This window comes from Pecten maximus, chromosome 7, assembly GCF_902652985.1.
Source record: "Pecten maximus chromosome 7, xPecMax1.1, whole genome shotgun sequence".
Classification (NCBI taxonomy): Eukaryota; Metazoa; Mollusca; class Bivalvia; order Pectinida; family Pectinidae; genus Pecten; species Pecten maximus.
This window is the reverse complement of record NC_047021.1, coordinates 27,077,403-27,149,491: the sequence shown is the minus strand read 5'-3', so window position 1 is coordinate 27,149,491 and position 72,089 is coordinate 27,077,403.

The following is a 72,089-nucleotide window of genomic DNA, read 5'->3' as shown; positions in this document are numbered from 1 at the left end:
TATTTTCTTAAATTGTAATATACATTTGTATGGATGTGTTCCTATTTAATGCTGTTTCTACATTATTTTTTTTTTTTTTTTTTTTTGTGAAAACTTGTATTGATGTTCTTTTGATGTTACAAATTTTCTCAACATTTCTGCCAGTACCACAAGGAATACTTTAGTTACATGTATGCATATATGCACTTCATATATAAATGTTTAGATAACGAATCCAACTCTCATTATTACAAAATATTGCACTAGGAATGACACATGTCTATACAATACCCATTTTGAAGATGGGTCTCTCACTTTGTAGATTGGCTGTAATTGACATTTTTGTAAGAGGAAATTTTAATCAATACCACGTAACCTTCAACAAAACCATAAAAGTCAGAGTTAAAAAGACCTTTTTTTCTGATTAGTCAGCGTCTGAAGGCCGGCTATTTTTTTTTTTTTTTAATTATTATTTTTTCATTTTTTTTTTCACTGTATAAGTGTTGGTTAGATCGCTAGGGACTCAATTATTATATTTATCTGACATCACGAGGGTGCTACTACAAGAGTTGAATATTTATTCTTCTTTACATTTTTACGAGCGCCAACATTTACAATATATATCATAATACCAAAAGAACGAACAACAATACTGTCATTTTATTTGTTACCAGATAGTAATCAAATGTAAATGTTCTAAAGCTATCAACCATCACTAAATCTAAGCAATTTTGTCCTGAAATGAAAACAAATTTCAGCAACTGAAATATACCAACAACAATGTCTGAACTTATATATCAAATGTGAGAGAAATATAACGAAATGCATATGTGCAGTGTAAGTCACTCATTTGAAATTACAAAGAGACAAACACAAATACACCGCATCCTCTAAAAACAAGCATGCATTCATCACACGCATGCATTCACCACACGCATGCACTCACCACACGCATGCACTCACCACACGCATGCACTCACCACACACATGCACTCACCACACGCATGCACTCACCACACGCATGCATTCACCACACGCATGCATTCACCACACGCATGCATCTCGCACACAGGGGAGACCGTCCTTAAATGACCATAGGTTTTGATACACAAGCAAAATGTCTTCGGGTAAATTTGACCTTAAAAATAATGACCCGAAATTGTCCTGAAAATTACCTGGGAATTCGGTCAAGTAAATTATCAGGTCAATTTCAGGTCAATTACAGGACAAATTGACCTGCAAAAATCTTCAAATGATTTTAGGTGAAATTTTCATATCAGGTTTCAGGTTAAATACAGGTCAATTTCTTGACATCCATTGACTTTTCTGCTCTTTTCAAAATATTGACCTGAAATTGACCTCAATTTTTCCTGAATCGGCATGAAGACATTTCATGTCTGTGTAGGACGTTAAACAATACAAAATCAAAGCAATCTTAGAATTATATGTGTTGGTGTGAATGTTATCAAACGTAAATAAAGTATAACATTAAGCAAAAAAAGGAAATGTTTTTTTTTCTGGTAAGATGATTTAGTGCACAAAAAGCGAGAGTAGTTGGCAAAATGGATCAATTGGAACCCCAATAATTCGCCATTACCAATGAAGCAGTTGATCGACAAAGAAACCATTTAAAGTGTAAGTATGTCATTGTTTCGTTTATTGAGGATGGGAAAATTCATCTGCTCCAAATGTTTCTACAGCACAAGTCAATATATCTTGACAATGTTTTGAGTCAGTTGTATCAGTAAAACGTGACATTTAAATCTACAGATACCTGATCCGTCGATTCTGACTGAACACATTTGTACTTTAGTTTATGACGTAGGGTTTGATTTGAAAACGTTAGATGCGTGGTATGTAAGGGAATGATCCTCTCGACACTATCTCGAGAATGTAATTTGTTTTCGTCGCGAGGCAATCAACTAGTTCTCTTTTTGCCACGATGTTTATCTACGGTTTGTTATACAATACAGTCAGAGTAGCTCTAGATTAAACTTTTAGGTAAAGGTAAAGGGTAACAGTCATCGCCGTATGGAATGACATTTACTAATCACCACTAACATGTACTTCACAAATAATGATTAATCAGCATATGTAGGTTAGTCAGGCACGACTTGGCGAAGAGAAAGGCAAGCAAAGGATTTCAAATCCATTGTGGCGTTATGGATGACCTCGACACATTACAATGATTTCAACAGAACGCATTGCTGTGCCATTTGTTGGTAAAACTATGTAAATTTTGTGGTAATGTGTTCTTAGCATTAGACATGTTTTCTAAGCGGCAGCAAACGGTTTTTGCTGTAATATCGGACATTTGCTTAACTTTAAAATGTTTCTCTGGCACGAAAGAAAGAAAATCTATTTACTTTTAATTCTCTTGTGACACCTTTTTAGAATAGTCACACTTATGATGGAGTTCTATTGATAATCCATTACTCCATTTGTCTTTTCTATTGATAGTTGTAAGATTTGTATTGTATGTTTTATTAGTTGCTGTTCTTTGTTCTGTCACCAAGATTTATCGCAAACTTGTATGCCACTTCTAATTGATTATCATTAATTTCAATCGGTTTAATGACTAACGGTCTTAATTCATTTGTTTTGTTATTAGCCAGTATCCCACATAAACATAGACCTCAATGTCTATACATGTATACCAACTTGTGTTTAATGGACATGGGTGATCTTGCCTTCAACAAAGAGTGTTCTTAACGTGGCGAAACCTAAAAGAATTTTGTTTTTGTTTTTTTTTCATTTGTTGAAGACTATATAGATTTCCATAAGTTTCCTTTAGGTTGACTATACTTCAGGTCTTATGCGTCACTGATGAGCCCTTATGTACCCTTTCATCAACCGACATATCTGTTTAATCTGTAATGTAATTGTACTATGATAAACAAGCGAATGGTTCACAAAATAAATGCATACGGTATAACAAATATTTGGTCTGTCACAAAATGGCGCTACACCTACTCATCACTTCATCTGATCAATGACATCAGGCACACTTCTATAAATCATTTCTTCCTTACGTAATCCAATTAGACATACATATACTATAGATATATTTCAATAATTGATCGTGATAAGGTAGTGGTAGACAGTCAAGAGTTAAGATACTACGTTAGTGCACCTGCTCACCGAAGAGAATGTACTTAAAAACATTTTCTACTCTAATAAGGTCCCATTCAAGATGTCTTTATATGTATACGATTATATTATATGAATATAATGATTTACTTACGGTTCGAGACAAGTAAAATCGCTTCGATGCACACGGGATGGATGATAACAAGAATGCTTCCAATCACTTATTGATTAAGTAAGATATTCCCAAGAACAATTCATTGCAATGCAAAGGTCTTCAGTCGTTCCATTCTTATACTATTTGTGGATAGTGTGCAGGTTTTCAAAATATTTCCCGAAAATACAAACTGTACATCCAAATGTATTATTGTCTTATAGTTGCTGGATTTTAAACATTTTTTCACATTTTTTCCCGGAATGACTTATGTTCAAATATCAGAATTCAGATCCACATCAATAATACAACACAGACAAAATAAATCGAATCCCAAGCCTAAACCCTACCGACAGTTCCAGTAATAACTTCTCTTTAATATATATCGTCACTGAACGGATCTTGTGAATGGACACAAGCCAACTGACTATGACTAGAATATATGAAGTGTGTCTCTACATTCATGATGTATGGTTACATTATAGATTAAGGCAGGTGCCACCAATGAAGTAGAAGAAGCCTATCCTTCCGGAACTCATGGTTTATTCTGCTTTCGTTTCATCATTTTTTCTTTTTTTTTTAAGAATTTCGCATTCCTGACGATATTCTTAATTATAACACTAAACACAGCCAAATAAGTTTAAACATATATATGCCAGACATTTGAACTACTCTTATAGAAACGTCTAGTCTGACATTTGCTATATTTCCTAATGAAGATTTATCTACAATCTCCAACTTACCCATGTGTTAAACAATAAAGATATATTCTTACTGTGTAATTTAAGAACATTATTTGCGCTACTCAGTTCTACCGTAAATATACAAGTATAATTTTTGCCGTGTGATTCTTCTGAATTTCCACGTTTTTAAGCCAGATATCACGGTTTAGTCCTAAAACAACGAAATAACTGATGATGCAGTTTGATGCTCATTATTTGACTACAGTAATTCAATTATAATGTGTCTTTTCTTTCAATATATATATATATATATTTTATGTTTTTGTTTTTTATTAACAAATATTACTTTGGATCTAGTGAAACCCTGCCTAATTTTACCGAAAACTTTTCTGTTTAGTTTTTGAAACGTATTTTCGTCTTTCATCGCAGAATGCTATAAAGTGATTTCATCATCACGCCACTTGACATTTGTACAAATGTTTACATCATATGCGATTTGAGAAAGTTTTTCTCAAAATAATTCAATAACACAAATTATGTACTACATTGTAGATGTATGATATCTCACTTATATTATAATTGGCGCATGGTTGGACCAGTTGTCTATGGCGGCAAGGTCATGACTCATAACATTTTCTCTTTTATAAAAAAAGGGAGAAAACAATGTATCAAGGATGTGCTATCGACAATGTAAACATTAAGCTATTTATCACATTTAGCATCAATTAAGATCACAAGGGGTCTTAGCCCTGATGTTTAGGGCACGTCTGCCACCAGGCCCTGACTATTTGAGTTGAGCACAGACATCTACATGTATGTAGTCTGGTATGAATCAATTATCTATTGCAAAAACATCCTTAATATCGTGTGATTTAAGATTTGCCATGTACCCTTTCCCTTTACAAAAAGACAATGATCCATTGTGTGTGTTCTCCTCCATTGAATCAGACAGTGTTGTATTTGTATATTAACTTATGAACTGAAGGCGGTTCGACATCAAATTTAATTGTCTAGAAACAAATAGAATGCTTCCTAAAGGATGATTATATACATGTTTTCAATTACGTGTTCAAAGACTCAAAATAACGAGAATACTATACTTTCAGAAATGTCGACACATGAAAATATTCTCAAAATATCATAAATCCATTACGCTCATCATTCTAAAATGGTTTGCAGTTGAAACAAATATACACAAAAGCAAAAACAAATCTTTTACTAATTTACTGCATTTACTATTGTTATATCATTTATTTTAAGTTATATATCATTTATTTATTTATTATTTCGTTTAATAGCCACCTAAATGATGCTGCAAGTATAAGATTGAAAAATATACTAAATAATGTCTTCGAAAAAAAAAGACTGTGGCAAAAATATGGTGGACCGATTATCTCAGTAGTTTCGTTCTTTGCTGTTTGATAAGCCTTTTGCTGTAACAACGCTAAAATATTTGTCCATTCCGTAGTTGATGCGAAATTCTTTCTTCGTTACTACGTGATAAATGTTGAATGCTGACGAGGGACATCAACAAGAGAAAGTTTCAAGCGATTCAATTTAGCCATTAACTTATTATTGTGTCCCATGCCATTGTGTGATAAATCTTATGTAGTTTTCTCCGCTTCCTACTATAAGTATGAAGACTTCGTTGTTATTTTTTTCCTATTGTAATAATGGACGGTTGGGTATAAATGTTGTTCACACTTTCTCGCGCTTCAGCATTGTTGGAGTCGACTTACGGTTTCTGTTCTTATTCCCTTGAGTTTTAACACGTTGGTGTACCCATCAGGTCCGAACAGTGTAACACAACCAGGAAGACTCCTATCAATACAGAATAGCCACGTGATAACGGCATATATTGTTTTATTTAAGGAATAAATACATATTATTAAATATTATACTAGTAAAGTTGACTAGCTTAAAAAGTCAAATTGACTGTCCATAGAACGACAATGCAAAAAGTCAAAATGACTATATCGAAAGCAAATTTGACAATGAAACTAGTCAATTTGACTAGTCCTCAAAGTACAACTTGGCTAGGGGATCTAGTAAATCGGAGGCATTACAATTTACAGATAAACTATGTTTAAAGGCAAAAGATAGAGGTTACACAACGAGTTCTTGATGGAAATAGAATTTATTTCACACGAGTAAGTTATTTTTTAAAAGTTACAAAAGACACGAGCTTTAGCGAGTGTCTTTTGTAACTTAAAAAAAAAACTTACGAGTTTGACATTAATTTCATATTCAATAACCACGAGTCGTGTGATCTGTTTCTACCTCATTAATATCGGCTTGAATCAAAGGAAAACGTGGCCAACTCTTATTTCGCGTGTGCAAATAAGGTGTACAAATGACGGCCGGGACCCGGTGATGTGACATCATTCGATTATTGATGACGTCAATAACAATTGCAGCTCAGGTCAATGTTCGAATTCTTGACCAATCAAAAGACTGGAAGGTCAAATACTACCATACCTGCCATGTTTCCCGCATTTGGCGGGAGACTCCCGAATATTCAATTAAAAAATCAAATTCTCCAGTTTGAAATTAATGACCCGCACGGGTCCCGAATTTTATCAAATTCTCCAGTTTTCTCCCGCTTGGCCCAAGTACCTCGCCCTCGGACATGAAGTGCGTCAATTTGACGCTAAAATTCTGACTAAAATTAGTGTGTATATAAGTCTTAAACCGTCGTCCAATATACAGAATCAACAAAGGGCATATTAGCTATGGTCAGTGACACTAATTGACCCCTAGGGGTTAATTAAAAGAGTCAGTCAACTGTGACAAATCCGGCCGACTCTCACCAAATTGGGTCTCAGGTGAAGTTTCCAATAATCAACATACCTGTAGTAAAATAAGCTATTAGCAACGTAGATTTTTCCAAAGAAGTTATACAAACCCTAAACTAGTCATAATTGCCAACAAATTAGTATATTTTTATTGATTGAAGAATGTTGGCAAAGAACTGCAGTCAGACTCTCAAAAAATCGGCACCATGCAGTTGACGGCGGCCATGTTTGTTGTGATGAATATCCTAAAAATGGACCTGGAATCCGGAAATGGATAATTTTTTTTCAGGATTTTTTTTTTCTCTCTCCTGATTTTAGACAATTATTTTTGTGGGAAATAATGTCATTAAAAAAGAAAGACACTTAATTTTCTTTTTTTTCCAAGGAAACTTATACATGGATTTGATTTAAAAAGAAGAGCCTGCAATTTCTATATTTAGATTATTAAAAAAATAAATGGAATTATTTGAAGGTAAATTCAACTGAACTAATGTTTTTGAATATGCTACATTTAATTTAATCCAAAATTGACCTACATCAATATCAGTATACATTTGAAAACAATTCATCTCAGGATTTTTATTTGACTCTAAGGATTTTACAACTGAGAGTCACTGACTCCTGAGATTTTGTTCCTACTTTTGTTTACTGTTCAGTAGTTTCATTCACTATTCAGGACAAGTTATAATAACTTTAATTTACTTGTTATCAAATTGAATACTATTATTCAATTAATTTGCCTTTTTTTTTTTTGTTGATGAATTAAATATGTTTAGTAAAAATGTCGCCGCGCGAAATCTCCAGTTTGAGGAAAGTCCTCAAACTGGAGATCTCCAGTTTGCCAACATTTGACCCTTGGCAGGTATGTACTACTAGTGGTATATAATACATATTTATCCAAAAGTCGGCACATGTATACATTGGCTTCAGAGCGGAATAACACAGCGTATTGTGGTAGACATAGAGGTTACACAACGAGTGGTTGTTGGATATGGACTTTATTTCACACGAGTAAGTTATTTTTTAAAAGTTACAAAAGACATGAGCTTTAGCGAGTGTTTTTTGCAACTTTTAAAAAATAACTTACGAGTGTGAAATAAATTCCATATCCAACAATTTCGAGTCGTGTGACCTGTTTCTACCACAATAATATCGGCTTGAATCAAAGGGAAACGTGGCCAAGTATACTTTCGCGTATGCAAATAAAGTGTACCGGTGACGTCCGGGACCCGGTGATGTGACGTCATTAGATTATTGATGACGTCAATAACAATTGCAGCTTGGGTCAAAGTTCACTGTGTTAGCCAATCGAAATGCGTACAGAGTTTATACCACGTGTGGTATAAACAGATTGTTAATCAACAGCTGTAATGATTAACTGATGGTCGGAGAGTCGAATAACACATGGTATTGTGGTAGAAATTCAACGTAACAATGGTGCAATGATGACAGGAGGACTTCGGACTTCTAATGACGATGCAGACGATATGTATACGGTGGATGGTATTTGAAAAGTACAAAGTACTAATGTAGCTTTTTCAGCAAGTTGATTATTTCTTGAACATTTTGTGACATCTTTGGATTTTGGATTTGGAGATTGTTTCCTCACCTGTTCTTTACCAATATATTGTCACTGATATAGGCATTAACATTGTAACCTAGTAAAGAGAGAAGATTGTATACCACATGGGAAAACACATGCCTAATGTCTCAATGGGTATCTGCCAAACACAACACGAATCGACATTTTACATAATCATTCATGAAATTAACCTTTTCTGTTCAACTTTGTCTGAATAAGAAAGACATTTTGCCGGGAATCAAATGAGGAAAACGTGTCTGTAAGAATATCAATTAACTACACACTCCAAAAACCAATTTCAAAACAAAAGGGGAAGAATATATTCAGCTGTATTCCTGTCCGCATTAACTGACACATTACTGTCTCTAGACGTTCTAATGAACTTAACAAGACAATTTGCGTTGTTAAAGTATTGTTCACCTGTGTATATCTATTGATTTCTATATTTTCCAAATACAAACAGCCGTTAGAAAATTTGAGAACAAAATATGAACAAAGCATACATATCGAGAGCAAGAAATTCAACCCTGTTGTTTAGTACCTGTTATGACTGTTATTACAATTTTTTAACTGAGGTTCATATACTCATGTGTTGATGTGTTGTGTGTGGCCAATATTTGCAATAGAAAAGACTCGCATGCTATGAGTTGATATGAGTACCATTTACCATATGTTGTGATGTTTAGGAATACTTGTCATCAACTGGAGCTAGTATGCAGTGTGCTGTGTAAAGTCATCATATACTGTTTAGTTATTTTTTGATTGAAATGATAAGTTGATGAAAGTATGTATAAATAAAGTGGACACGTGAACTCTGGTTCTCAAAGGAAATCAGTTTTCAATCTTCTATAGAGTGGTAACTTGACGCTTATATTGTTTAACAGCTCAGTATGATATTACCCGCCAGCAAGATCACTTGTATTTTCCCTTCTGGATTGTTTTGAGAAAATCAGCCGAAGAATGTAGGTATACTCGCGAATGTCTTCAGCCGCATTATAAGGGTTTAGCTGTAGATCGGACACTGGTTTATGCAGTACCATTTCCCGTTAAGCAAGGAACAAATTAATCTCGTCAAATCGCTATTGAATGAGGTTGCAACTAAACCATTGTTTTTTCTGGAAACAATGAATTTTGAAAAAAAAATCACAAAATAAAGGACAGCATTAGGTAAATAAAGGGTGATAGTTCTAAACTGAAAATCGACGATGGTGACAGCAATTGAAAACACACGATGCCTTGTGTTCAAGTCGATGGACTGTTAGTGAAATATAGCTAATGAGTCCAGGCCAAAGAACTTCTCCGACCAATTCACTTACTCTCTTCAAGGATGGTGTCTGCAGACAGTCAGGTCCAACGAGTCTACTCAGGTCAATGACATTGGTTCCGCCTTCAAACCACTTAGAAACACTTTGATGAGTCCCCGGCGGATTCTACTCTGCAATGTTTCGTTTAGGAAGAGGGGGGAAGAACTATTTATTTTGAGATCATTGATTTACAAGAAGTCTCTAACACCTCCAGTAGACATTCATCGTTGCCACTTACACTCCGACTGTGAAATCACCCTTTATCATGTCTACATCTACATCTCCCATGTCTGCCAAGCATTCTTCTGTGTCAACCATCGGCGATACTCACCGACACAAATGTGTGTACAACGATATTTTATCAGCATCGTTAGAGCCTGCTGGTTGTCAAAGCACCGTATGAAAACCACTTCAGGTTGTAAAATCCATTCTACGGATGTGGACGCCGACCAAGCGATCGCCTCTGATAGTCAACCTAGATAACGAGAAATCGCTCTCCTCTGCCGAGGCTCGTCAGTACCAATAATGCATGATTATGCAGTGATTGCGGTGTGCAATTTGTTTGAACTTGCGGCTTCTTGGAAAGAACAATGGCTTATTTCACTGTAAATGTGCTACAGAGGAACGTCATGGCTACGTATGTAAGTATTCTTAAAATCCAAGATTCTGATTCCGTTTCCGGTCGGGTGACGCATAATCTCTAATCGATGCTATGGTTTATGATATCGAAATGTCATATACTGCACCCGATTACTTAGACACCATATATCTCCAACAGCAACAATCTGCAGTTATATGAATCATCGGACATGGACAGTTATACAGATTTCTTATTGAAATGTTTGCAAGATGTCTGCTTAGTTTCTTACCTAAAGCAAAAGTTCAAGAAATTATGGAAACGTTACTGGCAGGAAGACTGGAAAGAAGACAGAAAATAGTTACACCATATCACGTGGCGGTCATTTAGGTTGACGAAGGTAGCACCAAGATCTTGATTCGAATAAACTCATGTTATGCAAATAACCAACATTTTCTCTCTTTTTTTTGTAGATACCGCTACCTAAGAAAAGACAGTATATGACCTTGATTGTTCCTCATGTATATGATCCGGGCGGTAGAATACTAACGGTATGATGTTCTGTCACAAGGAACGTCTGAGATAGCATTTACAGTTGAGGAACTGGAACTGTCAAGAGAAAGTCTTCATTTTTTGAGAGATATAGGCGTAGCAGCAACCCTGCTGTTGCATCATCGATATGCTGTCAATTTATTGCACGAGAGTATACGTAAAAATGTAATTCATTTTTTAATGGATATGATTCCAGGAAGTTATCACTGAAATTCTTCAGATATGACTTCAAATCTAGTCTCCAATAAGCTGGCTTGTTGTTATACCCAACACTACAGTTACATCTTTCCTGAGAAAACATTATTAGACAAAGGTTCAGACAGGATCAATACCTCTATTAAACCAATAAGAAGCAGCAATACCTACCTACATCTGTTATTTACGTATTGTGAACTGAATGTACGGTAATTGGTCAGGTGTTTTTTTTCCTCTGGAATACGAACACTCATTAACCAAACAGAATAATAAAAAAAGTTTAAAACGCCATTACAAACAGTGATTGTTATATGGTCCACTGTTAAACAATTGCCATTCGGTCGTAGTCGTAAGTAGCTTTTAATACACTATCATTCACAGCGAAAGAGATTTTGAAGATGGCTTTCCAAGCTTTTGAAAAAATATATAAGTTATCAACGGATTTTTGTTTGCTTGTTTACTGGGTTTATCACCCCTTGAACAGCCAGGGTCATTTTGAGCAGCTGCATGCCATCCAGAGCAACTAGGATTAAGTGTATTGCCTAAGGATACAACCAAGATTTTAAGTTTACCTGAGTCCGATTAAGTCGCTTCCGTGGTGACACAAAGGTTAGGGATAATAAAACCATGTAATTCGGTAGAAGTATACCGTCTTGTGTCATAGATGATACCAAACATTTGCAATATAGGTCAAATTGAAGCAATGTTAAGTGAGAACTGGGATAGTGACTTCGATACCGTAAAACAATGTAAATCTGACCTTCGTATGCTTAACACAAAGAGAGAGAGAGAGAATATTCCTTATGCGATCACGCCGGCTACTATAAAACTCTCCATCCCTGAGCGTCTCCTACAACCCATTTTTTTCCTCCAGAACTGTCAACATTTTTCTGGAAATCGTAATATGGTGAAAATGGCATGGGATGTCTATTTTAAGCGACCTGGCTTATCAATTAAGGTTAACCACCCTGTTGCTTGCATTGTTAGCAAAGATCGAAGTTAACCGCTGATTAAGAAGCGGTATTTTAGACCCAATCATAAATAAATCATCCTATTAAAATCGTTTTTATATTTCATCATATGTTTAAGCATTGTTGCTTATAACTTCTCTACAGGATTTCCATACTTTTGTCATAAGCATCAATCAATGATTAGTCCTTAAAGGACTAAACTGTTGTAAGGTGCAGTTTTTTTTATTCATTACTTAGAATATTGACTGATCAATGCCAATACATGTGTTTGTAAACATATGTATATATGTGTGTGTGCTCGCTCGCAAAGGTTTAAGAATAAAGATTACCAGGGTTGAGAGGACCCAATTCTAACTCCAGAACAGTAGATGTTCTCGAAAAAGGAGAGTTTCCATACTCCATTCGCCTTCCATTAGTACATTCCTTAATGAATAGATTTTAAGACTTTATTCAAAATAGAGTTTTTGAAGGTCATCCTAGTTCAGAAGGGGGGGGGGGGGGGGGGGGGGGGGGGGTATAAGCAAATTAGATGCGAAAAGAAATATGAATATGCTGCGTTCGCTAAATTTTGATCCGAACTACATAATACAATTTGACATGCCTTACATGTCTATAGAAGTTATAAATTCGTCCTTCTGTAGCTTCAGTTACAGTTGATGTTTTAAAAGACGTTAAAGTTAATATGTTCTGTTGTACGTATAAGGTAATATCTGTATTCCGATCAATCACTTTGCAATGGAAATGACTTGACATTGTTCATGCTCCGTTTTACTGCTGTATATGTTTATGTGATGTTGTTTTTTTTTATGAAGGAATTATTTGATTTTGATATTCCAGCTAGTCTCTCTATTATACTTCTCCACCAGGTAATCCCCGACACTAATAACATCCGCGTAGTTACGATTTACGGCATTTTCGTTTTATCAATTCTTTCTCTTGGTAATTACAAATATATAAAGGGCTCTTTTGAATAGCGTTTGGAGAGAAACAAGTAATATGTTGCTTCTTTGATGTGCTTCAAATCATTTTATTTTTTACTTTTGATCAATAATTGTCATATAATTGACCTTTAGAGTAAGGTAGGAAACAAAAGACAAAAAATATCCTTTCTTGACGATGCGAATTTTGCTCAGCTTTGAAACTTGCAATAACTAATGGACCATGTTATAAATGTTGAAATCTTGATATCCAATTGACCGATATATATATTTATTTGTATGTGTGAGTGTTTATTATTCATCACAGGGACAGTGTTTTCTTGAGCTGTCTATGGGCTTGAGTAAGACACGATACTTTTTTAAAACAAGTTTCTATCGCTATAACTTTTGTAGACAGGATATACTTGCGTATTTCTGTGGGAAAACAATAATAAAAGTTCGCACACAACCTCTAGGGCCTTGTAGTCTACGATCACCACCTCCAGGGCCTTGTATTCTATGATGCTTATACGTACGTTATCTTATTAGCTTCGTTATGAATGCTCCGCTATTTGTTTTGCGTTTTGTATCAACAGATGAGGCCATGTGATGATAATCTGCTGTAATTAGAGGCCAATCAAAGAAATCCACTCTGAAATGACAGAGTTTGGAGAGAGAAGCATGCCGGAGGATTTCTGAAATGTTTTGAAAACAAAAAAAATGGTTTGATGGCGAGGACCTCACTTAAACTGATAATGTTTGTGGTTTGGGGTAACGGAGTAGACTAAATTAAGATGATTCTTAGATAAACATATAAGTTTGGATTGATATCCAAGTTAGAATATGAATGTTTATTCTACACATGCTTACTAAATCAGACATCATTTGCAGTTTTATAATTTATATTTTATCTTTTTCAATGAAATATTATCGATCATATTTTAATTCATATGTTTACACTTATTACGGCACATTCCAGTTGCCAAACATTATCGATTCAGCATTGACACACGTAACAACAAGTTCAGATCTAATTGAATACAATTTTTTTTAATTCTTTTTTTTTCTTTTTTTTTCATTTCTTATTACATTTTGTACGTCTTCTTTGAAAATTGATTTTTGTTGTAATTTAAGAATATAGACGTGCTTTTTAATTTACAGTCTGGCAGCAAAATAAACGTAATTTTGCATATATCCAGTTTGTGATATGTTTGACCACGCACGACGTATGCTAAAAGTGTTTTAAAAAGTTCTCTATGAAAATATTACATTTTATTTTGATAAATTAAGTACGACATGCTATATGTTCTTTAGAATGCCTAGTTATCTTATTTTACGTGTACTGGTATATATTTTAAGCATTTAGCATTATTTGAATTTAACATGTATATACCTAACAAGTGTTATCGATTGTCAATTACCCTAACGTAACCCTTGGTCCAATTTTTCATGTTATTTGTTTTTTCTTTGTTTTACCAGTCTCATTTTATCGACTTTCAGTTATCATTTTGTTTACACATCAGTGTTAATGTTAATGAATTGTAATTTTATATCCATGCACTTTTTCTATATAACAGGAATATTAACAATACAAATTAAACCCACACCTCACTAAAAACAATTGTATTGGTAGGTACAACGTTTGTTTGAGCCATTTTATCTCCAATTTGACTAATTTTAATTCTGCATCACGTAGTGGGTAAATTAACATTGCCACGCACCAGTGACAACTTCCATGTTGCGGAGCAGATGTCTAACGATTACCGATTTAGATATCTGCAATAGCCATATTTCAGTGATTTATTTCCGTATGTCAACAATGTGTTAACAACCTGTTCAAATTCATCTCTAATCTAATCTCTTTAGGATCAAATTACCAATTTAACGCATTCTTTAGTGCTGTTATAGCTCTGGCCATCAACTCATTCGGGACATTTTATCTTCTATAAAAAGGTAGCGGATTTCCGTTTGAAGATATATATATATATATACATAAAATCTAAAATTTGTCAGATAAAAGAAAAATTTATAGTTATTCTCCAGTTTCATTACTCAGTAGAACAAATAGCATGATCACATGAGGTCCATCGTTTACTCCTGGCATTTTGTTAATCATTTGAAACTAAACTTTACTAAATGTATGTTTCTGGATAAGGGATCATCAATCTGGTAAGACGAAAGTTGTCTGATAGTAATCTTGTTTCTGTTGTACAGATCGGCATTTTATTATTATAACCTAGTCATTTCAATGTCTGGAAAACTTAGTCAAAGACACACAGTACACTTTTTATTAGCATGATACTATCATCTTCACCCTGTTTATGGACAGGTGGAGGATTATTTTGATATCAACGTTTCTCCTGTGTAGCAAGTTTTATTAATGGCTGATAGATGTTGAGATATCCAAGGTCGCCCAAATAGTCGGGCGCAACAATGCTTCGTGGTTATCGAGGCACGTATTCTACTTAACTAAATTCCTTATTAACCCAAAGCAATATCCTATTTATTGCTCTCGATAACAACGATAAACACAGGTATTAGTATGTTAACGTGTTCTTACCGCATAATTAATCTACATTGCCAATATTGAATGTGGTCATAAATTGTGTGTAAAAATATACCTCGGGATAGACTGTTGATGATGTTGATAACATCTGAAGGTTAGTATATGAGATGTTCCGTAACCAAACAGTAATTAAAGTAATATGAATATAGTTTTGTTAATACATGGCAGTGCTCAGCATTCCGTATGGCATACTCCATACTTGAAGTGGAGTTGGTAGTGAGCGGACGTATTCCTGAGTCTCCGTTAACCCTTGGTACCTTTGGAAGCTGTGCTATCAGGAGCCGCTGAAGAGAAGCATTGATCGGCTACAGCTGCTGAACTCTTTTATATCACGGAAGTATATGGACCTTACCTGGGAAGTCAGGAACTATACCGGGGTATTGTTTTCCGACATTGCTAGAACTATTTGATCGTGATACGAGCGAATGTTCTCAAACTCTATTAATCTAAAGTATTTCTTAAGACTAAACATAGGAGGTGTTATTACTGTTATAAATGTCACACAATTAAAGCATGTCTGACATTTTCGTACGATTGTTAGGTTTAAACTAAGCCATTTTAATGGCACCACATGGGCTAAACAGGTCCAGCACTAAATCCATCACAGGTACTGATATTTACCATAGATAATATAGACCACAGCATCCGTGACATTACGATATGCAAATGGGATGACAGGATTTCGTTACAGACTTGTGGAGAATTTATATGATGAACTAAAGTGGCCTGAATACGTACAGTAGTGATTACGGTAAGTACTGGAAGTCTAGGGACAACAGTTCAGCAAACAAAATCCCATGGCAACGTCAGAGACGTTTTTAAAGTTGAAAATGTAATATTAACAACCATTATACAGCTAGTTAAATAGCTTGTTACCATTTTCTCTCGGATTGGATAAGGCGATAAACTTGTCAGTGTACTTATTAAACGAGACATGTGATATTGGATATATACATAGGAGTGAACACTAGTGATATATATTATGGCTTCGTAATACAGCTATATTGGACAACCACGCGTCAAATCCAGAACGTTTCATATGGATTTAATGTGTAATATTAGAAGATATGTATTGTGTTTTTATTGATTAATGAGCATTTTCCGCAAACATTTCTGCCTTAGGGATAAACAAGCTAGCAATTCATGCGATATAGGGACATAAATATTTTATGCGGAATATTTCATAATAAATTTTATTAAACATTTGAATACTAACCTCCCTAGAAGAAGTCCGGTTTGTCCTCGTTGGATCTGTGTGCTGTTTATTAGCCGAGCCAATATACGTATACTTAGAGGCTACCACACACACTGCGAAAATAGGTGTGTGTTTCAGATAGACCAAGAACAACCGTTTGGTTGATAAGAATCGATACGTGATCTTTTACAGGCCAAAGCTTCTCAAAAAGTGATACAATTTGTGAATAAAATTTGTCTACTTACAGGATGGAGGCATTGATAGGTGTTTTACGTGACGTCATCAGAACTTGAGTACAAATAGTGAGCATTCAATTGGTAGGTATTTCTCGGAATCTTGATACACTGGGGAAGGAATGACGACTTTTAAAAAATGTGGCCACGTGTGTCACTGAATTTCAGTGCACGTGGTAGAAAGGCAAAGCCTGTGTCACTTTGAATGTGATTCATTCTAAAGGAGGTGTGCTGGAGACAAAGTTGTGTCACCAACACCAGCAATGTCCAATGATTATTATTTGGAATTTAACGGAACTACTCCGGACTATTTCCTGTTTCCATGGGATACTTTTGTGTATAACACTTCGAATTCAACCTCATTCGGTAAAAGTGTTTTAGAGGACAACTTATGGCGGAAGATTCTCCTGGGTGTTCTGTTGCTAATTCTGTGTCTCCTTACGGTGGTTGGCAATGCCATGGTATTGCATGCCGTACGAACGGAGCGTCGACTACAGACGGTAAGTGAATGAATCCCATTCATCATTTCATTGGGCAGCTGTCAGTTTTACAGCAATAGGTGAGCATTGAAATATTGCCTTAACCGAAAGGTGATCCTGATAGAATGACTTACAATGTAATAATATATAAATAACGCATTGATGTAATAAATAAATAAGGAAACAGTAGAGTAATGTGTCAATCAATTAAATAAGAATTATGTACTTATATACCGTAACACAATATTCAATTAATACCATAACTATTGTATGTTTCAATGGAGGAACTACAGACGTTGTAACAAGATAGTATAATAATTTTATCATCATATAATTTGACGATATGAAAACATGCAGAATTATGTCATAATCATGAAAGACTTATAATTAGATAAATCAAATATCGTTAGAAAATGACATTTAAGTAACAAACACATGTTATCGTCATCATCTTAAGCCTTGGAGATATTATCAGTCTTGTTTTGTTTCTGGAGCCAGTTAGCTACGTGTGAAACTATTGACATTTTGGGGCTTTATAAACTACGTATCTGTCCAAAACAGGCCTTCCCTGATAGGAAGGTCTCAGCACAGTAAAGAAAGTGACATTGAAGTAACAAACATGTACTCATCACCAGCCAAAGCCATGTGGATATGATCAATCTTGTTTTGCTTCTGGAAACAAACAGCGTATTATGGCGTTGGAGATGCATTTTGTTTCTCTGAATCAAATAGTTATTTGGCGTCTAAGTGTTGAAAGGCGTGCTAGTTATTGAAAATACATTGTGTAAACCCATATCAAGGAACATGGGTTTGAGCCAGCCAGCTATGTATGAAACTATTGGCATCTACCGGCTTTTGAAGCTACGTATTCGTCCAAAACAGCCCTTCCCTGATAGAAAGAACTCAGCTGATATATAATACAGTGAATTAAGTGAACGGACCTGGAGATGGGGCAAAATGTATCATTGTATAATAGAATCACAGCCGACGCATGGAGACGACTTTTAATTCCTTTTTTTATAGTTTTTATTTTTATGGATGTTTGACCTTGCGAAGACTGTATGTGATAGCAGAGGTCATTTGTGATGAGATAAAGACAGAGCTTATTGGTTTCAGATATTGGCCTTTGGTGGTGAGCTGCCTGTTCAAGTTAACACGACATTATTTCATTAACATATTGATCTGATACTGGTCCTCTCCCGTAAGGTCCAGAAGGGGGGAGGGTGAGGATGGCAAATAATACTTCGGAAATTCCTAATCTGTTCACATTTGAATATCAATATATTTCTTAATAGAAACAAATATCCCTAAAATACGATGAAATAATGACTACTGATCATTGAAATACAGATATGAACATCTTTAAAGAATTATATATATATAATATGTATAAGGTATACAAATATGTTTAATTATCCTAACATAGAATAAACAATTTATTAAAGGGGCCGTTTTTTTTACTAGATTTAATACCGAATATATGTCAATTGATTACTTGACGGTGTCATCTTCAATAACGTTTAAAATCGTCGTTAGGATGTACTCGATTAGTTAAGAGTGTTTTGTTACTATAAAGTATTTAAATTGTAAAACGCATATTCTGGGATTAAATTTATATTTAAGATGACACAGATCCAGAATATCGTTTTAAAAAGATTATCAATACGTAACTTTCCGCGCGTAATTGTATCATAATGAAATCTAAGAACGTGGTGAATGATCCCGGTAACTTCTCCCAAAACACATTAACTTCCGGTAAGGCTTCTACAATCAATGGACTACCAACTTCTTTACGTGATGTCTCAGAATTCGATACCTCGGAATAGAACTGATGTCGAATGAAGTGCACAACCCTCAATCCCTTCTAACATTCAGTCCTAAGAGTGCAAGCATTGTTTATATGAAAGAAACTGAAAGAAAATTTCCAAAATAAATGAGTGGATTTGCATGTCAACAATACCATCAATGAGACCCCATATATTAGTCGTTGTTGAAATTGAATGTAGTGTACCAGCACGTTTTGACATAAGTTAATTGTGTCTATAAGTGTCGCTAAGAACAAGCTCGTTTTTATCTTGGTATTGATTACCTTGTCGGTGTCGATATTTAAGAGAAGTGATACATTGGCTACATATTTGTTAAAACTGTTATGGAGATTTCTGCGCCGTAACAAGAATAACACGAATGCAATTTAAAATGCATTAAATGGGGTTGATTCTAATGTACCAATAAAGTACAAAAGTGGAGTAATCAGAAAGAAAACACCAAGAGATCTGCATTATCATCCTATAAGAATTAAAATTCATTATCATATTGATAGACAACTGCGATTAATAATTCATAGTTGTTTTTATTGCCATGATAAAGATCCGCAGAAACTATAAAAGTCAGTGGGGTAGATGGTTAAAATTACTTTACAGGACAGACTGTTTTCACATTAATGCGATCGAATTGAAAGTCTACCAATGCAATTCCTCAATGGTCGTATTTCTCCAATACAAGACTACCCGTGTATGAGCCCGGGGAGAATACACCCGCGATGCTCAATGCGTGTTCGGATGTTGGGTGGGATTTTACCGACCTGTTATATTAAGAGGGAAGCCCTTTGTTGTAAGATCCTTTCAACGTTTGATTGTCAGATGAGTTCTCTTTAAAAAAAATAATATTTTGTTGACATATTTTCCTCGTTTTATCGCTTTAAACAAGAATAACGACCTCCTTTTTATTACATAAGTATTATTTTTTACAGTAACGAGAGTTATCCGGAAGTATTTTTTCTAAGCATCTTTGCCTATGAATAAGCTGCAAGGTATGATATATGCAAAGTAAAAGTTGACGATAACCTGTTGGTACTCCAGGCTATGCAAACCAGCATTATAAATAACGTATTATGGATAAAATCACATATTGTTTATGCTGTGTATGTTTACATGTATATATAATATAAATTGCGTTCCTGTTTATTGATATAGTACTAATTACACATGCAAACGATGGCATCAACAGTACTGATCAGGCCGTTCTAATCGATATATCCTTATCCATTATGTATGTGTGTATTCGTGTCAGTTACCTATCACACTTATTCAGAAAAGATGTTGTTGACTTTATTTTGTTAATGAGAATCGCTCGGTGATTAGACAAGTAACGTGCTATGACGTACATAATTAGAAAAAACTTCTGCTAACGGTTTTTCTTAATACGTATACCCAATTGTTAGAAAACGTGGTAATTCTGTTGAAAGAGCAATATGGAATGTCTAACTGCAAATCCGCGTTATTTATAATGACTGTAAACGACATATCAAGGGTTTTCAATTTTGAAATTTGCATTTCTTACGCTTCTTGATATTGTATCTACGCCGTAGTCAAATTATTTTCAAAACAAAGACACTTTACATATGAAAGGAACAGCCATATTGACCGTTGCACTGTCAATTATTATAAAAATGTCGTCATAAATGCAGCCCAGGTAATGGTATTCATATTTGATAAATTCACCTTAGGTTAGAGCCAAGAAAAATGACCTATACCACAACTAAAATGACGTTTTTTTTAACCCGATTAGCGGTAATACTAGCTTAAACATTCCAACGGGTTAGCAGTACTGCTTGTTTATATATCTAACCATGTTTACATTATAATGTATAATGTTTCCGTTATGTTTTTATATTAAATAAAGTTGACAAGATACATTTTGTAATATGATTTCTTAATATGCATTATAAGCGGAGTCATTTAGATATTTATTCCGTATAGATGGTTTTCTAATTACTGCACGAACAATGAAAAACAACAATGAGTACTAACATCATAACGAAACCGCAATTCCAACTCGAAATCGATAAACCGAGCGCAAACTAGGAAACAGATATATGGATTTAGATTTGCAAGGAAAATGAAAAAGAAAATTTTTAGCATAATAATATGTAACAGACGATGGCTACAGTTACGTCACACAAAAAACTGCTTCTTTGATATGTTGAGATAAGAACCGCTTCATGAACTTTATGTTGTCATTGTTTGCATTGATGTCATTCCTTGTGCATATGGTGATTTCACATTACATTGATGTTTCGGATGTGCTCGCTCTGAGAAGTGTCGAGTTTAAGTATGATAGCAGTTTCAAACTCAGGTTCTTAGAAGACTGCCGATACATTGTGAAACTTGATCAAAAACGCTTCCGACATTTATGATGCTGCACTGGTGGGCATTCCTTTATTCGGTAACATGCGACAAATTGCAATAGCTCTTACATTGCAGACCAGAGTTAGTGTTTTCTTCCTGACATTTGCTTTCATGAGGATATAGTTATACATGTAATCTTATACATAAACTTGTGTTTATGGAATGTGTCATGATGTAAAAACCTTTATGCCTCTCATTTTGAAATACTCCATGTGCTGTTGGGTTCTGTTGCCACACTTTTGATGCCTAGCATAACTGTCGAGTCTCGTATGGACTAGGTCACTTAATAATGGATAGTATATATGTAAGGCCGTTACGGTACCTATTACACTGTGTTACTGAATTCGTGTCTTATGCCCTGCTTACTTGTATATCATTTCTAGTTCAGTTACATGTTACTGAATACTGCTGATAGATTGCCGTCCATGACAATAATCCCCACCTACATACCACTACTTCACCACCTACTTCCAGTCGACCCCGCTACCAAATGACCATAGATAAACCCAGCCAACAAACACACAAAATAGCCTGCATACCACGTCTTGGAATTGTTATGCACCCTACCACTTGTTGATATTAATAATATTTTCACTTTTTTTCCCTAAAAGGGTTCAATAGCCTAATTCAACAAAAGTGTCTACGATAAAGGATAATTGCTCATGGACGTCTGTATTTCTGAGGCCCGATTGACATTTCTTCATTACTGTTCTTGATTCACTTGCTGTTATTCTTTAATATACACTGTGTTTATCACTTAAATCATATCCATTATACATATCGTAACCTCACTTGTTGAAAGGCTTTATTTCCAGTGCTTTTATCTGCGAGTTATCCTAATTTATGCAATCACGTTGTGTAAGACATAAAACAATACGAATCTAGAAAGTAAGTTAAGTACATTTTTCTCCTTGCAACTTCACTTCTCCACACCGATAGTAGTAAGCTGCCTCCCTATGAGATTATTTGTTCCTGTTCTCAATGACGATATGCAGAACCAATTACATCTAATTAAGCTTTTAGCTCTTTACCGCATCAGAGTTAACGAATCTTAAGGAATTTCTTCCGCAACTGTAAAGACGTTTAGATTTTTTCACCAGCCTCCAATTTAGGCTATGTTCGTGAAATTGCATAACGAATATCAATGAGGCGATCTTTAGAGGAAAGAGAGGCGCACATGCTGAAACTCGTGTGATGAGTGAAGGAACATACTCATAGACTGAAAGACGTCAGACACTTCATTGACTGCACAAAGCTCCCGTTAAATGGTATGTCATTCATCTGATTATCAAGCCATTGCCATGTCATTGTACCGTATGTCTTCATTATTACCCATAGTTCTTTGTAAACTCATGGATGTTTCGGAACGTGGATTAGTGTTTAGTCGGTCTAATTTTGCGGAATTCTCTTCCCTGGCTAGTGAAGCAGAAACATATGTTATCTTCAGCATAAGTTGTTTATAACCAATACGACCGGGAGGGACCGTTCGTCATTGCAATTGTTATAAGCGTTATATCACGGCTGAACTAACCTGACCATTGTTGAATTAATACTTAATCAAAATACATGAGATATTGATTTTGTTTTGATGTACTTGTATAATGAATGACCACCATACGGATATGAACATATTCTCCCTTGTCGTTTTGAGAATTGTTTGACTACTTTGACTAAATTGCTATACCAAAGGTCTATATTTCCTATTATTAATTTAGTCGAAATTATATATTACCTTCGCTTGGAACCTTTGAATCACAGAAATCATTGTGAAAATGAGAAACACTCTCTTTACAAATTCTACTTCCTGCCTCAACTTTAACTAAACATTTGGTAATGCAAACCTGGCATGACATCCTCTTTATATCCTTGTTCTGTAGTTACAATTCATACCCTTTTTACCGTAGTTGTCATAGATACTGCAGTTTGGTTTTGTACATTGTATTATTTTAAGTCCTTTCAACCGGTAAGGTTCTTAAGGACGGCTAATTGTACATGTAAATATCCTACTTTCTTTAATTACCATCCATACCCTAATTACACTGTAGTTACAGTTAATTCTTACTTGCTTTGATGATAGTCGTCTCTTTAATGAATCTAATTCTTATACATGGAAAGCTAAAACATAAAATGGTAATGATTAAAACATGAAACAGTTCGAATATGAATGACCTTATGACCTATGAGTGATAGTTTCATCATCACAAAAAAATACTATTGGTACCTAATAATATAAGTAAATGTGAATTAAATATTTCCGACTGTTCCCCAGGAAAATTGGTAGAAAATCGTAAAAAGCCGACCTTCAGTTAAAAGAAAGAACATCCAAATACGCCCCAGCATTCGAATGTTAATGAGTACGTCTGCAACATGGCGGTGTGGGATACATCAGACGAGGGTTTTCTGTGTCTGATTTTTAGATGGCCTATATCTGATTATTTTTGTTATTTGTGTAACAAAACAATTATTCATGCCTTTGATACCAGTCAACAATCAAAACTATTCCCCCTTGGTGTTAGAACTAACCTTATGAATTGCTATCCGATTGCTTGTTGACTAATTAGGCAGGAAACAACGGTATACCGCAAAAACTGGGGGTATACCGCAAAAACTTGGGGCATACCGCAAAAACTGGGGGTTTACCGCAAAAACTTGGGGTATACCGCAAACACTGGGGGTATACCGCTGGTTCTGATTCTTGCATGATTTTTTGTCTCTTTTTCTGTCTTCAGCTTATCACACAATATGTAAGATCGCGTTGGAATTTAGTGGTTTATACAAATATTATCAATGGCCACCAACAATCGCTATGCAATAACCATGTCCTGTATCTAAGGATTTTGTCCAGTTCCAAATCGTCTATGATTAATGAATGTTCGTGAAATCTTATACAAGTGGAGAAGTTTTGGAACAAACATCAGCACATATCCATACAAATACGTACCTAAAGGGTAATTTCAAAGCGAAAAGAGGAATCGATTTTTACCCGCATCAACAAATGGAAAGAGGTTTCGTTTTAACTTTCTCAAACGATCACTAACAAAATTGAAAGTCCCGTTTGTTCCTCTTTGTACAGTAATAATGAATCCCATCACTATTTCCATAGTTTCAAACTGCAACATCCAAAATGTGGAGGATAACTGATCTGTTTTATAACTGAGTAATTAGAATCCAACGAGCATGTACAACTTAATGTTACATGTTATTGAAAATGTAGGTTTAATGCTGTCTCAGGTCAATGAAGGAGTATAACCAGAGATGTATACTGCGATACAGTGAACATGTTACCGACAAGTACCGCTGTAAGGCTGGCTGAAATTGTTGTGCGAGAAAATGATGTCGAAGATACCAAAGCAACGACAGTAATGGAGTTAAAACGAAAATCCAAGGTGGGGAAATGTAAAGGGCATCTATCTTCATTTCAAGCAGAACACCATGCGGGAATGTTACGTCACACAGTGTATAGGTGTGATAACCAGGCAACAGGCCGATTTACTCACATTAAGTAGATTTGATCAACCACCGCTGTGGTAATAAAATATCATGCTGAGTGTTCTGAGGCGCCCAAACAGTTCAAATACACGATGCTGAATACCCTATAGAGTCGTCAATGTCTACACGGTATGAGTTAACGATAATCCCTTAACGCGAGACTCAATAATTATAAGATAAATATGGTTTATACACAATCTAACCTGTCACCACTTTTACGTTGGAATGACCAATTTCTGAGATAACTGCAAAATTAACACATTCTTACAAGTTATGCACAGCTTTTAAACAGTGTTCTGTTGTATAAAGTTGATTCTGCACGAAAAATTGATACCCCCGGGAGTTGATTTCACAGGATTACCTATATATGATAGTATGTATACACTGCGGTATTGCATTTTGCATGGGCTGGCGTATTCTTTCAGTACTGCTAAATTTACTACAGTACTAATTATTGTCGGGGCTGGTGTATTCCCTGAAGCGCTATTATTTGTAGAGGCTCGTGGAATCCATGCAGTAATACTGTTTTTGGGTGTGCGAATATTCACTGCAGAACTACTATTTGTGTCGGCTGATGTATTCATTGCAGTGTTATTTGAGGGAGCTGGTCTGTTCCCTGAAGTTTCAATGGATTATCACTATTTGTGTCGGCCGGCGTATTCATTGCAGTGTTATTTGAGGGAGCTGGTCTGTTCCCTGAAGTTTCAATGCATTATCACTATTTGTGTCGGCCAGTGTATTCATTGCAGTGTTATTTGAGGAAGCTGGTCTCTTCCCTGAAGTTATACTATTGCCGAGGCTTGTGTATTCACTGCAGTACTACATGTAATATTTGTGTCGGCCAGTGTATTCATTGCAGTGTTATTTGAGGGAGTTGGTCTGTTCCCTGAAGTTATACCATTTGCCAAGGCTTCTGTATTCACTGCAGTACTAATATTTGTGTCGGCCGGTGTATTCATTGCAGTGTTATTTGAGGGAGCCGGTCTGTTCCCTGAAGTTTCAATGCATTATCACCATTTTTGTCGGCCGGCGTATTCATTGCAGTGTTATTTGAGGGAGTTGGTCTGTTCCCTGAAGTTATACTATTGCCGAGGGTTGTGTATTCACTGCAGTACTAATATTTGTGTCGGCCGTATATTCATTGCAGTGTTATTTGAGGGAGCTGGTCTGTTCCCTGAAGTTTCAAAGCATTATCACCATTTTTGTCGGCCGGCGTATTCATTGCAGTGTTATTTGAGGGAGTTGGTCTGTTCCCTGAAGTTATACTATTGCCGAGGCTTGTGTATTCACTGCAGTACTAATATGTGTGTCTGCCGGTGTATTCATTGCAGTGTTATTTGAGGGAGTTGGTCTGTTCCCTGAAGTTCTACTATTGCCGAGGCTTGTGTATTCACTGCAGTACCAATATTTGTGTCGGCCAGTGTATTCATTGCAGTGTTATTTGAGGGAGCTGGTCTGTTCCCTGAAGTTCTACCATTTGCCGGGGCTTGTGTATTCAATGCATTATCACTATTTGTGTCGGCCGGTGTATTCATTGCAGTGTTATTTGAGGGAGCTGGTCTGTTCCCTGAAGTTATATTATTGCCGAGGCTTGTGTATTCACTGCAGTACTAATATTTGTGTCGGCCAGTGTATTCATTGCAGTGTTATTTGAGGGAGCTGGTCTGTTCCCTGAAGTTCTACCATTTGCAGGGGCTTGTGTATTCAATGCATTATCACTATTTGTGTCGGCTAGTGTATTCATTGCAGTGTTATTTGATGGAGCTGGCGTGTTCATAGCAGTGCCGCTAATTCTGGGGTCTTGTGTATAGACTGCAGTAATACTATTTGCTGTTGTTCGTGTATTCACTGCAGTCCTATATTTGCCGGGCCTGATAGTTCATAAAGCTCACATCTGTTTAATGAATCAACATTTATTAGTCATATGTATCGTTTAGTGTTCAAGTTCAATGTTGATAATTTGTGTCGCTTCAAATGAATATGAAAAAAAAACACTGACAAATTCTTGCAAAGATGAAGGTGAATTTTACGGTGATTTCATAAAGAAACTCGAATGTGAATTATATTTGGCTGTTTGACTCACCTTCTGAGAATATTTTTTATGTAAATCTATATGTTCAATTTCCCATAAAAACCGGAAGGTTGTACAATGTCCAAAAACATGATAAAAATGTACTTTTGAATGGAACTTGCATTCTGTTGAAGAAGTTGAAGAGAATATTGTAAGCTATTTCATCTTTAACAAAACACTTTATCTGTTAAATATTTGATATACAATATGCAAGTGTATCATACGTATGGTACATGTCATACATTTAAATGTATCTGAGGAAACCAAATAAACTACTGAAGCTAATGACTCACTTGTGAAAATAATGATATGAATGTTTTGTACAATGTATGTGATCGACATGAGCTAATTAAAACATTCATTTTCTCGCATATTTTGTCAAATTTCAAACACAATTTTGCAAATTACAGAATGCATACGATTAAGTTATTTATATTAAATTTAGCGGGAGTGGCGATGCATAGGCTTTTACAGTCTTCTGTACAGAATATAGATTAGCTTTGACTGCAGTATTACTATTTGCGGGGGTTGGTATATTCACTGTAATATTGCTTTTTATGGGCCTGACGTATTCCCTGCAGCAATGTTATTTGCGGGGGTTAATGCATTCACTGCAGAGAGCCTGAAGTTGGTTCCGAGTTCCGAGTTCCGAGTTCCGTTTAAGATAAACGGAACTCGGAACCAGTTCCGAGTTCCGTTTATCTTAAACGGAACTCGGAACTGGGACCAAAACCAATAAAGCTAATAATAGTATTTCAGTTTTTCTTAAACGGAACTCGGAACTGGGACCAAAACTCCTAAAGCTTATACATTGCAGTTCCGTTTTTCTTAAACGGTTCCGAGTTCCGTTTATCTTAAACGGAACTCGGAACCAACTTCAGGCTCCTTCACTGCATGACTGCTATATGCGGGACTGGTATATTTACTGCAGTACTGTTACCGCACGGATAGATGTATCAACTGTAGTATTTCTGCTTGTGCAATGAGAATATCAATTAATTATTAATTACCATGAGGCATATGTTGTATATACGCTATTTCATGTACATCTACCTTGGACATAAGTTCGCGATAAAGAGGACAACGCCAAGGGGTGAGTTATGGTATTAATTCATTGGATGCGCTGTCGTTATTTTACAATTATAATTATTTAAACTTCAAGTGATAACTCCTTCAGGCCATTCAAACTTACAAAGATAAAACCAGATTCACCAAACCCGTACTTTCTGAAGACGTTTTTAGATGTAGTTTCCGCGAAACAAGTCTTTTAGGGAAAACGTCTAAGTGACCAAGAGGCAGTTGTACATTTCAGCATGAAATAGTTGCAGAGGTCACAAAGTGACCTTTTTCTTTGACGATTTACACATGAATGTAATAGGGAACGCCACAGGCAAACAACCGTACAATGCAGTGTGTATAGTATCTCTTTGTTATATACTTTGTATACATTTATATAGAGGATGTACAGGATAAATAAGAGGTTGTACACTATAGATAACCCTACTGTATGAAGAAGGTAGTGCTGCTTTAATTTGATTTGGCCTGTTTCGTCTTCTGTTGGAAATTGTTATCAAATATTTCGCGATACCAATATATGTCTTGTCTGTGTCTGTCTGTGGGGAGAGCTGGCAGATAGCACTGATTTAACTCCCACATTACCTATAATCAACACTCGTCAAAACGGTTAAATCTCAGGCAGGTGTATTTCGAAATTAATATCGTTATAATGGCAAAATGTGGGTTGGATATAATAGCACGTTTCCTTGTAGAACTGGGGCAAAATTATAAGATATCCATCTGTTTCTAAGGCAATCATGAACATAGACATCGATGTTCAAAAAGATACTAGGGAGGTTTGAAAAATAGATGCTGTAATATATCAAACACCACAAAGGCAGGACGTATTGACAAAATGTCATAATTAATTAATGGAATAGCTATGTGAACATTAATGATGGTTTGTTAGAAACTTTGCTTCACACCTATTACACAGTACCAGTAACATAAAATAATGGCCAACTACTGTGCACTCACTCAAATCACACAATGATACCAGCTTCTCACCAAGGAAGAAGGTGACATATTCTATTCATTACCATATAAGGATCGTCCCTATGCGGTCTACAGCGTTAAACTTTATTCTGATATATCGGTTTAATTGGTCTGGAACTCGATCCGAATTAGTATTCACACCTCCCAGCCCAGAGGAACAGTAGTGCTTGGGGAGTATTGAAAGTGTGTGATTTCATATAAATACGTTTTAACATATATATTAACCATAAAAGTAACTGGTAAAATCGATTATATCCCTCGACTTAGCTCAGGTGTGTTTTTAGTCATGTGTGTTAGTCTGGGTACTAAAACACCCGTGATGAACTAAAACACACCTGTACTTGGCAATTAGACGAAACGTGGGCGGAGCTGGTTACCGAGCACACCGCCAGGTGCTAAGCGACGCGAGAGGTGGGTGGAGCTTGTTCCCGAACGCGCCTTCTTTCATTTTGCAATGTCACAGTTTTCTTAATTAGATGATATGGAGGTCAACCTAAAGATACTGTAATGCAACAAAACGTTGAAGGCATCAGTTGTCGTTCTTTTTTTTTACTTTATGAATGCGAATGGAAATAATATAGAGGAGATTGACAGATATCAGGTTGCCTCGCCTCGGGAAATAGACCAAGTCTCGGGAATCCAGAAACTTTCTAAATCCTTTAACCCAATATGTAAACGTTGTACGTATTCTAACCCCTACGGCTGAACGCAAGTAAAATGACGCTTGGTATAAATACTTCAATATAACACTTACATTTGTTGATGTAACCTATTTCATCCTAGTCCATGGTATCATAATGTGAATATGGAGGACTATATTCCCGTCTCATAACCTTATAAACTCATACATAAGCGACTTTTTGTCAGACCTGGTCAATACCACACTACAACGCGGATGCATATTCGGCGCTAGGTTCACCGAGACATAGGTTTGAGACCTTCTACACTTAATGACATTACAAATATGTATACATGTAAGTGTGTTCTCTGTATTGAATATAAAGGATGTATATTGAATGAAATAAAGTTTATACTAATGACATTACAAAATGATTTCTGATCCATGAAAAGACGTCTATTACAACGAAAAAGGTATCAAATTCTTTTTTTGTATTACATTATATCATTATATCACGAAGGGTTATTGGTCCATACATTGCAACACGAAGGATTATTGGACAATACATTACAACGTGAAGGGTTATCATCGGTATATACATTACAACATGAAGGGTTATCGTCGGTCTATACATTACAACGTGAAGGGTTATCATCGGTCTATACATTACAACGTGAAGGGTCATCATCGGTATATACATTACAACGTGAAGGGTCATCATCGGTCTATACATTACAACGTGAAGGGTTATCATCGGTCTATACATTACAACGTGAAGGGTTATCATCGGTCTATACATTACAACGTGAAGGGTTATCATCGGTCTATACATTACAACGTGAAGGGTTATCATCGGTCTATACATTACAACGTGAAGGGTCATTATCGGTCTATACATTACAACGTGAAGGGTTATCATCGGTCTATGCATTACAACGTGAAGGGTTATCATCGGTCTATACATTACAACGTGAAGGGTTATCATCGGTCTATACATTACAACGTGAAGGGTTATCATCGGTCTATACATTACAACGTGAAGGGTTATCATCGGTCTATACATTACAACGTGAAGGGTTATCATCGGTCTATACATTACAACGTGAAGGGTTATCATCGGTCTATACATTACAACGTGAAGGATTATCATTGGTCTATACATTACAACGTGAAGGGTTATCATCGATCTATACATTACAACGTGAAGGGTTATCACCGGTCTATACATTACAACGTGAAGGGTTATCATCGGTCTATACATCGCAACGTGAAGGGTTATCATCGGTCTATACATTACAACGTGAAGGGTTATCATCGGTCTATACATTACAACGTGAAGGGTTATAATCGGTCTATACATTACAACGTGAAGGGTTATAATCGGTCTATACATTACAACGTGAAGGGTTATCATCGGTCTATACATTACAACGTGAAGGGTTATCGTCGGTCTATACATTACAACGTGAAGGGTTATCATCGGTCTATACATTACAACGTGAAGGGTTATCATCGGTCTATACATTACAACGTGAAGGGTTACCATCGGTCTATACATTACAACGTGAAGGGTTATCATCGGTCTATACATTACAACACGAAGGATTATTTGACAATACATTACAACGTGAAGGGTTATCATCGGTATATACATTTCAAAACGAAGTCCCCTTCTCTATAGAGCGGTCTTCTCTAGCATACTTGCACTGAAATACTGTTTAAGATAATTCTAAAAAAAAAAAAAAATTAAATCGCAATACCGAATCAATATACGGAATGGGGTGCCAATTTCTGTCTTGTTAACACAACTTATCGTTCCGAAGGGATTGGAGGGATTGTTAAATAGGTTTTTTTTATTAAGATACAATCGTTTAACCGTTTTTGTTGTTAGTTAGTAGTGACGTAATATTTCTTCCTGGTGTCTAATTCGATTAACCATGAATATGGGCGACGCTCTAAAACAAACGCTTGGAAGCTGAGCTACACGGATACCAACAGTGTGTCAAATTGGAGTCCTCGGTGGTTACATGTACATCGCTGTATGGGTATTGTGTTATGTATTGTTTAAATCTATCATGTCAGTATACCGACTAAAATATGCTTTAAGATTTTCTTTCACGTTTGTAGATTTACAAAAGACTGCTGTTTTCCACAGAGTGATTTTTGGCTTTCCCTTTTAATGAGGGTTTTTTTTTCTTAAATGTTGCGTAAGGGAAAATTTGTTTTGTTCATTTACTGCAACCGCCATGTAACTATAGGTAAATGTAACATCATGCTGTTAAGATAGGAACTATGATAGTGACAACGGAACCAGTGGGAGCAGTTATGTACTCAAACATATCCGACTTCATATCGCAAGAGGAGATATGATATTTCATAATTAGATTGTGATGTCGACATGAAGCCTTATAGACCTTTCCGGAGATATAGTTGACTTTCTTATGCAATGATTCATATTGCAACAAAAACTGAATTATCATTATTTGTTAGGAAGAAGTAATTCCGTCTGGAGGTATAACCGTTGATTGTGTATGTTCCTTCCGGTAACTCACAGAGATGACTATCAAGCCATTTATATGGTTCAGATTCCCGCAGCTGTTCCAGCGATCTAGTATATTTTGAATTAATTTGCTTCGTTGTACATCTTGTATTTCGTTTGCGTCGTTCGTCTGACATTTTCATGCTTGGTAAATCGTCACTATGTTTCTTGATATATCAATAGATACTATTTCCATGGTTAATATTTCCATAGATAATATGTCCACAAGTAAAATTTCCATAGTTTACATTTCCACAGATAATATTTCCATAGATATTATTTCCAAGTTCAGTACGATCATACCTGTTGGCTCGATTATGATTGTTTAATTCGTACAACCTAGGTTCCATGATATATTATTATTTCTTTTTCGTGCAGAGGACCTTTGATTGCATTTGCAAACTACCGACAAGAAATGGAGCTCCTTCTTTGATTAAGAAACAAAGCAAAAACAAATAAAAACAGCACACACTTCGAACTACTTCGATGTAGAAAACTGGCAAGGTCCAAGATGGATTCATACTTTTGTTTCCCATCCGTTTACTTAGTATTGACTTGCTTTCAATGGTTACAATTGAACGCTTAAAGAAATAATATTACTTTTGTGTTAATAAAGAGATCCAATATTATAATGTTGACTTTAAACGAGGAATAATGATAAAAAGAAAACTCTCATGTATTCTCGAGCAAATAATCTCAAGAGCGTGTGAAAAAACACAGATGGAGTGCATATGAAATAGGAGATGTGACATAAATGGATAACAATAATGGGAGCTTGCTGACACGCCGGAGCAAATATAATACCGAGAAGATAGATATATCGAAAACAATGGAAATTAATGTTAAAATCGTATTATCAGGATATAAAACTGTCACTGTAGAACATATTGAGAGTTCTAGGAATATAATATTTAATAATGTATTGTTAAAATAGCGTTAATTTATATGGTTCCAGAGGGATCTATATTTAAATCTAGAGATACGTTTATAACCAGGTAGTGTATTTTCCGTCTACATGTAAAGCAAAACTTAGACGATACATTAAATTCCGTATTATTTTATATCGCCTCCATTTCAGTTTTTATAAATATACGAGTGGCGTATTGAAAAGTACTGTTCCAGCATTGACCTCTTTACCATTGTAGACACAGACAGATTTACTTTGGTCAATTAGTAACCTTATTCACAGCGAAAACATTGCATATGTAAATATCGCAGACAGTTGAAAAGCGCGGTCATATGACGGCCGGCAAATTGGCAGTAGTGCACAATGGAATTTGAATGTAAATGTATGTACTTTGAAGTTCTGTCGTGGCTATTACAGGTGCTTATGCTTATATACAACGGTAGGATTTTACAGACAGGACAGGTAAATGAATGGCACCTTGAATATGTATTAAGTATAAAATACAATAAATGGCTAATCATGAATACCCTTCTAGAACTTGTTAGTTATGATAAGGGCCAACGGATGGATACCCAAAAGGTAAAACATGGACATAAAATTGGACGTCACAATATAAGCATGCAACAAGCACTGACGATAAAATTAATCTATTTCATGCTTTATGACAAGTTGGATATCGGATAATCGAATATGAATGAATTGTTTTAGTGTATTAACATAGTGAACTTGTAAAAAACAAAAAACGAATATAGTAATATGTAAAAGAAATCATATTGAATCACTATATTTAGATTCGGAGAGGAGACATTGCAAAGCATGGTCGCATTGGAATCATTACGATATCGCCTTCAAATGCAGCTTAAAATGCCCGTCATTATGAATACGATCACGTGATCTCTCTGATAGCGAGATAAGATGGTTGTGATGATTTCATTTTGTAAAAAGACAAACGTATTGCTATGGCTGTCAATTATCCCTTTTGAGAGCTTCACTTGATTGCTTTACAGAGGACTGTGATAACACTAATTCCGGCCTGATTTACAACTTTACACGCTAGCTGTTTAACACACCCTTCCCCGTGTTTAATATGATGGATCTTCATAGAACTATACAAATACTGCCGGTGTTGAAATTAACAAATTTTACAATCCCGTGAGGGGATATTTGAGCTGTGATAAACGACAGCCTCTCCACAGATCGTTTGATCATCATTTCCCGTGTTTCGGCCTGCCTGACAGTGTCATCCAGCTACTACTACTATACCTTATGAGTGTACCCGTTTATGTCGCTCAATTTTCATTAGTGAGATCCTTTTATTGGCAAGCTGTACTTTTATGATAAGTGCTTCGAGCACATATTTTAAACGTGCAATCTGTAGTTCGTTCATCACTTATATCGTGTGTTAAGAATTTGTGTTCAAATTTGGTTTAATACGTTATGAGATTGCGTCTTTTTCGTAACGTAATTGGTAATTCGCGTGACTTGGATTATGCACTTTTAAACAATTACTCGAAGGAGCTCTCTCTATATCAGGCTTGCATCATATAAGTACTAGGCTTGCACAAGATACATACAGAACGTATATATCCCACTTAGACATAGGTACATTAGAGTTTATATGTTATCAGTTTACAGTATATCGGTCCCGATATTCTGATTCGTACTCACCCTAGACCAAGTACTCGATCTTGAAATCCACAAATTTCGACATTGTCATATTTGCTGTACTTTAAATATGGTTTCATCAGTTCCTGTTTGTTCAGAGTTTGTCAATGCTACATGTAGGCCTTGTTTCAATGATTTTAGTTGGATTTGTTTGGGCCCCTTGCTAGACCCAGTACATAATCGTTATTTGTTTGTCTTGTACTTGCTAACTCCAGACCTCAGTTTACCAGGGCACACGTGATTTCTGATATAAGCCAATTAATAGCAATTAAAACAATTAAGTGTTAAAACGTTTTATTTTTTTTCCGTTGCAAAGAATTTCTCCAACATAAATTGCTTTAGATTACTTTTGAAAAACTTCATACAAAACAATTGTGTTTTAGAAAACTAATTCAATGGTTAAGTCGTTTAGTACACAGTCATTGCTTGATCTCATGCATGTAAAACTAAACGTATCATTTGTAATATCCACGTATATTCTGTACTGCGTGACCACACGTCGACTACATGTGGCGAAGCATAGTTCTGACCAGACATGCACTTAGAAAAATGGTCATCTTGACCTTCTATTTGTTACTCAGCTAACAAGCAGCAATTGTCCAGGCTTCGGCTTTTATTGTGTAACTATCGGAACTGTCTTCAGAGTTTATGTTCTCTATTTCCTATTAACACTCTTAAAATCTGAAAAAACGACGCCCTGTCGCATCCGCCTTGTGGCTCTACTATCAATGAAGCCCAATTTCTTATGGTAGGTAAAATCAATATGGCGGCAAGTGGAAATTACTGTTTTTATACACTTGTAACACCATTACAGCCATATGAAGTGAACAGCGCCGGGAGTTTCTTTACGAACTATAACTGTTGTCGCTTCGTCGTCTCCTCCTCGAGCAGCTACCAGACTGCATTACCGCAGTCTTCCTGTCATCTCTAATCATGGGAAGACAATATCTGCCTATCACACAGGACAAGTATCGCACGAGGTTAGGCCAGGTCGGTCGAAACACTGTCGTAAACATCCCAATCGGGAGACGCTATAGTGATGTTTTTTTTTACAAGAAAATCATCGACTGATCCTTAGACTTATCCAAATTCAACAGAGAAAATATGTTTTGAAAAAAGTCCAGTTGGTGGGTGCTGAAGTCCAGAACACTTCTCTGTTTCCAGCAACGAAGTCTCTCCATTCTAAGTTAGGGGCCACTTTATCATAAGTAGGGGAGGGAAGAGGAGAAGGGATTAGCAAATAAAATGCAGAAAAATTACTTTCCATGCAAAGCAACTTCTATTAAAACAAAACCAAGTGAAGGCGTCACAGAGAATGTGATGAATATAAGATGACCATCAATTCTACTACCACAACCAACATGATCAGAACTTACATGTAATAACACAATAGGAAACATCATTTTTGAATTTCTGTTTAAATTCTCAAATAAAGTATCATTCTACTAGCCGCAAAATGCCGCACACCTGGAAAGAACATCTCTTTAGCTCGATCGGTTGAATGCAGGACTAGAAATTCAGAGGTCTCCAAAGATACTGAAGATACTGAATTTAATTGTCACTATGAAATGAAAAATGTGAAAAACGCAAAAACCAGATTCCTTACCTTAATCTATATACATTTTCACATCAATTCTGGAACGAACTTTCTATCAATCAAAATTTGGTTTACCCCTTTCTTCAATAATTTCTAGTTCGTCTACAAGCTAAAAGGTTACCACGAATATGTTACACGATATGATACAGATTGTGAAAAGTCGTTAAAGACAACTATGTAGTAGATCATGTATATTGCTTATATAACATTGGTGCTCTGATCGTTATGACATTGATTTATAAAATACTAGCGGATAATAATGCCTTTATATTGAAGAATAACTTCTTGAATAGTTTTCCGTTAAGTAGCATGTCAGTTATGCGATTTGTGCTCCGTTAACACAAGCGATAGTGTAATCCCTTGTCAGTTCCCGTGGCTGCTCATCGTCAATTTGCCAGGTAAGAAGCAAATTATGCCTGTCTAATGCTTCTTCGAATGTTCTAGTTTGAACTCGAAGACGCTGGTTGTTGTTGACCAAATTAACCAGGCCTCCAACACAGTATAGGGAGTCAACACAGCGATCGTGTTTTAATCCTTACAAAAGCGGCATTTGGGAGCGTAAAACTTATCAGTGCTTGGGGTTTCTTTTAAGTTTGATCGTCGGTGTGATGAATTTAAAATCGACAAATGCATATGCTCTCAGATCATTTTAGACAGTGAATTTCTTGTTTGGCTGGAGCAGTAGATTACTAGTGGTTTTCTTAGTTACACTTTAATTCAAATGAAACATAAATCATCAGTCAGATTCACATGGAACAATGATATTTCTGTACAAAAAAAAAGGTAAACAGGCGAAGGAAACACAAAGCCCTTAAGTAATAAAAGAAAGCAACAATGCAGCAAATGTTGACAAAAATAATGGTATCCTCACACAAAAAACTTCTTTTTACAGACGATTGAACTTGATGACATATCGCCGTCTATAACGACGACACACTGCAGGTTATTGAAACAACGTAAGCCACCAAGTCAACTATCCACTTGGATGTGCAGACTTTATTAATTAGACAATTAGTGCAGCCGAAGCAACGTACAGGGAGGTAAACTTCGTATAACTGGTCATTAGATAGATACAGAACTAATGGGTTTTCAAGAAAGGTAGTAGTTCTTCGACGGTAAGCCAACCACATAGATCTATCCCATAGGTAGAATTATCCTTGATAACATTGAGTGCTTCCGCTGTGGACAGACCGACCTTTCGCAAATATCCCCGCCATATGTCCACTGACGAGACCTATTGGCAGTCACCAGTCAAATAACCCATCATTTTGAGTGTATTGATTGACCTCGCCTTTGATTTTGGTGGTCGATAACCGGCTGGCCGGTGGGCGTGGTTCAGTCCGACGGACTGATTGCTGGTCAGTTAGACCGGCCAGTTCACTACGTCGGATTTCTAGCCCCCGAGGATTTGTCATTGGTCATTACATACACCGAAGGTCACCTCATTGGTTTTGATCACGGTGATTGAATCATCCTCGACTTAAAATGAAGTTGCTACTGGTATCCCCCATCACTTCCACCACCATTTCTAAATGCCACAAATTAGCCTACATTTCTCTGCTACATTACTTTAAGACATTTTAAATTATGACTTTGATACATCATTGTATTAAATCATGACTTTGATACATTATTGTATTGAATCAATTATTAATTCCCACATCACATATTAACATCATTATAGGGTAAATATAGCATATGTCTAGATAAAGAGCCTCGTTCTACATTATCATTCAGCAATATTTCCATGCATTTTGTCTTTTGGATTTTTGAACCTTTTAAGAAATGCGTTTGCCACAACTCTGAGCAAGATAAGGATCACCAGTGGAAATGAGATTCACTGGGACAGCATCTCCCTATATTTGTTACTCCTCCTACGAAGATCCTGTATACGATCAGGAGTTTTTGCCCAAAGCCTTGTGTAAGTCAACTTAAAGTCGGTTTCGAATGTAATGCTTTGCCTTCATAACCGTTTTCTTGTACCTGGTGGTACATTTGCCTGATGATCTTCATTAGTGACAGGAGGAAATGAATGACTTGTCTAACTCGTGTTCAGACTAGAAGAAAAATAGTTCACTCTACTACAGTATTTGTCTGATAAGTTTAAATACGGGAAAAGCAAACATGAATTGTAGGAAAACAGATAATGGATGATTGATTAAGGCTGTTGCGTTCATGAAAAACACAAAGTGATTGCATAAAGACAGCGTGACCACGAACTACCAAACACTCACAGAGATTTTATAACCTATAAACGATAGTATGATATCTCAAACAGTCAGGCACATCTCATGAGACACCTCTTTTAAAGAAAAGTACACACAGAAGAACAAAGAAGAAAAACTTCTCCAAATAGAAAACAGAATAAAATCTTCGATTAAGCAGTTGGTAGTTTGCACATTAGATCAGTACTTTCCGTCATGACATAGAAAGCAATAACATGTTATTAATTCAACCTTGCAAACGTCCAAAATGACTTTAAGGAATATTTTGGGGTCTTTTCAAGGGTTACTCATATCAAATCACAGAATTGAAATAATTTGATTAGATATTTTCACAAAAGGTTATCTTGATAAACCGCATTTAGATTTACACGTGCATCATTTGTGCGATCATATTATTTTACTAAAGTTTAAATATTTCTAAATCACTTTTGCTTTTACTCCTGGAAAATCTTCTCGATACTACTCAGTATCTTTTGATAATTTTATTGAAGTGTTTTGTTTTTCAAAATCAATTATCAAAAGTTAGCTCCTTTACCAAAGTCGCTTTAGAGATTGCTTTCAACCTTCAGACTTTTTGCTATCTCATTTTCCGCTTGCCGGTTTTTAATTGTTTTTGTTAATTCCATGACTGCAGGCTTAAAAGATACATTTCATGTCTGAAGCAATTGAATTCATATCATTGAGCATATAATCGTGATGTCTGTACGATTGGCCACAATGTTTTCTCATCAGTAAATCTTAACTACTTTTACGGGCCATAACGCTCAGTTAGAACAGAGATATTTATCATCTAGTTACTTGACAAATTGCTCTTGGAAACTGTAAGGTATTGCGTAACCACCAAGAGCATTCATTGGGAGAAGAAACCGACCGAGCCGATATCACAGTCGAAATTTAGGCTAAAGTGACCTAAAAATCATTATTTGTGTTGGGTATTCTGAACGCGGTATTTCTAGATGCAATGCGATGTGCAGACGATATTCTATAACAAGAGACGGTATTGTCCGTCAAGAAACATACGGACCAAGAAATAAACGCCAAGAGAATGTGAAATTAAAATAACACTAATGAAGTTAAATATACAAACAACTACAATTCATTAGTACATGTCCAATTATCCATTTCTAGTAATACGCATCTAGCCACCATCTATTTGTTAGGATCAAGTACCTATATCGGACCATACCGACATTATTACTTACTAGACCCAAACAATTACAAAATATATACAAGCATATAATATCATTAAAATAAAAATTCAGTGAGAGATACAATATAGGCCGAGTACTGGATAGAAACCCGCACCGTACGACTGATTCTCATTCTAGTGCAATGGGCCATAATTGGGAACGTCACAAAAATAAAGAAAAAGAAAAGAAAAAAGAAAGATAAAACCAAACAAATGTAAAAATATTGACGGGGAGTTGTATGAATTCCATCATTTAATCAAATAAGAGCATATTGAATAATTCAAAAAGATCACCCCACACATACATTCTGAATCAGTGTCACCCTTCTTAAGACCATCAAAATGTCATGCAGGGTAACTGTAAAATTCAGAGGATGACGCAAACGATACATTAGTGATTATGGTATTCAAAAAAGAACTGAACAACAAATACAGTATAAGTCAATCTAGTGTTAAGGGTATCACACAGCTTTGCATTCCTTCTAGAACTCGTTGATAATGTTAAGGACATCATACAGCTGTTCTGTCCTATGAATCACCAGTGAAGTTATGGACATCATACAGCTGTACTGTCCTTCTAGGACTCATCAGTGATGTTAAGGACACCATACAGCTGTTTCTTCCTTCTAGGACTCGTCAGTGATGTTAGGGACATCATACAGCTGTACTGTCCTTCTAGGACTCATCAGTGATGCTAAGGACACCATACAGCTGTTTCTTCCTTCTAGGACTCGTCAATGATGTTAGGGACATCAGACTGCTGTTTCTTCCTTCTAGGACTCGTCAGTGTTGTTAAAGACCCAGTGTGTTGATACCTAAGCAGATTCAAATAAGGATTTGCCAACAAGCATTATTGACGTTATGACTGCTGTCGTGGTGGCAAATTTATGTTGGTTGTTCCTCTGTCGTGACTGCATGCTGTGTAGACTGTCCATATAACAGACATACCATAAGATAAACAATGATTGCCCGGTAGCATGTAATTTAACTTATAAACTACGCCAAACACACCACAGACTCCCAAAGTGCAAAACAAACCAAACACTTATCACTTCATCAATGTGATAAAATCACCATATATCAGTCAGATATGTTTCAAGCACGTAAAATGCCAGGTTATGTCCAACATACATGTTCGCTCTTGGCTTACATTATAATTCAAAGAAGATGTCCAGATATGTACAATGTGTAATCGTTTACAAGACTAAAGCGGGCACCACATGTTATCAGTGGCTTATATAGCAATATATATACCATGAGTTGTATACTTCTTTAAACTGTTGTGAAGCTAACAAAATAAACTCAAGGGTGTGTCCAAGGGCACTGAGTAAAAAAGGTACATACTAACACTTAGGGGTCTAAATGAGGAAATAAAGAAAATAGCTTAAAACAAATAGAAAGATAATTACTCATCATAGACGACAACCTGTCGGTAGATCCTCTTCCGATCTAATCTGTTCTAGTATACAATGTGTTTTATTTCACATTTTAGAAGGAATACTCGAGTCATTAGTATGAAGAGCGCTTGTTGTCTTTGTTTCGTGATAGCGCACACCCCCAATTATAATTGATGTATTTATTGTGAAAGTTAGTTGTCCTTGAAAAACATAAGAGCAATCATTTTTGTTCCAATGATTCCACAATGCAATCGTTCTGATTAATTTTAAAGCGTTGCATTGTTAAAATTGGTATTGTTTTGGAGTAATACCAGTAAATGCTTTCGTGACAAATGGCAATGGTACCGCCATGGATGTCTGAGTGATACTAGTAACTTCTTTCGGGACAAATGCGCCGAGTTTTAAGACAATGGTACCGCCATGGATGTTTGTGTGTTACCAGTAACTGCCCTCGCGACAAATGCGCCGAGTTTTAAGACAATGGTACCGCCATGGATGTCTGTGTGAAACTAGTTATTGTTTTCAGGACGAATGTGCTGAGTTGTAAGACAATATATAGAGGATATCTAACAGTGTCTTCAGTAAAACCAAATATATTTCACGAGTGGGGCTTATATTTTGATATTTTTCACGAGTGCGCAGCCTGTCCAGGTGCTGACATATATGTCGGGCTTTCTGATTGGTCAATTATTTTGGTATTTTCTAATCATTAATTTGATTGGTCAAATCAGCAAAAGTGATATTTTTCACTAGTGAAAAATATCACTTTTATAGAATGAATAATTTTTGATATTTCACTGGTAAAAATGTAATAAAGTACCGCCATGGATGTCTGTGTGATACTAGTTATTGTTTTCAGGACGAATGTGCTGAGTTGTAAGACAATAGTACCGCCATGGATGTATGAGTGATACTAGTTATTGTTTTCAGGACGAATGTGCTGAGTTGTAAGACAATAGTACCGCCATGGATGCCAGAATTATTACCTATCCTGTAGCAATCGATGCACAAAAAGCCATATATCTCGTTTTATTGTGTTTTAAATGATTATTCTTTGATATAAATGACATACGATATTTATTTTTGTTTAGCATCATCAAATTTACAATTCAGATCAATTTCTTTTCCATAAAGACCATTGGTACGACATGAAGACGGCGGCAAGGGAATGTGCGCTAAATTTCATTATATATCACAAACGACTTCTGCAATATGCTTCCGTAACTCCATTTACACAACAAAAAAGTAATGGTTATCAACAGTTAATATTCTGTAGCTATGGTATTTTATCTTTAAATAATATCCAACATAGTATAGCCTGAACAAATCATGTCTGTACAACGAACCAATGTATTTGGGTTGCATTTTAAATGATTCGTTCATAGTTGAAATCGTAGCACTAGATCTTACGCATATAGAATAAATGTCGCAATCAGCCGAGACGCATCAATACGATTTTGCATTACTTTAGGGGGATATCTTTACAATACGGTTTTCTAGGTCCTATCTGTATCACTTTACGACATTGCCTAAACCACCGGAGTTTTTGTTATTGTATCAATCACAAGACTTCGTATATTAAGTGTATGCCTTTGCTTTACCACAAAGTAGATTGAGTAAGTAAGCATTAAAGCATTTCAGATCACCATTAGTTACCTCAAATGGTAGCATCCGGGCGTCTCTGGATGTTAGTGTTAGTATTTTCTTCTCCATTAACCTTGGGTTCAGGGTTAGTTGTCAATCCACATCCGAATTTCGTTAAATCGTTTAGATTAGACCAAATCTAAACATTTCAAAACAAAAAACAAAGCTTTAATCCAAATTATACGTGCTTCTTTCAGTAATGTACAGCGATGTTGCTTCTTGTTTCATTAAGGCAATTTCGGCAGCGTCTTTTTTTTCTATATGTGGCATTAGTCTATGTTTGTAATTGTGGAAAACGTATTCAAAAGTGATTCCGGATATACAATAATATATAAAATTAGGGATCATTTCGTTATATTTAATAACAAAGCAAAGCTCAAATTTCGATAAGATGTTTTCAAAACTTGTTATTGTAAGTGCTAAATATAACAACATCGCTGATTTATCAAGAAGAGACCACGTTTTTTTTTTTTTTTTTGCGACATTGTTGAAAAACAGTGATTTAAACATTTGTTGGCGTCCATGCCTAGACCGGTGTCTGTGAATCAGAGAGGAAAGCACGGCCTATGAGGAGCCCGTCTTATCTCTCTATCGTGGCTGTGCTTTGATCTATAATTTATGCAGGAGTCGGGGGTACTTTTATATATCATAATAGATATTTATTAATACATTATATAAAAGGGAAATAACATTAGGTAGCATTATTCTCCCTATAGACACCCACGATATTTTCTGATATATATCTCCCATACAATAGACACAACATGCCTTTGTTGTTTGCCTTGATAAGATAAATACTTTAGTTCCTAAACATAAGTAAACACAACATTTAACGTGAGGTTTTGGTTTTATATTTTTTCCAGAACCATTTATGGCATGTAAGTGATGAATCTTCTGTTTCTACGGTCTGTATGTACTTTAGGTGATGGACTACAATTATCTAAAATATCACTAAAACCTATGAGTTTTGAATGTTTCCTACTTTCTTGGAGTAGTACATCAACATTTTTCGTTACAGAATAAAACACTTTCCATTACACGGACTGTATAACAGGACAAAGTAATAATCTACTGAGTATTCGTGCCTGCTGGAATATAAGGCGTATAATACGACTTACATTGCCCAAAACTGCCTCACTGATACACTGTCCCCACCTGTCTCCCTGATACACTGCCCTTCCTGTCTCACTGATACACTGCCCCACCTGTCTCCATGATACACTGCCCCTCCTGTCTCCCTGATACACTGCCCCACCTGTCTCCATGATACACTGCCCCACCTGTCTCACTGATACACTGCCTCCACCTGTCTCCCTGATACACTGCCTCCACCTGTCTCCCTGATACACTGCCCCTCCTGTCTCCCTGATACACTGCCTCCACCTGTCTCCCTGATACACTGCCTCCACCTTTCTCCCTGATACACTGCCCCACCTGTCTCCCTGATACACTGTCCCCGCCTGTCTCCCTGATACACTGTATCAACATGTCTCCCTAATACACTGCCCCCACCTGTCTCCCTGATACACTGCCCCACCTTTCTCCCTGATACACTGCCTCCACCTGTCTTCCTAATACACTGCCCCATCCGTCTCCCTGATACACTGGTCCCATCTTTCTCCCTGATACACTGTCCCCATCTGTCTCCCTGATACACTGTCCCCATCTGTCTCCCTGATATACTGTCGCACCTGTCTCCCTGATACACCGCCCATATGTCTCACTGATACACTGTCCCCACCTGTCTCCCTGATACACTGCCTCCACCTGTCTCACTGATACACTGTCCCATATGTCTCCCTGATACACTGCCCCTCCTGTCTCCCTGATACACTGCCCCACCTGTCTCCCTGATACACTGCCCCCATCTGTCTCCCTGATACACTGCCCCACCTGTCTCCCTGATACACTGTCCCCATCTGTCTCCCTGATACACTGCCTCCACATGTCTCCCTGATACACTGCCCCTCCTGTCTCCCTGATACACTGCCTCCACCTGTCTCCCTGATACACTGCCTCCACCTTTCTCCATGATACACTGCCCCACCTGTCTCCCTGATACACTGTCCCCGCCTGTCTCCCTGATACACTGTATCAACATGTCTCCCTAATACACTGTCCCCACCTGTCCCCCTGATACACTGCCCCACCTTTCTCCCTGATACACTGCCTCCACCTGTCTCCCTAATACACTGCCCCATCTGTCTCCCTGATACACTGGTCCCATCTTTCTCCCTGATACACTGTCTCCATCTGTCTCCCTGATACACTGTCCCCATCTGTCTCCCTGATATACTGTCCCACCTGTCTCCCTGATACACCGCCCATATGTCTCACTGATACACTGTCCCCACCTGTCTCCCTGATACACTGCCTCCATCTGTCTGACTGATACACTGTCCCATATGTCTCCCTGGTACACTGCCTCCACCTGTCTCCCTGATACACTGCCCCACCTGTCTCCCTGATACACTGCCCCCACCTGTCTCCCTGATACACTGCCTCCACATGTCTCCCTGATACACTGCCTCCACATGTCTCCCTGATACACTGCCCCATCTGTCTCCCTAATGCACTGTATCAACCTACCTCCCTAATACATTGTCCCCATCTGTGTCCCTAATACATTGTCCCCATCTGTCTCCCTGATATACTGTCCCACCTGTCTCCCTGATACACTGCCCCACCCGTCTCCCTAATGCACTGTATCAACCTGTCTCCCTAATACACTGCCCCCATCTGTCTCCCTGATACACTGGTCCCATCTTTCTCCCTGATACACTGTCCCCATCTGTCTCCCTGATACACCGCCCATATGTCTCCCTAATGCACTGCCCCACCTGTCTCCCTGATACACTGCCCCACCTGTCTCCCTAATGCACTGTATCCACCTGTCTCCCTGATACACTGCCCCATATGTCACTCTGATACAGTGTACCCAACAGTCTCCCTGATATACTGTCTCTACTTGTCTTCCTAATACATTCCCCCATCTGTCTTTTTGATACACTGCCTCTTCTGTCACTCTGATACAGTGTCCCGACCTGTCTACCTGATACAATGCCCCACTTATCTCCCTGATATTGTTTCCCATCTATCTCTGTTGCACTGTCCCCACCTGTCTCCTTGATACACTGCCTCCATCTGTCTCCCTAATGCACTGTATCCACCTGTCTCCCTGATACACTGCCCCATATGTCACTCTGATACAGTGTACCCAACAGTCTCCCTGATATACTGTCTCCACTTGTCTTCCTAATACATTCCCCCATCTGTCTTTTGATACACTGCCTCTTCTGTCACTCTGATACAGTGTCCCGACCTGTCTACCTGATACAATGCCCCACTTATCTCCCTGATATTATTTCCCATCTATCTCTGTTGCACTGCTCCCACCTGTCTCCTTGATACACTGCCTCCATCTGTCTCCGTAATACACTGGCCCCATCTCTCTCCGATACACTGGTCCCATCTTTCTCCCTGATACACTGTCCCTTCTCTCTCCTTGATACACTGGTCCCATCTTTCTCCATGATACACTGGTTCCATCTTTCTTCCTGATACATTGTCCCATCTCTCTCTTTGATACACTGCCCCACCTTTCTCCCTATTACACTGCCCCCGATGTCCCTCCCTGATACACTGCCCCCACCTGTCTCCTTGATACACTGGCCCCATCTCTCTCCGATACACTGGTCCCATCTTTCTCCCTGATACATTGTCCCATCTCTCTCTTTGATACACTGCCCCACCTTTCTCCCTATTACACTGCCCCCAATGTCCCTCCCTGATACACTGTCCCCACCTTTCTCCCTGATACACTGCCCCAACCTTTCTCCCTGATACACTGACCCCACCTTTCTCCCTGATACACTGCCCCAACCTTTCTCCCTGATACACTGCCCCAACCTTTCTCCCTGATACACTGGCCCCACAGATCTCCCTGATACACTGGCCCCAATCTCCCTCCCTGATACACTGGTCCCATCTCTCTCCTTGATTTGCTGCCCCACATGTCTCCCTGATACACTGTCCCCATCTGTCTCCCTAATACACTGTCCCCATCTGTCTCCCTGATACACTGCCCCACCTATCTCCCTGATACACTGCCCCAACCTGTCTCTATCTCTGGATGTTTCCCTTGCTGACCTCCATCCCAACTATGATCGTTCCTGCTCAGTAGTCCTCCTCCATGTTGTTTTTGGCCGGCCTACGTTTCTCCTTCCTTCTTGCTGCCATGTCATGAGTGTGGATCCTTGTGGTATCCATTCTTAGCTAACCCACTTCCATTTCCTGATGTAGTTATATAATAACGATTAATAATCAGACGCCGTCATGCTAGTCTTTACACACATACGTCATAGACGGTTGGTGAATGCAAAACTAATGTACGGGGGGTGTTGTTTCGGAATGGTATACTTTGATTTCCGTTTTATATAGTTTACTCGATACATATTCAAGTAAGTATTTGTCCTCGGAGATTGTCGGCTTCTCACTCCATATCCCGGAATTGATTTAGATTCAATGCATTTTCCTGAAAGGCAAACGCTATGTCTGTTTTTCAGCAACGATCTTCTTCACCACGTTTTTATCTTCAAGGTATCACACACTCATTCATCCAATTACATTTCTGGTTCAAGAGAGATAAGAGATGAAGATGTGTTTTGTTGTAAAGTATGTACTCACTTGATGAATTATCTATAGCTAATACAGACGATTATTACTTTCCTGATGTTTCATTTTGTTACATCTACATTTTCCGTCTGGTCCTTAAATCTACAATGTGCGTAATGCCTTTTTTATCTATATTTTACGTAATGCCATTACATCTACATTTTACGTCATAAAATGACATCAACATTTCACCCTCCCCCCCTTTCCATCTACATTTAACTTGATGCCCTTATATCTACATGTACGCTATACCCTTACATCTTTGTTTTATGACATACCCTTCATCAAAATTGGTACTTCATGTCATTACATCTATAATTTACGTCATGCCCTTATATCCATATTTCACGCGATATCTTTATATCGACAATATGTGATTCCCCTTCATCTCTATTTTACGGCATGCTCTGAAATCTACATTTTACGCCATGCCCTTCCGGCGACATTTCATGCTCTGAAATCTACATTTTACGTCATGCACTTACATCTTTATTGTACGTAATGCATTCTCATCAAAACTTTACGCCATGCCCTTCCGGCGACATTTTACGTGATGTCATCACATCTGCATTTTACGTCAAGCTCTTTTACCTACAATTTACGTGTAACCCTATCATCTTTGTTTTATGCCATTTCCTTACATCTACCTTTTATGACATGCCCTAACATCAACATTTTACGTCATGCTCTTTCATCCACATTTGATGTGATGCTCTTAATTCTTTGTTTTACGTCATTCCCTTGCATGACTATTTACGTCATGCTCTGAAATCTACATTCTACGTCAGACACTTACATCTTTATTTTACGTAATCCATTCTCATCAACATTTTACGTCATGCCCTTACATCTAGATTTACGTCATGCTTTTTCATTTACAGTTCATGTCATGCCCGTACATCAACACTGTACCTAATGTACGTATGCCTTATGTCGCCAAACAGTATGTAGATAAGTCGTAATAGGACACGAGTCTTGTTGTGTAGTTATCTGAATATGCAGTAGTCAGGATGTTAACAAACAATAATGCTAATAGGGAAAGTTAATTAAACACATAGCCAGGTCAATTGCATTGTGTTTGTTTTAAACCCGCGCCTTGTCATGAATGATTATGCGGTTTAAGCTGTTAAACTCAGCAGGAACAGCTTTTACCTCTGGCGTTAATTGAAACCAAAATACAAGAACGTTCAATTCATTTATTACAAAGAGGATTCATTTCAGTGAGTTTCTAACGCAATGAGCATTATCAAGAGCCTTTATTGAGTTCTCGTTCTTTATTGTTGGGGTATAATTTGATGACTGTGGAGCAAATTGTCTAAAATGTTGAATGTATTCTGGGTCCTGTGGTTACATGGTTACTGATTCTCAATTTGTTTTGAAAGGTGCTAATATATAGTGTCTTTTGTACAATTCTTTGAGGTTACAGGTGGTAGACATGGTCATTCGTAAGTCCTCGGGGTTTGTCATAGCCTGTTTGTCGTGGCTTTTTTATCAATTGGAATATAGACACAGCTTAGAATATCCACATGTACGTTATGTTCTTTTGAGAACAATAATAGAAATGATGAAATCTAATAAATCATGGGTGCTTTGTATCTCCCAATCCAGATTTTGACATTTCTTTTGACCTGTTGAGTTTTGTTTTTCGGTCAACACCTGTCATCAAAACATCAGGTCCTAAGCATTACTGACGAGTCATAGAAGGACGAAACACCTGTACGGTAGTTTGACCTATTTTGGCTCTACTGTATATAATTATCATTTTGTTCTGAAAGGTGATAATATCTTGTGTCACTTTTGTACAATCTTTGAACTTTCTTTGTACCTCTAAAATTGGTAAGAATCTCGATACAAACCAATACTAAATGATAGATAAAATACCCGTGATTATCTGGATGCCAACCATGCCATGTAATACATTTGTCTTTACAATAAGGATCATCTAAAACGACAAACGGTTAGAAACTTCGTAAGCCTAATATTGCTACTCTGGTAAAATATCACAGAAATGATAATAAATTCTTAATATGCGTCATATATAATCGTGCGCCTTGCTTTTATCATGTAATTTTCTAAACTGCTTGGCAATTTCGACAAATGTGCGTAAAATGCATGCTTCTGAAGAGCCTTTACAACTCATATGGATCTCATATCTTGCACAAAACAGCCATGCTGTTATGCTTAGACGTGCCTATGTAGACGCATTGTATTGTTTGAGCAGCAATTTCTCTATAAAACCGTACATATTAACTTTGTTTTATCAGGATACTTTTGTTAAATTACACCAAAGTAGTGATTTAGACACTTGTTAAAATATCACTAAATATGTTATTCAGCTCCCTCGTAATAACACATTACCTCATTGTGCTGCATTTTCCTGATCTCTCGTAGATCTTAACACACCATCGCTATCTAGAGAATAGGCAGCGTGGGCAATAACTACTGGCAATAAATCCAATAAAAGGAAAATTCCAGCTCTATAAACATAATCGGACATCAGAAATTCGTTATATAGTAAAAGGAAACTAGGACATAAGTGTGCAATTGGTATTTCTTTTATTAAGCATACTTAATTTGCATGCAAACTCCCCAAATTGTAACAAACCGACCAACAAACAAAAACAAAACGCAAAATGTATACAATACAACTGATCGTCCTACGTTACTGAAGCACCACATCATTTTATGAATAAAACACACAGGATGTTTTGCTTCTAAGCAATTCATTAAATATCCTCAAACATATTATTAATCCAGCAAAACCCTCATCAAGATTATAAACGGAAGCTGTGTAACGAACGGCCCTTGTTGCCATATCGCCTGTTAGTCACTAATGCGATTGCCAAGCGCGACACCAAAATGGAGATAATTGCGCCGCGCGTCATCTTGAATAATCTGAGCGAGGTAGGCAGGATCTTCAAATACATGTCTCCAATATTAAGAGATGTCAAACCTGTTACAGAACGAAATGTTATTTTGATAATCATCGTTCATAATAAACCCTTTCACTTTTTCACTATTTTAATTAAATTCGTCTTAATGGTTACGGCAGTGTGAAGTTTTATAGCATGCTTGAAATATATGACACATGCATGCAATCATCGCGACGGAAATAGGAAAGTAATCCTAAAATTCAGAAGAAATTCGTAGCATAACCGATTTAAATCACAAACTAATCGGAGAAAAAGTGTCGAATAGATTTTAAAGATTGATCCAGAAATGAGTTAATGCTATTGGTAATGCCATGTTTAAGCATGACAATCAGAATAAAACTATTTGGAATAACATAACTTAAGTTATTCCAACGTTATAAAACACTTATAATTCAATAAATGAGACGTCGATTATATGGCTTCAATAGCAGAAAGAAATCATTTAACACTTTCAAATTGTGCCTGTTGTACATATCTAAAATTCGATTTCAACAAAACTTGCACAACCTTTTCAGTTTTATCATCAGCATCAGCACATATTGTATGTCTATACAAAAATAGTTTAATTGACACACACATTACACATGTACTTAGACGAGATTAAAAGTGAGCTACACGTGCATGTCACCACGTGATAGTGACCTCATTACGTTGAAATAGTTAAAACGTACATCTAGATTCTCTAAAAAAAAAATGTTATACCACCCGAGAGGGGATCCAATGTGTGTCCTTCTATGTAGACATAAAGAAGTGGCATGTCGTGTCAGAGGTTCAAAAGGACGGACGATAGCGACATTCTGTTCTTGTAATTGGTGATGCGGCCTTACATTTTATATACATTTCTGTTGAGAATACGTAATTCACTCTGATGGATGCCTTTTTTCTGAGCTCTGTGGGGAAGACATGACCTTGAGCCTGTGACTTGAAGGCAACTTCTTATGTATAGTTTCATGGATGTGAACAGCTGCTCTCTCTTAGTGTTTTAGGAATGACATGGAAAATCAGGTCGTGTTAAATCACTTTACAATTCTCAGTTGTCAAGGCATTGACAGTCAATGTGATGAAATAGATTGATCAAAATGGAGAGAGTAAATTGTATTCGTCTTTTTTTCAGATAAGCCGATTGAAATATTTCTCAAATCAAAATATATCAAAAGATACATGTTTGATATTTTGAAAGTGGATATTTAATACGTCATATGTGGTTTTGATCCAGGTCCTCGTCAAAAGGTATAAGTAGCGACTAAGCTAGAACAAGTCATCCATAGTAGGCAAATCGAAATGAGTTCTGTGTAACCAATATTGAAACAATTATGTTTCTAACGAACACATTAATATGTTGGCATGTTCCGTAATGATATTTTGAGGATATTTTCAAGACAAATAACCTTGGAGAGAGGCGGCGTTGACAGATTGTAATGGAAATAAATGAGGATGTTATAGTCGGAACTTCCGTCCTAAACACGACCATATTACCGTTATGGTATTAAATCAATGTTTTTATATTCTTGACTGTATTACCCTGTTTGGTGTGATCCGAACGGTCAGTGATCCTTAAGGTTTGGAATATTTATGAAAATAAGGCAAAAATTTCATGTGTTATTCATTATTATCCTTTTGATTTCTAGAGTTATTGCTTTGTTGTCCCAAATATGGAATATAACGTAATTAATCAAAGCGGTATGTCATCACGGAGTAGGAACAAAATTAATTAACTCATCACAACAAACGTCATATACCGAAGGGTTCATGGTTGTTATTTCAACTACTACCAAAAATATTACTCTTACTGTATCTTATTGTATTTCTAGTAATGTTTATATATCATGTAATTATACTTGTATTCCGTTTCTCAATAAAAGGGCGGATTGCCTTAAAAATTGACATTTTCCATTGTCCACACTGTTAGAATTATTTCTTTGCCCCATATTAACGTTTTAAGAAATTCTGAAACATCAAAAATAATGTCTTATTAGAAGCCCTTACACAATTCCTTGAGAAAAAAACCAGATATCGGATATATCACTAAAAGCATTGGAATCTAAGCACAAAATGTGTGTTTGAACTTAGGTACTGTTTCATAAATCTACAGTAAAGATACTATCTAACATTATGGGGAATAGAAGGCGGATTTTTAAATGCAAAACGATAAACAACATCCCTATCATTAGGAAAGGCTATGATAAATGTATGTACACTGTTTTTCGCAGAAACATACCTTTTTTAAATGTCACAAAATCTTCATTAAAATCAATCAGACAACAGTTTTATTGTTGCACAGTAAATAGCCATTATTTCCGATCAATTCTACGAGAAATTAATGTAAATTTTAGTTTCCCTCTGGGAATTTATTATTTCATTCCAATATATATTTCTTCTGTGAAATATCAGTGCCTATTTGGTCATTTATTGTTCATGTTTCATTCTTATCAAAGGCTGTGAATTCCAGAGTCTCTCCGATATTTCATTTTGACTTTTGGTTTCTTCCCTGTGAATTATTGAAAAAAAAACACAATTATCTCGATCACGTTTCGCGATTTTCAGTTCCGCCCTATCCCTGGGGCGCGGAATACTATCAGTGTCTGACCTGTGAATACCATTATTTGCATATCTTCCAAGATGTGCTGTAAAGTTTGTTTCTAATATACTATATAAAGAACTTGCCTGGGAATCTCTCTCTGATCGGCGTCAAAAGCACAAACTTATACTTATGATTAAGATACTCCACGGCATGTCCCCACAACATTTGAATGAAATTGTACAGCCATTTCTATATCGGCTTGAAAATGAAAGATATCCACTAAGAATGACCAGAAATTTTAACACTCCTATATGTAGAACAGCAAGTTGTTACAGCAGCTTTTTCCCTAGTACCTTTAGGGAATTTAATTCCTTTGCTTTGAATTTTGATCTATCTAATGTTCATTCTATTACGCAATTCAAAACACTTCTTTCTCAAATTAAAAAAGTGGAATCTGGTGCAACACAAGCTTTTATGAATAGCGGATTGCGAATTATGAATATTATTTTGTGCCAGCTCTAAATTCTGACCTCTTTTGTGATCATCTACGAGATTCTCCAGTATGTCCTTGCAACCTCGGTAGTGAAACAGCTGAACATTATTTATTTATATGTCCATTATTTAATGAACCAAGAGCGACACTCAGAATCCTATTATTCCCCATTCACATTTTAACATTAAAACCCTATTGCATGGTTGTCATGATTGTAACGAAGAAGCAAATTTATATCTGTTAAAATGTATATCAGAATAAGTAACTAAAACTGGGAGATTTGCCTAGATTCTTTCTACTATGTGTGATGGGTTGGGGAGATACACTAATATAATATGTTGTTGGTTACTGTTTATATGTTTTGTTACCATTGTACCATACCGGATTTGTTTGGAGATGGCTAAAATAGGCTTTGCCTGATGCCAAATCCTTTTGCCTTTTGCAATAAAATTTGTTGAAATTGAAAGTTTGTTTCCTACCCAAACCCTCCATGTGAATGTCAACATTTCCCATCCGTATTGATAAATCAAGAAACAAGTTTATTATGTTTGGATGTATAAAAGTGTTTAGTTTATTGTTAATATGACTGTAATCTGCCACATAATGATGTACATATACTCCCCAGTACACAGAGATTAACAACAACAAGCAATTTGATCTCATTAAAAAGGTACCGCCTCACATCTCAGTATACTCCAGATAACGACAACCGACAGTAAGTGTTCAGTACGTCTCCCAAATGCAGGCATTCTGTCCATAACAATGTAATCACTGCTCTTCTTTGTTAATTAGGGACAACACTTTGAGGATAAACAGTTGAAGCGAATGTTTTAATTGAACTATATCCTTTGTCATTGTACTTTAGTTAAGAAAACATTCATGATAAATTGTGTTACATAACGAGCATGCGTTGAGGAAACATATTAGATATCGTATATCACAAAATACATAAAAGCTGGTGACATTTTGGTCGTCTATCTGAATGGCGGCCAGATATGACCTTGAATATTGCCTCAACGGATACAGCCAACTTTGAATACAATAGTCAGCGTTTACTCCTGATATATACATGTATATGTTTATATTATTCTCCAACATATGTACGCATGTTACTTTTTATGCTAGCAAATGTTACCTTTCAATTCCAAAATCGGTCATTATAGGGTCTTAGCGAAATAGTAAAAGGAAAATGTTCTTCTATATATAAATCGTCAAGAGCACCACCAAAAGTATCATTCCTAGTCGTTTTATTTTAGTAATACTACCATGGACTGTGTTCCGTTTAAATTTGTGATATTGTAATGACAAGTGTTCAACTATCGTCCGTATTGTTGTATTGAGGATGTAATTAGCTCCTCCATTCATCATCTTGTTGTTTTTAGAAATTATGGCCCTTCGACCCCTCTCCACTAGCACCTCCACCACCATAATCCACCCCTCCCTCCATCATCATCACAAACATAACCCAACCCTTCCTCGACCATCACACCAACATAACCCACCCCACCACCATCACCACAACCATAACCCCTCTCTCCACCATCACCACAAACACCATATCCCCTCCCTCCACCCTCAACACAAGCACCATAACCCACCCCTCACCATCATCACCACCATCATAACCCACACCTCTACCATCACCACCATCATAACCCACATCTCCACCATCACCACAACCACCATAACCCACCCATCCCTCAACCATCACCAATGCCAACACCTCTTCTATGACAACCACCATAGCCCACCCCTCCACCATCAACACCACCATAACCCACCACCTCCACCATCACCACCACCATAACCCACCCCTCCACCACCACCACCACCACCATAACCCCCACCTCTACCATCACCACCATAACCCACCCATCCCTCAACCATCACCAATACCAACACCACCACCATAACACATCCCTCAACCATCACCACCACCATAGCCCATCCCTCCACCATCACCATCATCATTACTCACCCCTCAACCATCACACCACCATAACTCACCCCTCAACCATCACCACCACCACCATAATCCAACCCCTCCACCACCACCACCACCACCATAGCCCACCCCTCCACCATCACCACCACCATAACCCAACCCCTCCACCACCACCACCACCATAGCCCACCCCTCCACCATCACCACCACCATAACCCACCCCTCCACCATCACCACCACCATAACCCCCCTCTACCATCACCACCATAACCCACCCATCCCTCAACCATCACCAATACCAACACCATCACCATAACACATCCCTCAACCATCACCACCACCATAGCCCATCCCTCCACCATCACCATCATCATTACTCACCCCTCAACCATCACACCACCATAACTCACCCCTCAACCATCACCACCACCACCACCATAACCCACCCCTCCACCATCACCACCACCACCACCATAACACATCCCTCAACCATCACCTCCACCATAGCCCATCCCTCCACCATCACCATCATCATTACTCACCCCTCAACCATCACACCACCATAACTCACCCCTCAACCATCACCACCACCACCACCATAACCCACCCCTCCACCACCACCACCACCACCATAGCCCACCCCTCCACCATCACCACCACCATAACTCACCCCTCCCTCCACCATCACAATCACCACCACCATAACCCACTCCTCCATCCACTCCTCTACTACCATGACCCACCCATCCCTCAACCATCACCAATACCAACACCACCACCATAACCCACCCCTCCACCATCACCACCACCATAACCCACCCCTCCACCATCACCACCACCATAACCCACCCCTCCCACCATCACCACCACAACCATAACCCACCCCTCCACCATCACCACCACCATAATCCACCCCTCAACCATCATACCACCATAACTCACCCCTCAACCATCACCACCACCACCACCACCATAATCCACCCCTCCACCATCACCACCACCACCATAACCAACCCCTCAACCATCACCACCACCATCATAACCCACCCCTCAACCATCACCCCCCCATAGCCCACCCCCCTCTCAACCATCATACCACCAACCATCACACCCATAGCCCCCCCTCCACCATCACCCCAAACCCACTCCTCCCACCCTCCACCATCAAACTACTATGAACCCCCCTCCACCATCACCACTACCATAACCCACTCCTCCCTCCACTCCTCCACCATCAAACTACTATGAACCACCCCTCCACCATCACCACCACCATAACCCACTCCTCCAACCACTCCTCCACCATCACACTACTATGAACCACCCACCCCTCCACCATCACCACCACCATAACCCACTCCTCCCCACTCCTCCACCATCACACTACCATGAACCACCCCTCCATCATCACCACCACCATAACCCACCCATCCACCATCACCACCACCACCATCACCCACCTCCTCCACTATCACAACCACCACCATAACCCACCTCCTTCACCATCACCACCACCATAGCCCACTCCTCCACCATCACCACCACCATAACCCACCCCTCCACCATCACCACCATCATAACCCCCACCTCTACCATCACCACCACCATAACCCACCTCCTTCACCATCACCACCACCATAGCCCACCCCTCCATCATCATCACCACCATAGCCCAACACTCACTCAGCGTTTAGCCTCGCCGCTGTTAACGTTTTGTTTGTTTTGCAGAACTAGTCTGTCAAGTTGTCCACCATATCTGATGTGAAGTTGACCTCTGTGAACGTATGACCTTGTAACATCATCGAAAAGACATTAGTCTACCAGTATAAACTAATTCTGACTGAAGTTACGCCAGTAAATCAACTGATCATGCTGGAAAATCAACACTTCCTTTACAGATGTCGACACTGTTGACTTGATTGTGATGGCTTATGATTTCCGACTAAACAAATACCTAACCAGATCCAGTTTTTAGCTTGTGATTTATATAGTTCCCTAACTTGAGTGTGACAGAGAAATATTCAATAAAGGGGTGATAGTTTTGTCTAACCTAGGGTTCCGCCAATGGTCAGAGGATCAAGAATATCTCCCGGGTGTTGGAAATATCTCAAGGTAGTTGGTGCTTATTTTTCACGACTTACTTTTTATTAACTGATGGCTCAGTTATGACAACACAGTTTAATTATACTCTAGAGTTTGTCAGAGAAATCTTGAACAAGTAAAATGGGAGAGAAATGACTGATGGGAGAAAGTGTTGTAGATACCAATAAACCAGCATGCCACCTCTTAATATCAGTTATACACGAGTTTACATTTACATGTCGGTATAATAACACAATTACAATAATTGGACAACATTTGACATCAGAAAATGTTAACCAGCTGGAAAATAAGACTGATATTAAAACGACAGCTTCCGGCATTCTTGTATGCTTGGCCATTCGAAAAGACGCCGGAAGCAATTTGGCTGCCATTGATCGTAGTGATGGAGATTGTTGAACCGTCATCTCCAGAGGGGATCCCCGGGAAATGGCCCTACGTTATTGGCTTTGACAGGGGATACCGATTAAAACTGCAGCGTGTATCTGAAGGCAGCATGCAGCCCGTTTACGGCATATCCACGGGTTCCGTGGTGAAGGGTTGTTTCTCATGTCACAGTGGGTAGTTTCCATTCATTTATCTAATCGGAAGATTGTCGTGTATTTTCAGAAGAATGAGATGGTTGTCAATTTCTTAAACAGGAAACAATTAGGGAATTAACAAGAGTTTCGCCATTGATTGGTCAAATAATAACACTACAATATATTGACAATCAATAACGTTTCCAGTGAAACAACTAGATCGAATTATAAAGGGACAAGGTTATAAGATATAGGCCATGTTCCATTTTAAAAGAGGTGTTGTCACTCCACTTTCCTATTGCTCCCTCATGAAGGAAATCCTATTAAGTAGAAATTCGTATTGAAGATGTAAGTCTACTACCAAACGGCTGCCGCATATATTACAATTTCCTCGATAGTATTTTAAACTAGTTGGAGATTTTTTTCAATATCTTAAAAATAAATACGCAACGTGCTATCTATAAAGGCTTACAGACGCTTGCTTGGTAAAGAAAGATCGAAGTCTGGTAAAAGAGACGTTGCCTCGCTGATGATTGTCAGTAACAGGACAGGCCACGATATTGTCTAATACTCTGTCTGCACTTCATAAATTCATTTCCGCCATGTCTAGCCTTTGTGCTGGCTGATGTTGTCATGCTGACGTTAAACGAATATATTGTCTGAGTACTTATCTATATTCTGTCGTAATATAACAGTTTCATTTTCACGAAAATAGTCATGGAACTTCATGTTTAATCGTGGAACTATGTGAGTTACGATGAAAATGATAAAAAAGACATCTATATATTGTCTGAGGCTGCAAGTCATGCCGTGTTTTCATGAGAAGGAATATATATAATTCCACTTACTCTTTATTGCTTCAACATATCCTTACCAAACAAAATAGAAAGTTATTGGAACATAATGCTATCGTAAATCAATCATAACACACTTATTTTGCGTATTTCAATTCTTGCTGTAATTTTCTGAGAATTATTGCACAATAACTTTTCTAAGGAAGTCATTTTGATACTTATATGATGTACAGCAATGTTTGTCGGCTCTAGTGTGTCTAACTTTCAATTTGTTATGAATGGTGCTAATACCTTGTGTCTCTTTTGGACAACCCTTTGAGATTGAAGGTGGCGATACTGATGTGGATTGTTTGGTCTCATTCATTTGGATAATGATCCGGTCGGTTCAGAATATAAAGATATACTTAACGTTCTCTGGAAATCGCATATTGCAAATTATGAAATTGTCTTAAATTCATTAAATTTAGAGGTCTTTTGCATTTCCTCATCCAGGCATCGCGGTTTACCTGTTTCGAGATTTTTGCTGTCCCTTATGATCACTTTGATCCTTAGCATCACAGACGAGTCGTGGAAGGACAAAACACCTGTATGATACAGAATTATTATAATTTGTTTTGAATGCTGCTTATTAGACCTCATGTGTCTTTGACAACCCTCTATAAACGGGTATGGCTTATCCGCAGAGGTATACATTGTACATACATATCATATTTGCCCAACAATCCAACTCTTGATCTCAATCAACATGTACAAAACCAAAATCAAAAGCGATATAGTATCGCCATATTATACTTAGCATAATGTAAATTGAAATGGACGTTTCGATTTTCTAATGTTGTGCACTTGAAAATCATGCCTACAGATCTTTGGATAAGAAAATTGTAATGAGTCACCTATTGCAAACGTGATACTCATTTGGAGATTTGCCTACATGCATTTTACTTTGGACTCGACCAGAATAAATCTGTTGACCCCGTTTGTGATTGTACATGTTTACCTTTCCTATTGCTTGGCAGCGTCTTCACTTTGAGTAGCCACCGAAGCTATGCCGTTGGTGGATTTTGTCTTCGTTACTGAGACATGTCAGTAGTTCTATAAAAATGATGGTTACCGCGACTCTGCCTGAAGTTATGGGTTTTGTTTAGTTGGCGTTAAGAATAATGCTACCAGGTAGGTGTCAAAGGTAGGACGTTTCAGTTTGATGACACTGTAAAGTGGCCCTTTAGTATTAGTACCATATATGGTCATATGAACTTAGCTATAAAGATCCCATAGAATAAACAGGAAATTAATCATAGTAATTAATTGAATTCTTATGGTAAAATAGGTAGCGTAACTAGACTGGGATGAACGCCGGCGACCAGGTAGCTCAATTTGGAGAGCATCCGGGTAGTGTTCTGAGGTCCCTTGTTCGAATCCCGGTCTGGCCGTGCATTTTTCCTTTCCTATTACATATGGCACAAAACTAAATACCAACGGAAATGGTATAGGGTCTCGAATGTGTTTGCTGGGTCGAATACTTTTTTGAAGGAGGGAGGGATGTAGCGGAACTGGACTGGGATGAACGCCGGCGACCAGGTAGCTCAATTTGTATTGTAGAGCATCCGACTAGTGTTCGGAAGTCCCGCGTTCGAACCTCGGTCTGGCCGTGCATTGTTCCTCTACTATTTCAAATGAAACACGTAAACCGTTCGATCGATTTATATAATTTCAACCGGTTGACGGTAGGAATTAGGATGTAATTATTTTCTCTTCGGTATGAGGTATGCCAATAAGTGGCGTTACTGGTATTTGCACGTGCAAATCGGCCAAGGTATAGCGTATACGTGTCATTCAGGCGACACAGGTATACCAAATCACACGTAAATTTTAAACTTTTAAGGGTAATTTTCATATGGTGTATTATAATACAGTATAGGTTAGGTTAGGGTAGGAGTTGTGTGTGTAAAATATGTTATTTTGTAATACATGTATTGTTATTTGACAATAAATTCATCAGTTAGTCAGTGCCTATGTCGCTGGGAAATACAATTTTTGTGTTTGTGTTCTTTATCCTATTGGATAGTTTAGAAGAGAATAGGGTTTGATATAACACACGAGTGCTATGAAAAGGATAGTATCCTAAAACAATATAATTGTTATGTCGTCTATTTGACCTTTAAACACATATTCAACAGCGCTTCGTCACGAGTATCAAATTCAGCTTCTCTTGTTCATGTTTTTAAAATAAAGATTCATGAGTGATCCATAAGGTGAAATCAATCTTCTATGCATGACATATACAGTTTTACCCTTGAAACCATCACTTGTTCTATCAGCAGCATCCCACACTTCATTCAGTGGTAATATATATATCTAATTAAATGGACGACAATCGAATAGAAACTCTCTATCTTTGGAACAATTTCATCATGTGTCATTTCAAGCAGTTAAAAAAATTCAAGGAAATACATTTTCGATATAAAAACAATAGTTTAAACCAATAAACACCGGAAGATGGTGGCGCCGTGTATAGCTAGCTAGTAATGTCGGTACGTCACGTGTCCCCCAGGATTCGACCGGGTTTTTTAACAAATGGCAATAACGGCCCGAGTTAAAATCTAAATATAATTCAAGATCGAAAGATAAATTCTCTTACTCTAAAATGTGTTTAACACAATCTTCCGCCCAGTGTAGTTTTGTGTTTTGCAATGATCACAATTTTATTTTGTTTCGCAACACTATTTGTCTCGTCTCTTAATAGCAGCTGGTGCTGTTTATGGACCAGAAAATGGTGTAGATAGTAAACGTATTATAGATAATACCGTGTTCATGGACGCTGAAATACATCAACTTCATTTAAAGTGGTGATTTTGAATGCTTTGAATTAATCTTTTTTTTGAGAGAGAGAGAAATCACTAAGGTTATTCTAATTATGTATTCATCAACAAATCAAATCAAAATAATTGAACTTCTATAACACACACCGAGACTAGAAAATCAATTTATAGCTTAAATTTAGCCAACAAAGCAGAAATAACTGATCACATACGTATCGGTAATACTTCTCTGAAAACTAGACAGTGTCATTAACACAATGTGGTAGTAATTTCAGAACAGATACTAGTCCATGTAGTTTGTATATATACACGTCTGAAAAAAATAACAATATAATGTGGACTATACAGCAGCGGCATATTTCTATATGTCTACTAATAACATTTTAATATATATGTATGTTTTATTATATATATATATTGATAAGGTTTTTTCCCTTTACATGTTTAGTTTCCCTCACAAGATTATGTACAATCCAGAAGTACCTGTCTCTCCTACGGACAAGGATAATAAGGTTTATTGTGCGACAGGGTTGTATATATTAACATAGTTGTTTGGGATCGGTAATAAGATAGACATGATGAACTACCGGCACACCAGACATGTTCCTAGACATACAATTCTGTACACAAACAGCAGTCATGTAAATTGCAGTGTTCGTTCAATGCTTTTCTCTCGGTATTGAATTTGAAAATGCATGTTATCGATTTTAAGCTTAGACTTTCAAAAACGATTTTTAAAATGTTCTCTTTCAAAGTCGCAAAATTTATTGGTGTAAGTTTCTTATCTAAAATGTACACAGAGCACATTATATGGAGACAGAAAGGACGGTCGTTATAGAGAATTGTTATCGCAAAAACACGGTAAGTGTGTGATATATTCTACTCCTGCATCCATAACAATTACATAGGAAATATCAACATGGACAAATGTCTTTGTAATAGATAACAATGTATATAGATATACAGTACAAACATGTTATTTCTTTCAATTATACTATCTCCCCAAGCTAATATGAAGATCAACCATGTTGCAATGAGGGCTAATTAAGCATTAAACTGTCTTTTTATGGATTATATGGTCTATATAGATGCCAGAGCTTTGCAGACAATCTTCATAATGCGCGCTAGCGCATTATGAAATGATTGTCTGCAAAGCTCTGGCATCTATATAGACCATATAATCCATAAAAAGACAGTTTAATGCTTATATTTACGTTTTCTATATTAGTTTCTTTTCGATTTCAACTTTAATTTTCATTATAATTTGAAATCTGACTTTTACCGACGTTTCCACTGTCAGAGGTCAACAAATTGAACAGCCTATTGTGATTCACGTGCTGATTGGCAAAAAAAAATAAAAAAAATAGTGCGTGGAAATCATTAAAAAAATACTGAAAACATCATCAGATATTTTAATAACAATATCAATAATATTGGTAGTCAGTATTTCAGAATATACGGATGAATTATTCAGTTTGTTAACGATTTCGGATTTTTTTTTTTAATTTACCATCCGGAACAATTATGGGGATGGAAATTTCACCCGTCACCACGCGCACGCAACGGCTGACAGCATTGACAGAGTTCAGCTATGAAAGTTGAATGTGCAGTGGGAGAAAGTGGAATTCGCCAAAAAACCAGATGTAAACATGTTCTTTGATTGCATGGAGACCTGATTACAGTTTATAGTAGCTACAACAGCACCGGTGTCAGGGATACGACCAATGAGAGAAGTGACAGTGGCCGAGGGAGTTAGATGAGCTTCAGCGACAACGTTGCTTGTGACGGGTACCATGGCTGTTTCAAATTTAGGATGCGTTAGACACGGTAATGCACCACTTGATGCTTTCTTTTGTGAAGAAGAAACTGTTCTATTGTACGACCGGAGAGAAGCCTCGTTCTTATGATTTGACATAAACATGATGTGGCGGGTTTCAAAATTTTTGTCATTCAAACACTGGATGGCGGTGGCGCGCAAACAATGTGGTGTGTAATGATTTTCCACTCTGGCCCCGGAACAAATATCTGTCAACATATGTGTTTATTAAATCTTGTTTTATTTCTATTTTCGTGATTGTTAACCATTCTTTCCTTTATTTTCGTTTTACATTTTAAGATTTGTTTTCTGGTCTCGTACTCTATCCGATAGCATGATGAGCAATGATAAGATGCCATTTGTTTACATTGGTTGCAAGTAGTTCCGGGGGATCCCAGTCGCGTATGAATAACACCCGAATGCACGATTTGGGTGTCAGTTATGCATAGAATGGTGTCACGCTTTGGGTGTCAGTTATACTCTCATAGACTGCAAATTTGTTTAGTTTGTTTATATCATGGCTTTGCCATCCAAATGTAAATATTAGTTAAAAACATTACAGACGTCGGTCACTATCAGTGTAAATAACGGTTTATTACATTTTTGCAAATGAAATATGGAAAATCAAACTAATAAAACTTATATTTTCATTGCATCGATTAGCAGTGAAAATTTAAGATTTTGCAGTGAAAATATAAGAGTTTGCAGTGAAAATGAAAGTTTTTCGTGTTTCTTCAATCAGACCGAACCTTTGTATTCACCTCATTGAAACTTGCCGTTTTTACTAATCGAAGCGAAGATAGATAAATTAGTTATTTTGCTGTATTTCTGAAATATTCTGACTAGTTTTTGACAAAACACTCAATTGACGTCAGCTATTTATGCAGATTCTCCGATAACAGCAGAACACGCTTACATGTAAATTGCGTTGATCAGTCCTTTCAAAATGGCGCCGTCAAGTTGACGTGGAGTAACGTCACAAAGAGATGACGTCATGAATTATGTTACTTATTTCCGCATTTTTTGATACTATCTATCGATGTTTTTAATTTTGATTTTAAGTTAATAAAAAGCAATAATATTATGATGTTTTCACTCGTGCGTCGCACTCGTGAAAATATCGATATTCTGTCATACTCGTGAAATATATGTTATATTGAACGGAAAACCATTCACTATCCTCTATTTATTTTATTTTTGCTAGTGAAATATAGAAATTTATCAAACTTATAAAATCTATATTTTCACTGCAGCGATGAAAAACATTTCACTATCCTCTATATATTATACATCAGTTTTGATGGTCATAATTCGCCTTCTTTTTCACTATGTTTGTCCTCGTACTTCATCATTACCTATAGGACACTGTGGCTACTGGCTATCCTACCTTTCTATATGAAGGTTCGTACGTGTCTTTTACCCAATCAAGCAAAACACGTAACTTTCTGTTTTTACTGTATAATGTCGAACCCTACTGAGGGTATTTTAATGACCTTTCCGATACATAAACATACTGAGTTGAAACAAACTTATTTATCGGAAAAAAGTAACACATTTGAAAATGTACGAAGAAAATGTGCATCAGATCGGTATATTATTCATTTTTTCCATTGACAACTTCCGCATTATAAACTAGGTCCGATCCAGGAAGGAAAGGGTAGTGACAAGGGACATGTCCCAACATAAGATCGCCTCATTGTCTATTGGTCTCCAAGTTGATACATTTATTAAAGAAATAATTAACGATGATTCGTGTATTATTGCAGGATATACAACGAGGACGAGGATATTTTGCAATTAAATTAATAACGAAGGCCGCAGGCCTGAGTTATTAATTAAAATTGCAAAATATCCGAGTCCGAGTTGTATATCCTGCAACAATACACGAGTCAAAGTTGATTATTTCTATTCTACCATGTACTGTTTAGTTCTGAGATCGACCTATTTCCAATAGAAAAACAGCAAAGAAACCCCGGGAAAACCTTGTAATTTATTTCTTGAGTATTGCATTATTTGTTGATGAAATATACAGGCAATACAGTACTACGATCAAGAGCATCTATCATATGGCATTGATTTTGAAAATTAGAAAAAAAAGGATAAAAAAAAAGAAGAAAAAAAGTGGGGGCCTCCGTAGGATTCGAACTCGCGTCGTGATAAAAATATATTGAAATACTAACCCATTAGCCCACTCGGCTATAGTAACCTTTTGTGAAACGGGTGAATATTAGATATTTAAAATTGTAACAGCCGTGACTCACGAGCGTGTATTATTGGCACGAGCGTGGGTTATTGGAAAATAATACATGGTTTTTAACCAATCAAAACTGGCGTTACATAGCAAATATGGTAGAATATAGATTATCGTATTGACCTTTTTTATATGTGATAGGGTGGCAATTAAAGCAAGGAATTGATTTGATCAAGCCGACTTGCCACAATGTCTGCAAGAACAGGAATCAAAAGCGTTTGAACGGGACATGTTTCGGAATGAAAATAGATAACCGAAATTGTCGAAATAGTTCAAACTACCAATTGCAGCACTGTGTAATTGACTAAGAGTTGTCAAATTGCACTTCCAATTGTTTTTGCTTGCAAAATAAAGAAATAAGTCTTATATCGTCAATGACCTCAGCGGTGTGTCCTTTTTAAAATTTGAATTGATTTTGGTTTCATTCAATTCGTTACATCTGACAGAGAACTAAATGAAATGAGGTATTGTGTGACGGCATTGATCTATTATTTATTTTACGATCACAACAGAAATACAACTCAAGGAAACTGAATTAAACTACTAAGTACGTCAGAGCCCTGAGTGGATATTATGGAATCATCTAGAACTGATTAGCATAGCTGTAGCGTAGTAATTGATATAAATTAGCAAAATAACCGTTCCGAACCAAAAGGATAAATTATTAAGTGACGTGTACGTCCTTGACCTTTGTGTGACTGAATACCAAAAAGCAGTAACATGTTGTTTTATTCAATTGTAAATACAATATTGTCCTACCATATTGTTGTTACACCAAACAGATTTTGTCTCAGTCTTAGTTTGCTATGAGAGAAATAATTCCTTTCTCTTTGTAGATTTATTTTGAACGAATATAGGAATAATCTTATGTTCGTAATCACAGTTTATCCCACCAAACTGTAAGCTTGATAAGGCAATGCGGTTTCTCACGCACCCCAACTTTTTTGAAATACATTATATACTCAGTAAGTCTATGAAGTGATTTATGAGTATATGTATCTGTATGTATACCAATGTGATCAGAATGAATTAGGATTTGGGGTTAATGCCTCATAAAACAATGACAGGAAGCTAGGGAAACATAGAAACACTGGTCTACTGATGCAGTATTTCTACCTAGTGGTGTTTTATCATTTATTTATAAACTCTACAATAAACACTTATCGAACTACTTAAGCCTAGGCAGTGATCCGTTAAATACACGACATTGCCTTTCATACGGTTAAAGAGACAGTATAAAGCATGTCAGTAAACAACACGAGACCATTACATTTAACACCTACCTAAGATGATTATAGTTAACACATATCCGAGACCATTATCATTAGGGATATTCCTGGGGCCATTATCATTTAACACATACCTAAGACCATCACATTTAACACATACCACAGACCATTACATTTAACATATACCTGGGAACATTACATTTAACACATACCTGGGAACATTACATTTAACACATACCACAGACCATTACATTTAACACATACCACAGACCATTACAGTTAACACATACCACAGACCATTACAGTTAACACATACCACAGACCATTACAGTTAACACATACCACAGACCAATACAGTTAACACATACCTAAGACCATTACATTTAACACATACCACAGACCATTACAGTTAACACATACCACAGACCATTACATTTAACACATACCACAGACCATTACAGTTAACACATACCACAGACCATTACAGTTAACACATACCTAAGACCATTACAGTTAACACATACCTAAGACCATTACATTTAACACATACCTGAGAGCATTACATTTAACACATACCCGAGACCATTACATTTAACATATACCTGGGAACATTACATTTAACACATACCTGGGAACATTACATTTAACACATACCACAGACCATTACATTTAACACATACCACAGACCATTACAGTTAACACATACCACAGACCATTACAGTTAACACATACCACAGACCATTACAGTTAACACATACCACAGACCATTACAGTTAACACATACCACAGACCATTACATTTAACACATACCACAGACCATTACAGTTAACACATACCACAGACCATTACAGTTAACACATACCTAAGACCATTACAGTTAACACATACCACAGACCATTACAGTTAACACATACCACAGACCATTACATTTAACACATACCTAAGACCATTACATTTAACACATACCTAAGACCATTACATTTAACACATACCACAGACCATAACATTTAACACATACCTGAGAGCATTACATTTAACACATACCTAAGACCATTACATTTAACACATACCCGAGACCATTACATTTAACATATACCTGGGAACATTACATTTAACACATACCTGGGAACATTACATTTAACACATACCACAGACCATTACATTTAACACATACACGAGAACAATAACATTAGTAACACCAGCGGCATGTACCTTAAAAACGACCCTATTCTTAGATTTCCATTAATCTACCACAGCGAGGACTTGAAGTAACGACACTGTTTGTATCATTTTCTAACGTACAATGACTGGAGAAAAATGTATGTAGAAATACAGTTTTCCTATGAAGATACACATCTTCATGTAACATATGTATATTTTCAAATATATCTAAAGTTGAATTGATTTATACATTGTAAAATAAGTATAAACAACACACGTTTGAATATATTGATGGCTTATTCTTGTTTGTAAAATATTAGTACAAGAAATGCATAGGGACGAGATGAAAGTTTTTTGTTGTCGTCAATATAGTTTTTACCACACAAGCACTAATATTGATAAATCCCTTGGTTTGCACTGTTGAAAGATAATGTCGTAACACTGAACATCCGCTAGTATCTCTGACAATCCAAAGCTTAACTGGTAGCATGTGCAAATTTCATACAAAATAATAACTTCTCGATTTAGTTTAAACATGTACAGGTCATGACTCGTGTTCAGACTGCTAACGAGAATAGATGTGTCACTGTATCGTATCAGAATCAGTTCTCCACTCCACCAGTTGCAAGTATTCATGATCCATGTAACGACTAGTCCTGGAAGGATTCTCTCGATGATTTTGATAGCATTGACTTTATGACATCAGGAGTAAACGAAACACTATCAGTGACGTAGAGACGTTCGAAATTCTTATCATACTGTTTCAAAACGAGGAAAAGTGCCCGGCTAAAATAATGTTCCACAGAATGCATTCACGACGGTACCTTTACAATAAACACTAGTGATACGTCCATGTCGCAGAAACGTCCCGGACTAAGTGTCTTGAACTCGACAGTGACCACCAATTGTTGAAGGACAAGAACTGCAGAAATTAAAATTTGCATGACTATTACCTTCCAAAGATTTCTTATATGGTTGTTCCTGAAATTGATTTAAAATTTTAAAAAATATATATTAAAATTGTTTTTCTTTAATATTGATAAATGATTTTTATATATGATAATGCCTCACTAAGGCTTATTGGAATATAACAACAAGCATACAGTAATTCCAACCAGTTCACAATGTAGTTCACGATATAGTTCCAACCAGTTCACAATGTAGTTCACGATATAGTTCACGACATAGTTACAACCAGTTCACAATGTAGTTCACGATATAGTTCACGACATAGTTACAACCAGTTCACAATGTAGTTCACGATATAGTTCACGACATAGTTCCAACCAGTTCACAATGTAGTTCACGACATAGTTACAACCAGTTCATAATGTAGGTCACGATATAGTTACAACCAGTTCACAATGTAGGTCACGATATAGTTACAACCAGTTCACAATGTAGTTCACAATATAGTTCCAACCAGTTCATAATGTAGTTCACGATATAGTTCCAACCAGTTCACAACCTTGCAATTCCGACTTATTTTATGTCACACATAATAAATGTTTTAAAAGTTACAAAAGACAGGTGCTTCAGCGAGTGTCTTTTGTTACTTTAAAAGCATTAACAAACAAGGGCCAAATAAATACCACATCCAAAAATAACTTGTGTGGCATCTTTATATACCACTGGCGACATCCATTACAACCTTGAAGCTTATCCATCCTACAATTGAATAGCCTCGCATCAAAAGCTATTACTCACAAGTAACACTCGAACCATTACATGTTCTGTTGTAAACCGATATTGTCCAATCATATTAAAATTGACATCCTTCGCCATATCGAATGTGACATGTATACTACATCACATTTAGCATAGCAGTCAGATGAAGTGTTGACAACAGTTCGGATTAAAAAAACAAATCGGATAATATCTTCAAAGCGGAGAAAGATTTATTGAATTATTCAATTTGAGCAATCCCGTAGGATAAGTGAACGTGTTTCAATAGGCGTTGCTATGATATATACGCGAGAGTTTGCTTTCTCTAGACAATGCCTCTCTGCTAGTCGCCATTCAAATGTAAACAATTCACAGCAAATTATCTCAATTTAGAGCAAATTGAAGTCATGATAGGGGAAGCAATATAGAAAAGTTTCGTCTGAAGATTCTGTCTTCATCACGTGCTACTCTTCATACGAGCCGCCTTCAAGTGAAGAAACTAGCCTATACTTTTCTCAGGAGCAAGTGAGAGCTCGTAATGGAAGTGGCTCAGGAGTTTTTTCCCATTACGAAAGCAATTATTTTTGCCATTTATTTGCTTTTATTTAGTTATTGATGTTTCTCTTAAGACAAAATGTTTGCAGAATTTTGCTCAATCTGGTTTGGTGAAATTATTGATCTCCGCTTTTGCAATTGACTTGAAATTGGTTTTGTTTTAGGCTTAGGCGTATTGTTAATATGATACATGCTTTGGAAAAAATACAAAAGGAAAATGAAACAATCTCATACTCGTTCAGAAATACCTTGAAAATAATTATATAACAATCTACAGATGTGACTGTAACAAAACAATATAACTACAAAACGTGTAAAACATCTCCATTATTTATTTCAGTTTATTTCATCTGTGCGGTTTTAAACCAATAGTTAACAGTTATTTGCATACATGAAGTATCGTTAACTACCTGTTATACGTCCTCCGACCAGTATTAACGAAAACAGAGATATACCTAAAGGTAAATGATATAGCAAATCATTAGTAACATGTACCACCTTCCGAAACCCATATGGGGTAGTTGCCTGGTACTGACCGTAGGTTGGTGTCTTTTCTCCTGGTACTCCGGCTTTCCTCCACCTCCAATACCAGACACATCCTTAAATGACCCTGGCTGTTAGTAGGACCTTAAACAAAAAAACAAATAAAAACCTTCTGTTGAGGTTGTTTTGCATCCATTGCAAGGACAACAAAACATATCGTAAATACAATCATCTGAGAGGGTCATGATAATGGTTCTAAATTAACTTGCCATTTAAAATTTATTCTACAATTTGCAACTCTGATTCGATGTTTACAACAATCCTCTTTATCATCAATGTAAGATTGTACAAAAGACACAATTGTCATCTTTCAGGATTTAAGAGGTTTAGATAAAGTAGAGCTAAAATTAATTAAAAGGTATCACAAACCTAAAACAGGTCGAAAGAAATATCAACATTAAGTTAGGGAGATGTAATAGCTCAAAAATTCAATAAATTTCATAATATGCAATATTGGATTTCAAAAGAACGCAAGAGACATAGTGTTTACGGTTCGTTGTATTCAACTCAGGTTGCCTTCTACGTATTTTATCTTATTTCTTTTTTAGATTATGTATCTTGTCATTTAAACATATTGTATCTGATTTTAAATAAAAATTCTACAAACAAAACGTAACATTTAATATCTGTGTTCAAAACGTAAAGCATTACGTATTTGAAAGCAACTCCGAACGAGTCATTCCTTACGTAATTGTGTGCCTGTACCAATTTTATAATTCAAATATCTTTTAAAACTATGTTTCGATATGAAAAAGGAATGTTTGTTGTAATCAGGTGTAAAGATCTAAACTTGTCGAAGTACGCAACTCTTTTCTTGGTGTTAGTGTTCGTCACGCCGGTCAAACCTGTCGCATTGTGCAGCTCTTTTCTTGGTGTTAGTGTTCGTCACGCCGGTCAAACCTGTCGCATTGTGCAGCTCTTTTCTTGGTGTTAGTGTTCACTACGCTGGTCAAATTTGTCCAAGATGAGTCTTGTATCTGTTATACAATAAGCTTTGCATGTCGGAATTTTTTCATCCGAAAAAAAATCACCCTCGAGTCTACCTCTCCCTGATAAGACACTGTAGCTACATTCTAGTGATATACCAATGTGTTTAGCGTCTGTCTTGTGTTTCTTGTCTGAGGAAGACAAATCATTAAATTTAGGACACATCCTGTCCTTAAGATGAATGTTCATTATCACCGATCTGTCGGTCCCAGTCTCAGGATTGGAGCGTGTC